Source organism: Saccostrea cucullata, unplaced genomic scaffold, assembly GCF_032062105.1.
Source record: "Saccostrea cucullata isolate Sc308-1 unplaced genomic scaffold, CSIRO_AGI_Scuc_v1 ctg319, whole genome shotgun sequence".
In the NCBI taxonomy this organism is placed as follows: domain Eukaryota; kingdom Metazoa; phylum Mollusca; class Bivalvia; order Ostreida; family Ostreidae; genus Saccostrea; species Saccostrea cuccullata.
This window is the reverse complement of record NW_026920610.1, coordinates 821,007-893,095: the sequence shown is the minus strand read 5'-3', so window position 1 is coordinate 893,095 and position 72,089 is coordinate 821,007. Positions and strand designations below refer to the sequence as shown.

Here is a 72,089-nt window from a genome sequence, read left to right as displayed (position 1 = left end):
TGTGTACCAAAGTTCATTTCAGTATGTGCAACGGTTGTGAAGAAAATGAACGGAAACTAAGTGGACCAACAGACCGAGATACAGCAGCAAAGCAAAATGCCCTCCATTCTTCGAAGGGGGCATAATAAAAATTCAGTATTTAGTGATTTTAGTCATATAAAAAAATCTGAGTACCAAAACTACCATTTCAATTTCGTTGAGAATTGCTAAAAATGAAATAAACAGAATTTATTCACCCAAGAATATTCCTGCTTTAACAGTACTAAAGATATTACTTGTAGAACTATTTAAACTAAGTGACATTTGACCTGATAAGCAATAAGGTCATCTTTCTAACATGACCAATCCATAAGGTAGGCATGACATGATAAATTTCCCCAGGCTCCTACAGCAATTGATACATGTACTATCAACTAGTCAAATTTTTAGCACTTCACTAAAGTTTAATAAAAGTTTATTTACATGAACAAAAAATTTTGCAACATATAAAACAAATTATGATGAATATAATAAAAGTTACCTCTTTTCATAACCATTTGCAAGAAGAACAAACTAGCAACAATTTTTTTTTTTAAAAAACTTGTCTGAAAAAAACGTAAATGAAGTAAGTTACCTTATCTTTCTTGGACACAGCAAACCTCATGAAATGTTCCTCTTCATACCTGAAAATTGAATGGAAAATTTTAATTAAGTGTGGACAAATATATCAAGCTTATACTTGTTGTTAAAACCGAAGACCATAACTTCACAGAAACAAACATCTATAATACTAACTCTGTTCTCTCCCTTAGTTTCTTCTCTGCTTTAGATCTCTGTTTACTTGTTGTTTCCTGCAAAGAGTAAAAGAATAATTTAAGATATCATTTATTAACCTTTCCAAATGAATTATGCATCAATTTTTATAAAAATGAAATTTATACATGTGTGTACCGGTATATAGTCATTTCATACCTTCAATAAATATAAAGGCCTTTTGTAATTCATTATATATTTTTTTGTATTATCTATTTTTTAAATATTTGCTGATGTACATGGACGTCATGTAGTTGTACAACTGGAAAATATATTACTCTTTGACAAATACTGTCTGTATTATTTTAATGTAAGGAAAGCCTACTTAGTTAAAAGACAAGATTTTTTATCAATTCATTTTAAAATAAATGTATATCCCCCCCAACTCTGCTCACTACAATTATGTTTCAATTATTGACATTTTTGATGCATAAGGTAACAACAGACCATAATACTAGTAATTTGTTATTTAGAAAGTCTAATAACATCATCATTATACACAACTTATTTTTACCTCTATCCCTCCTCCTAATCAATATATCATACATTAATTATTATACATTGTAATTTCTGACATAATGTTTAATTTCTAAACTACATATAAAGGCACAAAGAAAGAGTTCAGAGGCTACAAGAGGGGAAATGAATTGTCAAAGTGTACTTCAGATCGAAAAATTTTGTTCATAGAACAAAATCGTCAAGGCATTAAAATAAAGTATTTATTCACTAAGTGCAAACGTGGCTGATTAAGAATTACCCTGATTTCTGTTGGCCCCTCGCTGTATTCCTCCCTCAGGTCTCGGAGCATGCTGGTACTAAGTGCCCGCTTTTTAGCCCGCTCCAGAGCCCGATCTTCTTTATCCTGTATCGTCTCATCTCCCTCTGTCAAAAAAATTAACAGTCAATGAGATCTTCAAAGAATGCAGGACAATCAGGAAAGAAAAATCATTTTATACAGCCCAAGAAAATATTATTTATTGATATTTGGTTTTATTCTTGAAACTGTGCAGAATAAAATGTGTATGATTTATGATAGTACATCAATAACTGTTTAGGATTAAGATATATAATCTTACCGTAGTGCATGGCTGTGAGTTTGGGAGGTTGATATATTTTGGATTTCTTCTCTTCTCCCTCAGATTCTGATTCTGACTCTTCATCCAGCTGAGAAAAAAAAATGAATATTAATAAGTCACTTGAAAATGAAAAAATAATTTATATTGAATTTTCTGCTACTTTGGCACAGCATGCCAGTGAAAAATTCTTTCAGTGAACCGTACCTATTTGACTGCATCATAAGGTTAATAATTCAATTACACATTTTTGATAGAGTACATAAAAAAAATCTTATTGTATTCTATTTAGCGATTTTGGCAAAATGCACAATCCGCTAAATCAAGTACATGTCTTGAATATTATATGTTATACCTAGCATATTCAAATAGCGCTAAATCAAAATTACATCAATCTGTTGATAAACTAATCCCCGCTTAATATTGTACATGCCAAATAAAATACATTACAACATTTTTGTCAAAATAAAGTAAGAAATTGAACTTGAAAAAGCATCCTATACAAATATGACATATAATCTTACCTTCGAACAATGACAATAAGATAAAACAGTTCTTATTTAAAGAATTAAAGCTTTGGGTGTACGTGTATGTCAGCTGTTTTCAAGTGTGATATGGCATACATGTATTTAGAAATGAAAAAGCCAACAAAATATATAACTGACCTTGAATCTGTTTTTTTATTATATTGTATGTCATTGTTCTTAATGTCAAATATGACACACTTTCATAAACATACACAAAAATATTTTCACCAGAAAGATATTAAAGTTACAGGAGTGACTTCTGTGGTAGTCATGTACTGCACAAAAGAAAGACTTTCATGCCTGCATACTTAACACTTAGTGATCAATAAGCTTAAAGTATTGAGAATTATTTATTCACAGATATTTAAGTTCACTGGTACTTTAAGAAAAAAATGTACTTAGACCATCTTTTAAAAAAAAAGATTTCAACATACATATTGACAGGATGAATAAATTCAGAAATAAAAGGAAAAAATATTATTGTTTCCTGGAGTTAAGTTTTTGAATAAGGTCATTTTTTGCCAGTCATATGAGAAAGGGCAAACAACCTATTTTTTCAAAGGTATATGTGAGGACAATAAGCATATCGATACATATGAAGAAATATCGAAATATTGCACAAAAAAAATCTGAGTTCTGTTTTTCTTTTTTATTTAACATTTGGGGTTTAATATATAAAATAAATAAGCTAACTATTAATATAGATATGAATAAATAATAATTTACACCACTTCAGTAAAATATTTTTGTTTTACAACATATAACATGTATAAACAACTATTTTGAATAAATTATTCTTACATTATTTACAAAGAAATAATTTGTTTATTTCAGTGCTAAAAAAGATTTTATAAGCAATTTAACATATCGTGATACATATCGTATCATGGCTCAAATATCGTGATACGTATCGATATAGAAAAAGTTGTATCATCCCAGTCCTACTCAAAGGTGGCCTTATACCTTTAAAAATGTTTAGGTGTCAACATACCTTGCTTATTAAATTATCTGGGTTAGCTCTGTGTCGTAGAGGGTCAGAAGAATCTGTAATTTAGATTTTTAAAACTCAAATATATTTAAATACTGTTTGTTGTCTTTCTAGTAAAATTTTTCAAATTAAAAAAAAGAACAACAAGCAAAGGATGCAGTTCCTACCTGTTCCTCCACTTGCAGCAGTTCTTACAACTTTGTCAACTTCATATTTTAATTTCTTGTCTATTGGTCTCATTTTTTCCAGCACCTTGAATTGAAGAGTACACAAGTAAAAACTTAGAAAACATCAAAATGGATAGGTCCAGAAAACTATACAATTTCTAATTATAATAAAAATACAAGAGAGCAATGGACCACACCACCTGGCTGAGGAGAATTCCATTAATTTTTAGGGGGAGGGGGGGGGGCACCATTGATTTTATTTTTAAGACCCCAAAATTTTCATCAGAATTAAAATCAAAAACATCACCACTAAGAAAATTCACTTTCTTAATCAAAAATATGTTTAAAGGCCCCGGGTTTTATGATTCTAAACATCTCTGTATCCAAAAAATAAACTCAATGTATTTATAATGATTAGCTATAAACTTTGAAAAGTAGGTCAGGGTGACCTACTTTTTAATTCACTACACACTTCATGGCCCAATGATGCATCAACTGACAAGGTTTGAAGATCAAGGGCTTCAAAGATTCAAAAATAAACATTCAAATTAGTTTGAAAATGAATACCTGCAAAATTACCCAAGTAAAAAATGTACAGTTTTAAAAACAGACAGACAAGCAGCCAGACAAAAGTAATCAGAAAAGCTGCCACATCAGCCCAGGTGAGCTAAAAATTAAGGTAATCAAAAGACCTAAAAAAATGGTTAAACTAAAAAGTAATCTACTCTCAAAATGAATACTTACTGTTCTTATTTCTATGAGTCTATCAATGGCAGGGTCTCCTTCTATGCTTCCTCCCTTGGATTTTTGTAATGTTATATACGTCAGATTAATCAAATAACTTAACAAGAGCTGGTATTTCACTTCCAGAAAGCTGATTCCCTGTAAGAATAAAAATAAGTAAGTTTAAGCCCAATCAATTATATCTTGCATTTAAAATTTAAATTTCAATCCTTCAGCTTTGTAAATTATGTAAGCTTACTTTTGATGTTTGGTATTCTCTCTCGTGGGCCTTTTTCAGGAGATGGTCTATAAGTTTACTGACATCTTCTGTCTGGGATTCCATGTTCTCCAAAAGATTAATAGCTTCTGCTGCTTCTTCTGTCGACATGGTGCTAAAATTAAAGTTACAATTGTAATTAAGCAAAAGTTACGTCATGAAGGGTAGCCTGTAATCCTTGTATTATTCAGATTTTTTTGTGTTTGAAAGTATTAGTAAAATAACTTACGGTTTGAAGAAAATATATCAGTATCAAATTGATATTTTAAAGGTACTTTAGATTCAAAATGCTCGATTTGAATAAACTTTAGAAATATTGTACAATTCTTACAACATGGAAATAAATTTAATAATTTAGTTGGAAAAAACTAATGTGTTCAAAACTTTGTTTGCTTGCAAATTATCTCCAAAAGTTTGGGATGGATTTTATAGAAGTTTTGGACAAAAGTACAGATTCAGAGTAAAATCAATGTGTAGAAAAATAAGAATTCCCAGCACATTGTGTCAAATATTATAACTTAGAAGGTCTGCTGAAAAGACTACATGTGCATGTAGTCACTGATCTATGCAATCTACTGACTAAGATTAAGTAAAACTTTGTTGGCTATAACTTGATTAGACCATAAGCAGGTAAAAATTTCAAGATATTTGAATGATGATTAAGATATCTAGAGTTAACATACTTAGAGTACATGTATGTGGTCTGGACTTCCAAATCATTTCATATATCTATCATTATGGAATTCCAGATACTGAGATATCATTGTTGAGATTCCAAAGTTTAACTCTATTTGTACTCCCAACACACAGGCATTTGTTTGTATATGGGGCACCCCTAAATATTTTACCGAGTGGTTTACGATAGATAACTTTCACATTTACAAAAGTTATTCCCCTCTGCGGGGTCAAGACACTGTTTTCCCTCTATAACCTTACCAACTTTATGGGTCAGTATTTCAGAAATAAAATCTGTATGAATATGTTAATTACATTTTTCATGTTGCCCCATATTCTGGCAATACAGGTACAGATCGAAATTGTCCGATAATGTTTAAAGATTAAAAATATTAACAGGTAACTTACAAAGGACAAAGTGGGAAAAATGAGCATTACGCCAACAATGGGAGATAACTCTTAGGAATGTGAAATTCGTCTATAAAAAGGATTCACCACAGACTTATTATGAAATGATTTAATCTGAAACAAGTGCCTGGATCCCAATAGTTGACAAAAATTATTTACAATTTCTAGTGACCAATTTTTTTTATTTCCTCAGACAAGAAAAATCATTATAAAGCAGAGTGATTGAGTGAAAATTGCAAACGTTGTACATGTAGTTGAATAAAGAAAGATAACTCTTATTAGACTTTTTTTATTTAGGTATCACTATCAGGCATATTACTATATACATTAGTGATTACTGTATTCAGAAACAAAGAATACATCAAAATTTACTCAAATAAAAAAAAAATCCCAAATGAATCAAGTGCATGTAGCTTTAATCATGTTACATGTACAATCTGATGAAAACCACCCCCTTCCTCCCATCTTGCAACTCTCAGTGCTGACAGCACTAAGAGAAGAGGACTGGTTTTACATGTAACAAGACTGCTAAAATTAAACATTAACGTTAATTAAACACAACTGAGACCAACGAATGGGATAGTATCATGGAATCTGAAAGAAAATTTATTACCTTGTCAAGTCAACAGACAACACACGCCTTAACTTCTCCGGAAACGCTTAACGCCATCTAAACGCAAAATCTTAAGAAAAATTTTCATAATTCCGGTTATTGCGTTTGAACTGAAAATCGATATATACAGGGTTTTGCTCTAGTCTGGAGTTATAAAAAATATATTGTTTATTTGTATTCTAGTTGTGTTCTATTGTATTATCATGCTTATTATTATGTTCTGTATAGGCCTTTACCAACTATTACGTTTGTGCCCATAAAATATAAATTTGTATTTGTATATTTATTAAAATATCACATACCTACATTCAAATTAATTAATAAGTATACTATTATTTTTGATATTGGCTAGTGAAAATTAGAAAAAAAAAATACTATAGGTAAAGTTCACAGGTACTGGTGGACAGGACACACCCCCCCCCCAGATTTTCAATCCTGGGGCTTTATATTGGGCTTTTTGTTCACAAATATTTTTTATAAGAATAAATGCAATAAGTTGACAATTGTATGCAGAAACAGGTAATTTATATATCAGATACTGTTGTAATCAAATGTTAGAACTGTATGCTGCAGTAGTATTGAAACGTAATAGAAACGTAATAGAATACACTAAAAGCACTTGTTTCGTGTAAGTTGGGGTGCCCCTCATCGTCTCAAGCCACGGTCCGGAGTCCGCATAAAGCTCTCTCCTACGAGAGTATCGTACATTTTGGCCGTGGTTTGCAACGATGGGGTGCCCCTACACGAAACAAGTGCATGTGGAACACAGCCATGACATAGAATTACCTGACACCCCTTGGAAATAGATTGTCCCAGTGGTATAAAAGTTAGTGCAGCTTGTGGTAATGGAATTGCTACGAAGTTTAAGTCAGAGAAGACGGAAGACGAAAGGCAAGCGTAATACTAAGGCTAGGATGAGTATAGAATTAGTGCACCAGCGGTAGTGGTATTTGGGGGAATTAATTTGAGAGTCAGGAGGTTGTAGATCTTATTAGATCGAGGCGCTTGATTCTCCATATTAATAGGAACCCTATACCAAGAATACGCGGTGACGGGTTACCCAGTCACATTTAGTCCTTGAAAGATAGCACTTGGTAAAACCTCTGGTATTTTAATTGTCTTCTAATATACAGAATTATTAGACTCAGGAAGAGGTATATACAGTACAAGAAAAACAAGATATTCCTTACTAAGAACCTTTTTGTTCAGATAAACACGTTACATTTTGGTGACAGCGGGTTAAGGGATAGGAAATTAGTATTGTTTTTCTGTTGATTTTATTTTGCCGTGTATATATGTTTGTCTTACTCTATAGTATTGGTATTGTGTATGACTTGGTAAGGTTTACCAAGATCATATACCTGGTGCAGTTATAGAAATAAGAATAGAGAAAAAACAGGTAAATGTAATAAATTATATCAGAATGAGTGATAAGAAGGGACGAATTGGTAGCTGACCTCAGTGCTGTATAGATGTCAGGAGGGAGAAACTCAGAGAAGAAATAGAAAAATTACGTTCAACACCTCAGATGACCAAGTCTTCAGTGATACCAGATTCCGGAGTATATGTTACACCATGTAGGTACAAAAACCCAGATAACAGTTAAGATGAATAAGGTTACAGAACACACAGCAACACAGGACATGCACATGAACGCATGCGATATCCGGAGCCTGATTACACATGTACATTGTACAAAGGTAAGCAGACCATAGATCGAACATTATAGAGGGAGTCAGAAAATAAGCTGCGGCGCTTTGGTACAATAAGTCAACCAGTTTTTACCAAGACACATTTACACTAAGCCCTCTTTTAAATAATAGGTGTGCGGTATAGTAATCAGCTTCCTCCACAGTTACTTGGTCAAACAACCAGAACCCAGTGCAGGAACCAGTATATAGACATCTACGTACGCTTGATTTGAGCATGAACGTTTCAGATGCACGGCCCAAGGAATATTCATTCGCCAACACAGTAATGAAACCTGCAAAATCGATTATAAAGCCATTTTCGAAACATGTAGCGATATGGACTCATGTAACTCACAACAGAAAAGTTTATACCTTGCAACCTCTTTAAGAGGACAGGCTCAAACTGTCATTTAAAATATGCGACCAGGTGCAAATAGAATCTATATGGAGCTGTGTGACGCATTAGAATCAAGATTCGCTACTGCAAATCAAACAGAACTCTGTCGAGCCATGCTTAGGAAAAAACGTCAAATGGCCATGGAACAATCGTCAAATAGAACAACCATGTGAAAAGTCTTCTTCACATTTGGTTTATGATGAAGATTCGAAGAAAGAACCTGATGAATTTCTGTTTGAATAAATGGACTTAGAAGCTGGCAGAACGCACCGAATGAAGACGTCTCCAGTTTTATCAGGGATTAAGCGAAGAATTGCTGATGTCTCAGAAACCGTGACCAAAGATTTGCTAACAAGTGAAGAGGTAGTGGAACTAGCGACAGTGTTTTTGAAGTCCAAAAGGTACCTTTGGATTACGAACTGTTTTTGCTGTAAGAAGAAAGCAAAGAAAGGTGATGTTGAAGTGCAAACGGGTGTAGTCAATGCAGAAAAGAGTCACCAGAAAATCATCAAGGTCACGAGGAAATTTCAAAAAGATGGTGAGATGGTCGAGCGTTTGGAGGAGGACATCTCGATTGATTAATTGTTTGATGTAATATACTGTTCACAAGAATATGTAGAAGTATGTTTGGCGCAGTATGGACTTGCCTGTTTATTATACAGTAGTAAGATCATACGGAATACCAGCAAAGATCTGCAACATCATGAAAACATTTTATTCAAACTTCGAATGTAGTGTCATCTTGGAAAATGGATTATCGGACTCTTCAGTGGAAAATCTGGAGTAAGACAAGGATGAATACTATCACCAATTCTCTTCCTTATGGTCATTCATTAAATTGGATCCAAAGAAACGCCACACATGACAAAAAGAGGGGTATTCAATGGACAATGTTTCTAATCACCTAGAAGTCCACATACAAGAAAAGACTGATGAGTTAAACTCCTTTGACAAACAAACTGGGCTTAACATCAATGCCAAAGAGACCAAGGTGTAACAGTCAATGCACCACTTGGACCTGTCACATTTGCCCAACTTCAGCCCATCTGGAAGTCAAACAACTACAGTCTGATAACAAACTCCAACTTTATAACAGCATTGTTAAATCAAATCTCCTGTATGGGTCTAAATGCTGTCGTGTTGTTGACAGAGACATGAGAAAAATAGAAGCATTCCACAACAACTGTCTTCAAAAATTCATTGTATCGTCTGCATGGCCGGACAAGATTTCTAACAGAGACCAGCACAAGAAAAGCAAAACAACTGAAATCAAGCAAAGAAGATTGAGAGGGCTGGGACATGTGATGAAAATGCCTCAGAGTAGGATACCTAAAGCAGCCCTATATTAGACACCATCTGGAAAGAGAAAGCGAAGTAGACCGCGGACAACTTGGAGACGAATCATAGCATCAGAGCTAGAGGAAATGGACTACTCGTGGGGACAGACACAGTATGTGGCAAAGGATAGAGGAAGATGGAGACAGCTTGCTGAATTTTTATGTCCCATCGAATATGAAGATTATAAAATAGTAAGAAGTTCAATGCATTACTTTAACACTATATAAAATTGCACTCTCTGAGTGTGCATAAAAATTTTTTTTGAATCCCCCTCTCGACTGAAAATGTTTCGTGATTGAAACCCCATTCCCAATGAAATCGCTTTTTTAGTGGCCTGATTAGTATGCTCTTTTTTTTTTTTGAAAAGCCTGATAATTATATTCTACTAAGATTTTTTTTTTTTCAATTTACGCACTTTAATTAATTCATTACGCAGAACAAAAAGGGAAAAGTAGAAAAATATGTGTTGGTGAAAGTGGTACAGTGTCTATACATGTTGTCTTTTTTAAAAAAAACTTTCATTAAAAAAATCAATTTGAATGCATTTCAAGTTAATTGTTTCAACAATTTAGAATAATTATAATGGTTACGTATACATCAAATACGAGAGGCAACCGGGATGGCGCAACAATTTCCTTAAGAAAATATTGCTAGATAATTACAAAGTGCACATCTCTTATCCCTACCTATACACATGGGTACATGTATTACCATTCATTTTTTTTTATATATAACAATGATGTTCATATATCCCGTTAACCTTCGTATGTTTCCATTCATTATTATTTCCACTTAAAATGAATGCATGTACACATGCCTGAGTTTTCATTCTTTATGCATTTTATACTCAAAATTAAAAGCCATGTGATCACTGTGGTGAGTCCTATTCTTTCTCATGCAAAAGAACATGCAAATTAGAAAAAAAATATTGAAAATTATTTTTGAAAAATGAAATTTTGTAGACAGTTGAACTGTAATACATACAGATAATTTCCTCTGCTTGATCGATCGGTGGAGGTATGTACATATGTACATAGTGTAAACTCCTGAAATTCTTTTTCGACATTTGTCATTACAGGGATTTCAACAACCTCTATCGTAAATTCTAATGTCATTATAATAACCTTAACATAAAAATGTAATTATTATTGGGTCATATATATTTTGGCTAAGTTGTTTCATATTAATTGTTAGAATTTTTAAATCTGCATTTGACGGGAAATTTCCATCTATACCTTATCATCAAATAGGGCTAACGGCGGTTGTGACCGGTCAACGTGCAGGGAACACTCACTCCTCCTAAACACCTGATTCAATTTCTAGGAGTCGATCCGTGTTTTATGCCCTCTTCAAATATTTTCTTTAAATAGTCAGCTTTGTTTTTCAGATTAATCACTCAATTCGTTTATCTCCACCTTTGAAATTCGTAGTATAATATTTTTTTTTAACTTCCCAATGGGTGATCATTTTTTGGCTGATCCTGGTTCATGTAAAGCATGTTTTAATAAACCGAAATAAACAATATCTAGAAGATATTTTAAAAGAATCTGTCATGCTTTACATTACACAAAGACAGTCCCTTTTCTCGATTAATTTTCTTTGGCCTGAAAGCGATTATTACGAAACTAAAAATTTGGTTAAAAAAATTTATAGACAGCGTATACGTACATGTAAGATAACATTTGGTCGACGGAGTTTATCATCATGTTATGCAATAATTTGTTGTAATCATGCACACTCATTCTGTTATGACTGAATATAATGACTAAAGTGTCATTTAGGGGGACACACCCTTATAAGAGAGACATCTGCCCAACTAAATAAACCTAGAATTGCCCACAGATTGATATAACAGAGTTTAGTAGTTGGTACACCTTTGATTGGCCAGTTCAACGGAAAGCAGAATAGGGCCGACGGAAGCTCATGCCCAAATAATGTTTGAAAGTTTTCAATCAAAACTGATCTAAACATTCGCATAAAGATTTGTTTAACTCTCTTTAAATAATTTATAAATTACATAAGTGCATTTTGTACGATTTAAATGATTTTTATCAGTAGTAAAATTTTTCTCCTTGTAAAAGAACGATAACTCTTACAATTCAGATACTATTATAACAATTTACAATATATATCACGACTCAAAAAGCAGTGCTTTGTTATTTTGTCAAAAATGAATTGAATATTCTACTTAGTTTTTAATTTTATGGTTTGATAATGAATTCCTTTATCTCTAAACTGTGTCCAACTTTCTCCATTTATTTAAAAAAAATCATTTGTTGAGCAGATGGAGCAACAAGATTGCATTGGGTCAATAATATAATTTTGAAGTACCGTTACTTCTTAAAGGCCTTCACTGGAAAAAAAAAACCTGTTTTGATAAACACACACACATGTGTTAGTTTGATTATCTCAAAATGTGTTTTCTTAGTCCGATTGAAATGAAATATCGCCAATTCGAGTTCTTTATAGATAAAGAGTCTGTCTTGGTCAAAAAAATACGACAGTCTCTTTGTATACATTATTCTACGTTAAGGTCCAGTCATTAATGACTGGTATAATATTTATAAACCCCTGTCTGTAATTGCGAATCTCTATGTTACACAGACCCCAGCAATAATCTGGCTTTATGCCTGTATCTTGTTATTCATCTTTCCTGTTTGACATTTCCAGTAAATATGATGTAATTTAGGTTACATCCATATGTTTCAAAGTGAGCATCCTACACTTAATGTGAAATAAAACTTTGTAAACTTTTTACGATGTATTCATCATAAATATAAAAAGCATTTCTATGCCAAAGTAGTGCCTTGATTTTTTCTTTCTAACTGAGAGCGTAATACAAAAAGGAAATGGCAATTTAGACATGCAAGCTTAAAGATACAAGAACAACATTGTTTGGTGTTTCCCGTAACATCTTGAATTCCTGACATTAGACATGTTAGACGCCGTTTCACTATTTTAGCGCATGGGTATAAGACGGTTCACAGATGCTAAGAAGAAGCTCTTTATGTTAGAAAGTTTCGGTAAACATGGTTATTTAGACTTCCGTGTGTTACAGGAAACTTATCAGTAGGACCGAATACAAAATGATGCACTCAAAGGATAAATACGAAGTGAATCCAACAGCGAGGTCAGTTCACTGTATTATATATGTGCGACCATTCTTCACATCTTCCCATAAATGTCGAATAGTTTTCATCTTTTGTCCGTACTCTGCATGCAATAAAAACAATTATTAGTATCTGTGAATCTCTCTATATTTAAGTCTCTGGTCATTGGAAAGTATTTTGTATTTCTCACAAGAGTAAGCAATTTTTTCAGCAGTCGATCAAGATAGCGAACCAACAAATTCAATCGAACACCATTCAAATGTTCCGAAACAAATCACTCTACGCTGAAGCACGATTTGTAATTGAATTTACACAAGGATTTAACTTTTCTGACAGGGGGTTCGTTTAGTACATCAATTTCCCCTTATAAATCATGATGTATTTGAAAAAAGAAAAGAAAAAACAGCTGATCTGCTTAGCGCTTCTACTATGATAAAACACAGCGGGTTTTAAAACCGTTGACTACTTAACCCTCTTGATGCATGGTGCCAATAAGCTCTTGGGAGAATGTGCTAGAAACGTTTACGAAAACATGTAACTTCACATTCTATCTTCTACATGATCAATTGATAAATAACATAAATCAAACTTGATTGACATTATTAGAAAGTTTTTAATCTTAGCTAGGTCCGAATAATTACAAACATATTTAAATGATTTAGGGATCATTATTTTTGCGTATACTCTGTCGTACAGAGACAAAGTGTTGCACGGAAGAAACCACGGTGTTATCGATAAAACATTAGGAACCGCACATTTGTTTGTAGATGTACCAAACAAATTAGTGATATGCTGAATCATAGTTTGCTTGTGTTTTTGTATACAATACCTCTTTCCCATACAGCTGACTATGCATGTAATATGGCTTGTTATAATTACAGGGTGCTGAAGAAAATGGCGATGTTATCAATTGTTTGTTAATTGTGTGTTCTCTATTAAAAGATGAAAACTCACTGCGTCTGAGAAGTGCTATACAAGTATTGATGTTATGAATACTTTCATATCAGTTTGACTATATTGTTTCTGAGTTGGGTCACTTCTTTATCGTCTCAATTTTATCTAAATTTTATGTCTGTTTACTGTTAATCTATATTGCAGCAGTAGGTACTAAAAACGTTCTTGAAAATGGCTGACTGCAAACAGTTCAGGGTGTACTATATCTAGACTAGTAATTGTAGAAATGAAACATATGGAAATAACGAAAAGTATTCAAGATCAAAAGTTCATAAAACAATACAAAATAGGAGCAGAGAAAACACGGACCTCCTAAACGTCAGAGGTGGGATCAGGTGCCATGGAGGAGTGGGCAACCAAAGAAATGGAAGTTTTTTGAGATGGGTTCATGATGCATCTTCGCTAGCCAAGGGTTTCCGATCCAAAATCTACTCTACAACGTTGTAGAGTAGATTTCGGATCGGAAACCCTTGGCTAGAGAAGATGTTCATGATGTAGAAAACACGTTTGTTGCTTACAAATTTATGTTTTAATTGTGATCCTAAATTTAGTTGTAGTATGAATAACAGAAGGGAAAACTTAAGCAAGATTGCAAACTTTATTTGAGAATGTGGCACACCGAATGCATGGAAAAGAAAACCCACATTCGAATACGTAAAAACAATTTAAACACCGCAAAACTGTCATATTTTTGTAACCTTTTTGATTTGCAATATCATAATAAAAGTAAATAAATCATTGTCTTTTTAAAGGAGATTATTTCTAGTTAATTATTTTTATTTTATCATCCATTTTGCACCCAACTTAAAGTTTAAACAAAGATTTAATCAATTACATCAATCTATATATTTTAATTATCACTGACGCCTTGTGAGGTGTCACTGCATAAATTGTAACTGATGAATACCTGTTTCTAAATATCTTTTGATAAACATGAATGAAAATGATACAAAATTTCCAAGGATCGAATGTCTAAAGATTTTTTATTCGATGGATAAGCGCACCTCACCAACTGACATTATGTTAATGCTACTATCACAACCATCTTTAAAGTCTAAAAGACGTGTAAAAGAAAATCATTGGTTTACTTCAATAAAGACCCCAAGACCTTACACAGGACACAACACCCGTGTTTTTAAAACCCAGACTGAATGTGAAACGTGACCTAAAACCTGATTGTTTATATATAATTAACTGTTTGTGAATAAGTATTTGAAGACATGTCGTTCGATGATCTTGATGACATCCTGCAAAATAGAATTCTTCACAGGTTTGTTATTATAATTACCGGATTGATAATTTGTATCATCTACTTTTTTTTTTTTAGAAAAGTTCTTTGACCTTAAAGTCCTTTCCTGCCCAATAAAATAATGTTAATAGTCTTTCCTCTTTAAAATTCATGTACAAAACTTACATACATTTGACTCAAAGTGTACTTTTACCGTAATATATTCATGCGATTATATTGTTAGAAACATACCTTCTTCTTCCTCCGCATTTTGCCTTTCCAGATTTGTAAATTCTACTGCATTTTTTAAAATGCTACTATGTACTAGAACCTTCCAGAACCTTCTTTGTTCTATGCTTTAGCCCATAGTATTAAGTTACAAATATATTCTTTTAAGGTATACCTTTACTCAGATGACTAAAAATTCCACTGATAAGAACGAATAACCTCCCATTGCACATTGTAAACCTATGATTCTTGTGTTAAATTTCAATTTCAAATAACTAGGTCAATGACCTCGTTTTCATGTTAGGGGCGCCTGAGTATTTCTCGGGAAAAACCTCAATTTTTCACACTATGACCATTTTTTTCTTCACTCACAAAATATTCCAAGTAACAAAACTCTTTAAATAATGAAATATTATAGCAATGGAACAGAATTGCTCCATATAAAGAAATGAGTATAGTTTGAGCCATAAAGGTGATAATTATTACAGTCCGAATTTCCTCTGTCTTATTCATATTTTTTTCCCTATTTTTTAATCAAATATTGCAAAAATCTGACTGATAAGAACTCTAAATTATTTATAGCCTCAGGTTACCTTTGTTACCCTCATTCTCATAGTAATAATATTATATGTGGTCAATGATCAGATTATTGAGATATGTTGACTGCAGTGGTTTTTGTACATGTTTTTGAATTTCTTTATTTCATAGCATTTATTTATTTGAAATAATTTATGAGCTTAAACACATTTAAAATTTGCAAAATGATGTCTTAAAACACATGTAAACTTTACTTTTTGATTATTATTGCAAGAAATAAAAAAAATTCGACAAAAACAAAAACTAACAAATTTAGTCCGAATTTCCTCTGCATAGCCATTCGGCATACATTGAGTTTTATTCCTGTATATTGTCTTCAAGTACTTACATATTTAATTTTTAAATTGATATTGAGATAAAACTTAGCTATTCTATCCAATTAGAACAATTTTTGATTTAATATATTATACTTTATAAAATTTCCTCTCTGATTTCTGAAACCTGAGTAAACGCCATCCTTAACGCCAATGATGAACTATGATTTTTACTGACAAAATAAAATCAATGAAAAGAAAAAAATAGCTTAATTTAATCAATATTTTTTACTAAATCAACAAACATTGTTATATTTATAAATATAAGAAATTTTAGTTCAGATTATGAATATACACTGTACGTCTCTGAACGTTTTTCTTAAAGGCATTGAAAATATAAAAGGATGCCTTATTGGGAATTTTGTTCAATCTGTTAGGATTCATTCTTTTGATAAATGTATGAATATTGACTTAAGTATGTAGATAACAAACAGATACCAAGCTCAAAAGTCACAAATTCAGAGCATAGCATAATGGACCTCCAAAATCAGAGATGCGATCAAGTTCTACAAAGAAGTAAACATCCCCTTTCGAGCGATCAACCCAGTGTATGCTCATTATCATCACTGGACAAACGGGAAAAACATACAGACTTTAGTGTGTAAATAATAGTTTCAAAATTTATACAAAAACGCAAATTAGCATTCTACTTAATGATAGATATATTTGCCGATAAGGTCATTGACTCAGCCATAAAAATTGCGGCGAAATGTTGATTTTAAACAGAACTGACGATCTCCCTGTTTCATCTACTTGTTTTTCAATAGCTTGCTTCATTTTAGAAATTATTTTTACGTGGAGCACGAATCAAATGGGAGTCAGACATGTGCAGATGATAAAATGTATCTAAATGACGAATTAAAGGCCAGGGCAAGAGATTTCTTTTCTATGTTTTTGAATACATCTACTTCATGTGAATGCAAAAACGTTCTGCTATAATAACAGGACACAATTCGTGCGCATGGGAATTCCGATAGATTGTTGGAAGACTTGATTTTCAAAATTACATATATATATATATAGCCAATCAAAAAATTAGCACCCTTTTTAATACTGTAAGTCGTTTTAATTCCACGGTGTTAAAATTTTACGATTTCTCAAAAAGTACCAATCGCGATGGTTTTAATTTCACGCTGCTAGAAGTTAATTAAATTTTTGTATAAGCATTAAAACTTTTTTAAAAACAAATGATGACATTCGCTTTTGGTTCAATTTCGCTGAAAAATGGTGAATCGCGAACATAGTGAAATTAAAACCATCGTGATTATCTGCCAATATACAGTATCAGGGAAACAAATGTCTAATGCAGTTCTTGTAAAATGTGAAATAGTTCATTGATATGGGACATATATTTTTAAATGCTCTTTCCATAAATAATTGAGTTTGAAATTAATATTTCTATCCACAGAGCGTCTTTGGGCGATCGTCTCTCCTCGTACTATGGAAACATCCGCAGTATCCTCCTGGGAAGGAGATCCACATACGAGGTGGAGGAAACATTTCCAAACGTGGACGAAGGTCATAGTACTACAGCCAAAGAGAAAGAAGCTACAGCGGAAGGTAAAACGCTCTTATCATGTATTCAGTTTCTTTTGATAACACAAAATAGTCATCCGGTGTTTCTGATTTTGTGTTTCACAAATGCACCCACAATGACTATGACATAGACAAGTACACTTAATACCTTCTCCCCTCTTGAAACGTGGTGTCTGTTTGTCTTTGGTCTGTCTATCTTTCCGTCCGTTTGTTCTGTGCTTTTAGGAACCCATCTCAAATCCACAGCTCCTACAATACATTATCTTATAATCAATTCAACGAAACTTTCACAGAAAATTATATAATGCCTATTTTACAGTCACTGTTTAATCTGAGATATATATTTCAGGTTTCCCATAGCAAAAACTTGACACTGTTTTTCCTCTCATATCATGGATACCCATACATTCTCATTTCTATTCATATGTTGTGCGATCTGAATAAAATCATATCTTTGTTAGCTCCGAAATTCTGATGGTGTACAACTGATTTTAATCCAGTTGTATATTGTGCACCTCCTTCTTCATATATTTTGATAAGGCAGATCTATATTTAAGCTTTACCATGTAGCAAAAAAGGACTTTGTCATTATATTCTTATGGAAGTATCATAATATGGACTTGCATCTCACAGTACCTCTAATTCAAATTTATTCTGCTTAATGCACACTTTTTGCATAGTTTTTTTTTAGAATGTCTATGGTATGTCACGTAATCTTGTTTGTGTGATCTGAAGGGAAAGATCGACATTTAATTGTAAAATTATTCAAGTTGACTAACAGAAATCTTGGACGAGGGGTTTTCGTGCAGAAAGTCTCCTGATGATATCGGAGAAAAGCCAGATAAATGGTGAAGGAATGGAATGAAATTTTCGAGCGGCAAACCGCTGATTGCAAGACATTAAGTGTAAACCTGCCCACAAAATCCCAACTGGTTAAACCAATCTTATTCTTTAGGACATTTGTACAGATTATGTCGATATTAAACAAAACGCAATATTATTACACAACATTTCTTCAAATGCAGGATAAGTACACAAGAAGTAATAAAAAATATGGAAAAAATCCATTAGTTCATATGTATGAAATATGTGGAAATAACGAACAGTATTCGAGTTCAAAATTCCATTAAACATTACAAAATAGTAGCAGAGCAAACACGGACCTCAAAAACATCAGAGGCGGGATCAGGTGCCATGGATGACTGAGCAGCTCCTACCGACCGGTCACACCCGCCGTGTACTACGTATGATGATCGGGAAAAAACGGGTAAATAATACCAATCAGTTTGGAAAAGTCAGTCAGCATTTGACTATTTGATAGATTGTATTTGCTGACAAGGTCATTGTATCGACCATAGAATTTATGAAATGGTGACTTTAAACGAGACTGCTGATTTTCTTGCTTCATCAACTTGTTTGTCAATAACTTATCTTGTTGTAGAAATTGTTCATGCATAGAACATGCTCTTGCGTATCTAATCAACTGAGAGATATAAACTCCGTGTGCAGGTGACTATCTAGCTATAGTATATTCAAATTTTGTACCTACCTTGAAATATTTGTACCTACATGTATCCTCAAATCAGTTATATCCATCTCCAATTGAAATGTAAATAAATTTAATTCAATTAAAATCCATTTATATGTAGGTACAACTGTTTTGAATAGAGAATAAAGTTAATTGAAAAATAGGTACAAATAATAATAACGAAAGATATGATTAATTGATTTAAATATTGGAGCAATTCAATTCAAACTATATATTATTGATTTATACTTTTTTTTTGTACCTGTCGATGAAGCATATGCAGAAAATATCATTATTGTCCTATTTTAATTTGAATTGTACCTACAGTGTTTCATTTAATTGTATCTTCCGGGGTACCTTTAATTGGTTTAAGAAAGGATTAAATTCAACTGATCCTGTCATTAATTGGAATTGAAGATAGGAACCTAGATTCTTTTGTTTAAAGATACATGGGTAAAATTATTTTCACATATGATCATTGCTTTAGATCAATCTTTCATTTAATTATAAGTATCTTGTTTGCTCTGCTCCTATTTTTTTTTTATTGTTTTAGGACTTTAGAGCTAGAAATCTGTTCGTTATCTCCTTATATTAAATTTCTTCTTTTATTGAATTAAAGATAGGTTCAATCATTCACTATCGCGTTAAAGTATTGTACTGTACTTATTGTATTTCATTGTATACTGTTTACACATATATACCTAATATTTTCAATTAATTTGGAGAAAAGTTTATTTATTCGAAATAGGTAGAGATATTTGAAAATATTTTCAAATAATTGAATATATCTTAATTAAGCGTCAATATGTAATCTTGATGTAGATATTGTTGTTTATCTAATTCAGTTATTTCATTATGCATTGATATTTATAGCTAGTTTATGACAGTAAAGAAAACATAAGCTAAGCATTTTGATATCTTGCCAAAACATGATTATTTTCTAATTACTCTTCATGACAGGCTTTAATATTAAGATAAATGGCTCTGGTTGAAACAATTTAATTTCTCTACATCAGGATAGACCTTTTGTCAAACATATATGTATCTTTCTGTCAAGTAGGGTCTCTAACAGACGATTACTATTAGTGTAGAAAAATATAACATATTTGTCTTTTTTCGTTTATATACTGCAAATATGTTTACATAAGATTCGAATAAGTTTCTACAGTTTTTTTTTAGCCAATGAATTTTTGAATCATAGCTAAATTATTCATTGATCACCCAAACGGAATAATTATAATTAACATTGATAAAAATGGGATAATCTGTGGGTGAGATATTGTACAGTATTTGTAAAGAGCTCTGATCTCTGAGCGACCCTGAGGGTGGGACCTGGTAAGCATCTGGAAATTCTGTCTCGGTGCCCATATTTCCCAGATAAACTTGATGAATGTAAGAAAAAAATATAACATAAAAGCTTGCTTGAATTCTAATCAGTGCAATTATTATACTGACTGTCAGTTAAACTTTGATTGAAGAATGAAATGAACATCCAAAAAAATGAACAATTGGGTTTTGTTTTTTGAATCTTGTTTGATTAGGTAGTTCGACGGAGCAATCTATCTACTGTTGTTGATCTTATGGCGGAAGATTCATTCAACAACAAGATGATTTACAAAGACCGTGTAATGCAGCCAGAAACCAAATTACTTCACAGATTCTAATCTAAAAGATCCAGACGAGAGAAAAGAACTCTCACAAAAAATTAAAGAGAATGAAAACACTGTGATCTAGATGGGTTGATGTTGCTGTTATATTAGGGGAGAATTACAGAGTATCGAATTTGTAGACAGAAGAGTAGCTCTTGCTGCAGTGTTCTTAGAATATTAGAATTGAAGTTTTTTAAATATTTTTGATAAAATATTGTTCATAAATTTATAATGAAGTTTCATCAAGAATGCATGGCTATCTTTAATTTATCTGTTATTATATATTCATTTTCAAATCAGTTGGAAAATTAAAAATAAATAACAGTTAATTGAATAGAAGTATTTAAATAACTGGCGAAAATACTTATTTTATGGTCTGGTGATGCTTGAATGTGGCACAAGAGTATAGATTACCTTAACATGCTGTTTAAATTTAGCATCGCAGTATATACATAGAAGCTATAGGTTTCTGCATATTAGAATAGAAACATGCAGAGTTGCACATTAGCCATTTGTTTCTTATTTTCCCCATATCATCTGAGGATTGGAATCACACGTAGAACTTTAACATATCTCAGCTGATTTCCTTTGTCACCATTGGGCTGTTTTTATGATGCATTTATATTTTCTTTATTTACCTTAAAACTTTAACAAGTTTTTTTCAATTCAAATATACTGCACAATTTTCCCTGTATTTGTCTTATATATATTGTCTTACATTTTGTCGGTCTGCAGTTATGGAACAAAACTATAATATTAATTTATAAAGATTACATTCCTTGATTATATTTCTAGCTTAAGGATTTCCATCCCTAATGGGACCTAATTCTCTACCCTTAAATGTACGTCAAGTACATAATACACTGATATTATATTAAAGCATTTTATAGTGGGAAAAGATTGCTTATATATATTAAGCAGTAGTTAATTAACAAATATTGCATTGAAGTCTATGGGGAAAAGCGTTTTTTTTCAAAATTAAAATTCAAATAATTTGAAAATCAATAAACCCTGTGGTGGAAAGATGCATTGAAACATTAAAAATAGAATGACAATTGAAAACAATTTTTTTACCGTCTAAATTTTTTTAAATTAATTTTTTTTTAATTAATTAAAAAAAGGGTAACAAAAACTCAAGGTCATAAATATTAATTTATAAAGATTAAATAAACATTTCAATGCCTATTAGTAAGTTATGTATTCAATTTCACTGAATTTGTTCCCATTAGGGATTGAATACCTTAAATGTAAATTCCCTCTTCCGTTGTTCTGATTCCTTTATAACATAAATTGAATAATCAAAATTAATTTCCTGTTCGATTTCTCGTTGTTATGCGTATTAATTTTTCATTCCAAAGACTACAAATAACTAAAGGGGTATGATTGATTTATTTTATGGGAATGATATCATTTTTCAAATACTAGTAGATTAACAAACCCGTTCTAACAAATGCGATATTAACAATATTACGAAGAGCAGCTAATCTTTTGCCACATTTGGGGATCTTAATTTTGCTGCAGCATTACAGTTTCAGATTATGAAGCGCAAATTTTCCCTGTAACCCATTTGATGTGGTTATAAAACCATCCATCCTCCGCGGATATGTCAGCTTTACGTGTAAATAAGAAAATTATTGGCTTTTAATGGGGTCTCTTTGGGCTGTACGGACCTGGTCAGGTATTTAGAATAAATTTTATAACAACAAGGCTATTAGCATTTCCAGCTCGTATTTAATGAAAAAAAATAAAGTATGAAGTTTCTCAGAAAGAGTTTGGTCTATTTTCGTTTTACCCGCTAAAGTATCTTGTCGTCCAATTTTTTTCTAGATAGCACTATAACATTTATCTAAAAATATGAGATATTGCTTAGGCTTACATGGAACATTTATTTCTTTTCGATCATTATGTTTGTTCAAAAATCATGTAAAGATTTTTAAAAAAAAATTATTGAAATGCTGTCGATATCAACTTATTTGTCAGTAGCTTGTCTCGGTTTTAAAACAGATCGTTCTCAGGACATGCTCTTAAGTATCAAATACGTTCAGAGAAGTAAATATACTGTAAACAGGGAAGTGTTCGCCCCCGTTTTATTTTTCCCCATTTCGCCCTAACCTCAGTTAGGCGAATTTAAAATGGGACCAAATTGTTTGCAAGTGTAAAAGGACGAAAATAAATCGGAGCGAAAATAACTCTGTACACAGTAGATGGAAGTTTCCTTCGGTAATTCAGATTCAAGTTTGTTCAAAACATTATCCTTCCATTGAACCATCAGGATAGGGAGACCATTTGACTAAAATTTTTAAAAATGTGCCGATTTTTCTAGCCAAAGTAATACAGGTTATCGATATACATGTGTGCGAATAGGCCTCCAGTTTTCTGATTGAAGTTATATAAAAGTAAATAAAAAATGGAGTACCTCTTGTATAGGCACGTGCTTTACGTACTTAACATTCAATTCCATGTCTAATACAGATAAGGAGAAGCAGCTTGCATTAAATGACTAAAATTGATTCTTGTGATCTTTATGAATGATTTAAATATCTTTATACATACCAGCATCAAATATACCTGAAAAAAAGAAAAAAGCATGATATATTTGCATACTATTAGACTTTTTTGTATTTGTAGGATCAGCAGAAAAAAATATGTCAAACAAAACATGCAGTTAGTAAGGTGAAATTTGTATTCGATTTGTCTTCTTTCTGCTTACTAACGATCTCAGACATTAAGAAAAAAAGATGACGACAAATTTATTCTTTTATCATAATAACCTTATAAATCTGGAGAAACTTTTCTTCCTCACGATATCTTCTGATCTCCCATCAATCCAGCTGATTATGTAATTCCTCATTTATCAGGCTTTGTAATTAGAGGACTGGCTGGAAAACGAACTTCTTTCCTTTTAATGAATACAAATTTTACGACACTGTGATGCAATCATAACTTGAAGTCTTGTATGTCTTTGCCAAGTTATGTAGGGAAGGGTACAAATTTACATTTGTTTTCTAATGTTTCCTATTTAGATTTTCTTGACGAACCCTTAGATTTCTTTCATGCTATATCATGCTATAAGACATCCTTACTCTTAAATATAAAACAAAACACTCCTTATTCATAAAAATTGTAAAATCCTCTAATGATCATTATCAGGAAAAGTCAGACAATGATACTGTTTCTTGGAAGTTCATTGGCATTTCAAAATATCAGAAACAGTTTTTTTTGGCATAAAAATGTGTATTTGAACTTGACATTTTAAATCTGCTTCATGACAACATATACATGTATCTTTATAGCATTACCTGTTTTTAGTATCTGAAGAAATAATTGTTCCAATTATGAAGTCGAGTACAGAGTTTTCAGATTTTTAAAATTCTTCTATGCTAACTTTAAAGCTAATGAATATGTGTACGCTATTTGGGACATTATTTACTGCTTGCAGTTGTTCAATCTTGTCCATCATCTATCTGATGTGTTTTACACGTAGCTCTTTGAAGCTTTAGATAGCTACCTATTCAAACACTCTGTAGTTGGATTGTGGTATGCTACCCTCTTCTGTTCCAAGATTGGCATCTTTCTCATACTTCTGGTGAAGATGAATAACGTTTATATTCAGAAGAAGGTGATTCCTCTTTCATCTCATTCTGCTGGGAATGTCTATTGTTATTACGTATTCTAGGACGATTCACTACTATCTATTGTTAATATCAACGACAACGCAATTACTTCTTTATTCAATACTTAGTTTAATGACAGTCAAACTGATGACAAATTAAAATTGATGAGATGCACATTTGAAAGAATAAATTAATTTTTTTTTCTGTTTTCTATTTATTATTGTAATTGATTTGTTGTGACTTGTTAAAAAAACTTTTCAGAGGTTAGAAATAACATTAACAAAAAACTCAAAAATTCTTAAAGAAATAAAATGCCAATATTATAAATGTATATGTTTCTGTGATCTTTTAGAATTTTACTTTTGTTTAACAAATATATTTCTCCTGTTGAAGACAACATAACTATTTAACAGGTGAATGCACATCCGCTTCTAGTCTAATCTTCTCATTATTTAGAATTTTCGAGATATTCTAGGTCATTTATACCCTTAAGTTGTCGCGTTTTCAGTTAAGTAGTCGACAGAACTTGCAGGAACACAAACGTTTGCACACCAACGCAATATGATAACACTATCTGATCTCCTTCTTCACTGAATTCTAATATAATTATGATGAAGAGAAAAATACGAGACTTACTGTCAACGACTTCGTGTGTAATCAGTTGTCTTTAAGATTCAGGGCACATGATAAGATTATGAGCTCACAATGCTGCATACCATAGAATTTGTTCCATTTTCTCTCTGTCTTTCTTTTTCTCTCAATGTATTGGCTATGTTTCGTAGAACCTTATATTTCTTGATCTAAATGTTACACAATCACCCTTAATTACTTTCTATATGTGTGATCGATATTCATCCGTGTCGTACAAATCATTTCAGATTTGTGGCTGTGACAGCAATACTGAACATTCATATCTATGTCCCGTTCTGTTTTTCCTGTAACAAATGTAGGATAATTTGCTCCATGTTTATTTCAAAATTGGTCCGGAACCAAATCATTCGTAATCTACTTTACAGTACTTCGAGATAATTTCCCTTGTGTTGTAATTTTCTTTTATTTGGAAACGTAGAATTCTGTGTTTCAAATCTCATACTTATTGATGGAATTGGCGATTTTCATTTGTCTAAATTTTCTGTCCAATTGAATTAATTTCTCTAGTTCTGGGACAGACCTGTTTTACATGGAATAATCAATTGACAGTTGCACGTAACTTGTAGAGCGGCTTGTCTTGTACTATATTTCATAACTTTGTCAATAATCACTTAATATAGCTAAGCGGACATAGCTTTTGAAATGGAAGTTTTCCTCCGATTTTACTGAGTCAGACGGGACTATTACCAAAGGGATAAAACATGCTTAAATGTCTACAGAGGATTAGCAGTGTACATAGACCAGGTAAGCATGTCTATATAGCAAAAGCAGCCTTAGCTAAGACAAAACCACGTATATACAAACTTTACGTGGCAATTTTTTATTTATGCTCTGTTACGAAATGTAGAGTTTTCGAAGATTATGATTTGCATTTCTTCAACTTAAGCTTTAGAAATTTTCAAATTAGTAAATTGCTTTTCTTCTGCACAACAAATGCTTCATTTCTTGAAGATGATAAGAATGCGTTTGTTATCTATATTTCTCGCAGGCTATGTTCTTTTTAAGAAGAAAACTTTGCATTTCAGACCGCTTTTGAGAAACAATCCAATTTAGGATTAATATTACCCTTTGTAGCTTTCACATATTATATAGTCCTTTGCACTTGTAAAATACTGGTTCGAAAAGGAATAAATTAAATGCAGAATCTACGGCGTTATGATATTCCCGAAAATTAGTTTCTTCGAAATGGTTAGAGGACTTCCTTTACAATTTCCATGATGAACGATAACTTCAAAGAGGAGTAGATGCTCTAGCTCTAATATTGTTAATTCAACATTTGATTTATATTGCTAACTGTTCTCAGTGTAAAGGGAAACGTATAGGGAGAAGTTGGACAAAAAGGATAATTATAATTTAATTTAGGATAGAGACGTACATTTAAAGCAATTTTATTAAAAGCTCCTCCCCCCGGTCCGGTCAGAGGGGCTTGGCAGTTAGAAAATAAATTTATTCTCAACTCATAAGATTATCAAAAGTTAAAATATATAACTGGGACATACGAGGGGCGTTCAATAAATAATGTCATTGGGGCTCAGAAAAAGGCAAACGACGCTTTTCAATGATTTAGTCTTCATAATTTTACTTATTAATCTCTTTTAATTCAAACACATATCCGTAACATTTTTTATCCAATTTCTGATTGTTTTTAAATATTTTTGGGTATGACCCTTAGTATACTGGAAAATGGCGGATTGATTTCCTGGACTTGTTTTTTCCTTCTGAAAGGTATTTTTTTCAAGTTTGGAAATAGAAACAAGTCAAAAGGTCAAAGATCTGGCAAATATTGTTAATGTGAAAAAACATTAACTTTATGTTTATCCCGAAAACCCCTTTACTCTTTAGGGCATGCGGGTTCGAACGCTGTCATGAAGAAATTCAGTGTAGTGGATTCCTGATTCTAGGTCCTTTCTCTGATAAGCCTTTCGATGTCTTTGCAAAAAACTGCTTTCTAGACAACTCCAGATATTAAACCGTCTCCCCGAATACGAATTTGAACAACAATACCACTAATATTTAAGAAAATTGCATATAAATCTGTATTTGTGCTCTTGCATACCTTTGCTCTTGACAGACCTTCGCCGTTTTTATCAAGTACATCTTATGTTAAGTTTTGTTTTAATGGTTTTAAGCAATAGATTCATGTTTCAATATCTGTTTGAATATAAAACAAACGTGGATTACTACAATTACTGATATTTTAAAATAATTGTTAAGGCTTTTGTACATACAGGGTGACCTTAGAGTACCAAGCTTAATTACTGTCAAACGTTTCTTAAAAACAGTGTAAACTACCCCCGATATGATGTCTATTAAATTTTCTATGTGTTTTAAAGTCAATCATATAACATCAAATATTATTTGTTGAAATTTGGCAAACAGTTCATAAGTTGTTATATTTTTTGTTGGCAAAAATTTTTGATGCCCATTATATAATTTTTTATCATTGAAATCCACCTGCTCATTTGTCTATAAAACAGGCATCGGTTGCTGTAAATGTCACATATTTCAGTGAATATTTCTTGGGATTTTTAACAAGTTTTACAGCAGCTTTAATGCAGCTTTTATTTTCACTCTAGTTTACTGATTCTTTACCATTCATTTATAATGCAGTGTCTCGAATAGCCCTTGTTTCCCAGCTTCTCACGAAAAAACTATGTGATGAAAAGTGGTTACATAAACTGTTATAAATTCATTAAAGATTCAATAATGAGAGAAAGTTAAGCTTTATGTCATATGACTACTATGTTGTATGTAATCGAGCTAATGACATTATTTATTGAACGTCCCTCGTATTTAAATAGGGAAATATTGTTTATAGATGCGTTTCATAATCAATTAAAAAATATTTTGACCTTTTATTTGATTCAGATACGATCAATATATTTTTTCCAATGTGGCCTCAGATTAGAGGTAATAAAATTATATAAAATGCCAAATTAAGTACTTAGGAAAACAATGAAAAATTATTGATTGAGAGCTTCTCGTCATTATCGATATAAAAATGGGGAAAATATTAAAAAAATATAAAATAAAAATATTAAAAAACATGCACTATCCAGCGTGTAAGTAATGGTGCAGCAATAAATATGAAAAACATCAGTGAAGATGTACAATTCAGTGTGAAAAAAGTGTGCACAAAAGGAATACAAAGAGAACATTCAATGTTTTGAAACTGAGGCCTCTGTTGAAATACAGAGAAGATATTCAATGTTATGAAAATGAATCCTCCTTTGGAAATCATAGAGGATATTCAATGGTTCGAAAATGATGCAATAATTTTCAATTCATGACAGTTTCGTTACTCTTTTTAATTTTGCCCCAATTCTACCAATTGCAAAACAATTATCATTTTGTAGGGTAGATTTTTCTATTGAGACATTTATTAAAATTTTAATTAAGTTGCTAGCCCCAGTATTTGATTCTTGAATTTGAAGACTGCGGAGTTCTTGGGCCTTTCGTATAGACGCCTGTAAAGCTGTCTCAACAAGTGAATCTGTTAAAGTACTTTTCTAAAAATATAGTAATCAATACTGTAAGAATGTCTTTAAACACTCCTTGCGTCAGCACATCCTTGACATTTTGATGATTCCAAAGGTATTAATAACAATAGTAATGATTGTAAAATTAAGTATAAGTAGATTTTAAAAAAAAATGATCTTGCACAATACTTTTGGGATAAGTTACAGTAGTTTACATTGAACTTTGATGTAAGATAAAAGACTGTCTATGACAGCTGTCATCCACAATAGCAATGTGTCAGCTAGTTATATTAATACAAGGGATCATACTTAAAATACAATTAACATAAATATGACTTGGATTTGAATCAAGTCTGGTCTTTCGTCCGTCTACATCAGTCTTTGGAATCTTTTACGTATACTTGAGGAATATTTATTCCTATTTGTAGCACTTAACCGTATCTATATTGATTAAATTCCGATTTTTGTTAGGTAAACATAAGATTTTTTTTCTATTTTTCTCGGGTAAAATGAGAATGCATTCACAGTAAATGCATTTTAGATATTTCAAAATTTTAGATCCATGAAATAATAAACAGAACTGTGTAGGGAAAAAAAAATAAACTGTAAAATAGGGAGAAACTGAACAGAAATCAAGATCAGAAGGCCATTGAAACAGTAAAAATCGGGTGCAGAGCAAATACATACCTCGATAGACATCAGACCTGTGTCCAGGTGTCCGAGAGGAGTAAAATATCCCTGTGATCAGGTGCCCTGCTGGAGTAAAAACATCCTGTCGACGGTTTGCTCCTGTCATGGTTTTAAGGACAAGCCCATAGACATTTCAATGTGTAAAAATGGCACAACAATCAATATGATTTAAAAAAACGTTTATTGATTGTATTTGCTATCAAAGTCATTGTATTGACCAGGAGAACTTGAAAAAATAATGACTTTAAATGAAATTGTTTTATCAAAGTGTTTGTCAATAATGTGCACCGTTTCAGAAAATGTACCAATTTAGAGCAAGCTGTTGCATATTGAATGAACTGGCAGACATAAACATAACAGTATATGATACCTAAGTCAGGATGTTGACGATAGAAAAAAAGTTATCTCATTAATCATAAAGTTTTATTATAAGGTTACCATTAGCATCTTTTTTCAACTAAAACATCCCAGTATAACATTATAGATAGATGTTTTAAACTCTGTTGTATACTTAATTTAAAATTTACTGGGATATACCGAGTTGACAAAGGAATAGAAATTACTATTGTTCATTGATAATACGTATGTTGAAGATGTATCTAAATAACAAATTAAAGGCCACAGCTTCTTTGTCTCATATACAAGTTTTTGAATTAATCTGCTTAATATGAACACAAAAATACTAGTAGGTCTGCTCATAAGGGGCTCAAAAGGCACACATGATCTCCAAAAACTACTTATTGTATATTGTTAAGAGGAAACTCAAATATTTTATACATAAATGAAATATATGGAATTAATAAAAGATAGACTAATGCATATTCAGTATATTTTTGCAAATGACCAATGAAAAGTAACCACATTTACGAATTTTGTTTTATATATTTATTTTTTTTATTTTATTTTATTTATTTTTTTTTTTTGGAAAAAAAAATAATTTTGCAATGGTTTTATTACGTGTCGAAAATCGTTTATCGTTTCTCTACTGAAAAGAACAAAAAATCATATATACATGCACTACGTGTGCTTGTCATTATTTTGGTAAACATAATGCAAATGATTCTCAGAATAAAAAAACAATAACTAGCATTTCTTAAGTTTAAAAATGACAAGACAAAGATAGCATTCATTCAAACGATGCTAGCATATCCATTTCCATGTATATTACATATATTCATGTAATTTGTGATCCCCAATAAATTTTATTTCAACGACTCTCCATTTTGTTTTACGGTTATTTTATTTCCGTGATTTTATTCTCCTTACGCTAAATGTTCATTATGGAAGAAAAGTTGCTATCTAAATGACGGTCGATTGTCATTGAAATGTATCGGAGATAATAAAAATTATTTCATGACAAAGATAAGCCATCCAATTATACTTCAATTAAAAAATCAATTAGCAAATGTTCATTCTCCGATTTCATTGAGATTCCTCTTCATAACTTCCTTTCACTATCACTTCACAAGGATCTGTTTTACCCTCGGTAAATGACCGGCTTTTTACGACTGGGTATATGAGCCTCTAGTCAGTAGTTGACACACTTTTAAAACCGTGTCATTGATTTCACCAGGGAAACTAAAATATTGGTTAAGAGAGCAATTATTATATATTTCCCTGTGCAAATAGAGCATTTACGCCTTCTCTGAAAATGATATGATGTTTTTCTTGCGTGTTTTCTTATAATATTGTTTCTCATTGTGATGCTTTCCTAGAGTTGCCTGTAATTGGTTTCTCTGCTCGGTAAAAGGATATTATGTTCAGTGTTTACTGTGGCACGCAACGATGGACTCATAGTTGCTTTTTTCATTTTTGTCGCAATCATTTAAGCTTATTTGGAAAGCGGTTCAGAAAAAAAGAATTTCATAATTAATCAATGTTATATTTTCCCGCTTGTTATGTGTGAAACTCTGTGAAAAATTATTACTTAAAAAGGAAAGTAAAAGAGTACCAAGCGTTTTAATGATGATATTTATTGTTATTTCATGATGTTAAAATATTCTAAACAAGATAAAAATAACGCAAAGATATAAACACCTTTATTTCATTCATTAGACTATTTTAACTCTAAGCTTTAAGGATTCTATTTTTTTCTTTATTCCTCTTGAGAATCATTCATTTATATCAAACATTGAAATTACATTCAATGATTCTCAGGAGTATAGAGCATGTTGAGCGTAAGAAAAAATAATGACGTCATGTCGCGCCAAATCTGGCTAGAATGTTATCGAATCACAGGACGATAAAAAGGCCATTTTACAGTGTTCTGCAATTGATATCAGACGTCAGTTTAAGGATGGGAGATGAAATTCGATGCAATTATTCATGCAATGTTGGGAATCTACTTCTAGATATTTTGCTGCATTTTGTTTGAAGGGGAATATATGAATTTGATTTCGATATATAGAGTTAAGAGGTAATAAACATGAAGACATAATGTTTAAATACACTATACAACGCCTGTATATATACGATATGATACAGCATACTTCCTGTTCATCCAGAATTCTCTGTCTTTATTCCTCAACATGAAGACTAGAATCACGTAATGAAAGGTCAATTCCGACAGACAATTGACTTATAGCAATGTCTATTTCATGTAAATCAGGGATTTAACAACAATTGCTCTATTTTATGACATGATTTACTTCGTTTGATTTTACATAGATTTACTAGCTGGACATTATTAAGCAAAAACAGAAGAGAAAAAATTAGACTGTAGATTGATCAGAGATTTACATTTATTATATTTAATTGTGTATTTAAAAAATACTTGCATCTTGCACTCATATTGAAATGTGTTATTCTTTTTTTAAAAGTTACATTTAGTAACATTCATTTGAAATAATAAAAATACACAAGTCACAAAATTCAATCATTATCATATTTAATATGCTTTCTTCTATATACAATAAGCCTAAAATTAATAAGATAATTTTTCGTAATTGATAACAATGGTATTGATTAAAATGATAAACAATATTATCACAACTCTATATAATATATAATATAAAATCTAAATAAAACAGTTATGTAACTTAGGTCTAGACTCACAAAAAATTGCCAAACAATTAGACATTAAATTTGCAATTATGTCGTGTTCTAGATCTAGTATCTTTAGAAAAATTACAAAGATGATCTTAATTTTAATTTGACATTTTAAAAGAACTAATTTCTTGAAAATATTGCATCATAATTGATCAAAAATATTGGCAATAATTGCAATTTTAAATAACTGCATGGATTAAAATCAAGTTTAAAACAATTTCATTGATTTTAATTTAACAGTGTTCTCTTTATTATTAGCTAGTATTGATTTGGTTGGAGATGGATTGTCTACAAGGGAAATCATTTTTAGCAATATGGGAAGTAATGTTAAGTTAATTAGGGTAAATTAAACTTGTCTTTTTAATTTTTTTTAAAGCGGATATTTGTATTTCAGAGATCTCGTTGAAGCCAAAATGCCTGGACCTTCAACGTTCCCTGAACCGGGAGGCACACCGGACAAGTTCTTACGAGATTCCCAACTTGATTCTGAGGAGGGGCCAGACATTTGACATGAGCATCCTCTTTGATAGGGTGTTCTCAGAGCAGGACGACACTATGACTCTACAGTTTGTCACAGGTCAATATAACTTATAATTATACAATATAACTCACATGTTGTGATAGTGTTTGTGTTTTTGTTCCAACATTGAGATATGCAAAATGAGTGAGACATAGACGTTTAGAATTTGTTGGTTGAAGTTTAGCATTTTTTCACGAAAGGTTTCAAGGGTTTGCTTTTTAAAAGTACGTTACATGTATGAACTTCCTTATTTCAAGGAGCTAGATATGTGATTGGTACAACTACTAGTATATCATGAATATGCTTTTTCTGACATTCAATTTTATGTTATATTTTATTTCTGGAAATTTGAAACGATACTCATGAATGATATATGTTCTAAATGTATTTTCTTTACACATAGCGTAGGAGTTTAAGTTTTTTTCACTTGGAAAGTTAAAATAATTTTATTATATCAATAATAGCAGAATGATTGTTTCACTTTGTTAAGGAAGACTACATAACTGCATGTTAAATTTTCAATTTATTAGGACGAAAACCAATACAAAGCAAAGGAACCGTTATATCCGTCCACAAGGTTCGGGAACTACAGCCAGGGACCTGGGGTTATCAGGTTACAGGAGTAGATGAAAAGAAAGTCAACATCAAAGTATGTACATCTGCAAGTTCCATTGTCGGCAAGTACCAGCTGTTTGTTGACACCATCCACCGCCCAAAAGATGGCGCTCCACAAAAATGCCGTCACTGCCACCCTGATGACGTGTTCATCATATTCAACCCGTGGTGTGAAGGTAAGGATTCATTTAAGGAATAAGATATCATATTCAGAATGTTTTTGAAATACGATATGTGATCGAATTATGAGCGTTATTATAGTTTTGATCACAACCAAATTCATTTCATATGCCAGTGAAACTCTAAAAATTGTCTTCTTTTTCTTATACAATTTTTAAAGCGAGTAAATTACTGACAAACAAGTTGTTGAAACAAAAATATCAACAGTCTTGTTTAAAGTAATCTTTTCATAAGTTATCTGGTCGACTTTTGAACTTTTCAGGAAAAACAATTTATCATTAAGTCAAACTCTGACTGACCTTTTTCATACTAAATTGTATATACTGCAAATTATGGACGGATTTTACCGTTATTTCCCGATCAGGACAAGGAGCACACGGCGGATGTGACCGGTCCGGTAGGCAGGGTATACTTATTCATCCATGGCACCTGATCCCACCTCTGATTTTTTTTAGGTCCGCTTTTGCTCTGCTCCAATTTTGAATCGTTTGATGGACTTTTAAGCTTGGAAAGTTTTTATTTTCTCCATATATTCCATTCTAAAAACAAAAACTTCATTTTTATGGAAAAGTACACAATTCTTTGTTTTCAAATGCTGAAAATATTAGATAACTTTCGCTATACATCATCATCAAATCGCCAAATTTCACCAGGTTTTTGCTTGCAACTTTTAGACAATTTTTAATATTCCGGAAAGATTTCCCCGGGTCATACTCGAAATGTCATTATACTTGAAATGCCAACATGTGGATATTCTTTGATTTTTTTCATAGCGTACACGTACTTTGTTTTGCCTAAATGTTGAAGATATTAGTTCTGATGTCGGCTAGAATATTAACCAAAGCGATTGCAATGACAGACTTTTGTACTTGAAGTCTTTTTTCCCGTTTAACCACCGAGGAATAATTCAGACTTCAATTTACAAGAGGCTTAATTCATCGATATCCCTGTCATTTAAGAGTCTTTATGCTCTGTTTTTACTCTGTGTGTCTACGTGATTTTCCCATGTTAGATTATTTTTTTTTCAGAAGACAAAATTTATTGATACATTAATACCTGTATTAAAGGGGCATGAACACAGTTTCAGCTAAAATTTCAAAATTTATTTTTCCATTTTTTTTTACAAATATTTAACTAGGGTCTTTCTAATGATCATCAAAAATTTGAACGCCAGTAAATTGTCCAGATACAAGGCAGATTTAGAACTCTAAACCTCTGCTATGTAAACAAGGCTAGGTCATGTTTTTGTTTACACATATTAATATACTAATATATGTGCATTCAAAGTTAATTTTAAAAACGATTCGACAGTTACTATTGATTTGCTGAACTTCATATTGTTATAAATATGATTTTTTTTTTATATTTAAACAAAAACAAGGCACGAGCCTTGTTTATATTATGAAGATTTTTAAGTTCTGTATCTTGTTTGTGAATAAAAAATGATGTTCAAATTTTTGCTAATCAATAGATGATATCTTAGGTAGGAATTGTAAACATTAAAATTGATTTTAAAAAATTATTTGAAACTGTGTCCAGGCCCCTTTAAAGAAATGTGACATGGTTTCTAAAAAAAAAATGAAAAAGTAGTATAATTGATACTTTCCTGATGAAGGAAAATAACATGCTTAACTAATCGTTTTTAAGGTTGGGATGGAGTAGGGGTTGGGTTTAAAAAAATGAAAATGTTTGAATACTTCAGTGTAGGTAGATTTGTCTTTACTTCAAAGAATTAAATACTGCCTTCTTGTATTTAATGTTTTATGCTTGTGTTTAATGTTTTAATAAATCCTATATTTACATACAAAACATAAAAAGTCAAAACTTAAATTGTATTTCAGCGGACTCCGTCTATTTAGAAGAAGAGACACACAGAGAAGAATACGTCCTGAATGAGACGGGGCGAATCTGGATGGGAACCGTTGGCAAATTCTGTGTTCGGCCTTGGAATTTTGCTCAGGTCAGCAGATACACTTTGTGTTAAAATCGTCTTATCGTCTTTCATGACGTTTGTTTTCTTCTGAGTCTGTTTAATTTTTTCCCAACAAGTTCAAAACACTTTACACAATATAAGTTTGGAAGCAGTACAGATACAGACCTTTAAAAACATCAGAGAATCATTCAGGTGCAAGGGAGAGTAAAGCATCCCCTGTCGACCGGTCACGTCCGCCATGTGCTTCCGGTCATGATCGAGCTAGCTAAAAATTCCGTATTTAAAGGTTGTTTCACTTTTGATGAAACAGAAAAGAAGTTTATAAGCTGAATTAAGACATTGAATAAAAAATAGCTTTTTATTTTATTCTACTTTTTGACTCTCATCCATATTTTTGTTTATATAATGTAATGAACAGTTATAGTTGACTATTATAGAGATTCCTTATGTCTTTTAGTTTGATGAAAAACGACATGTTTGTTTGATGGATAAACAAAATGTTTGAAATTTTTAGTTTGATGATGTTTGCTTGATGGCTGCCCTATCGATGATGGAAAAATCTGAACTCGGTGATCCAGCCAGAGGGAATCCACTTTTGGTGGTTAAAGCTCTCAGCCGAGTGGTAAGTTCAATACGTTCTTAACAAAATCAAACATCTAACTACATGTACATGTATGTCGTCTCCTACAGCTGGTTAAACTTAGACATGAATGAAATATCTTTACAGCAAATTATTAAATCATATAATGCCAAAAATAAACACAAAGTAGTATACAAAGTTGATGCTCACAGATTGTTAAGGAAATATCAATTTTGATGAAAAGGGTTCAGAAAAATATTATCAATATTGATTCCGCAAACTAAGTCTATATAACATTTTTATTGCAATACATTGTAGTTCCAAATATGCTGTAGAAGGTTAGTACATGCATTCTTTTACCTTATCTTGAACAGATTAACAATAATGAGAGAGATGGCGGGGTATTGGTGGGAAACTGGTCTGGGAAATATGATGATGGAGTAGCCCCGTACGCATGGAATGGAAGTGCTTCTATCTTAGAGGAATTTCTGAAAAAGAGGAAAGGGGTCAAATTTGGACAATGTTGGACTTTTTCAGCAATAGCAACTACGGGTATTTCAATTACACAGCATTAACTATTAAGCTTAAAAAAGAGACAATACAGCCTTTATTCGGTTATGGGTGTGGTATTTCAGACGGCCTAGTTCAATTATTTTTATTTTAAAAGAAATCACTTGGGACATTCTGTTTATCCATTATAGTGTCACATTTCCTTGTTTTCGTTGATTAGCCTTGTATTTTGTTTCAGTATTTAGAGCTCTTGGGATACCGACAAGATGTATCACAAACTTCCGGTCTGCGCACGATAGTGATTACAGTATACAAATTGACAACTTCTGGACGCCGGAAGGAAGGCCTAGAAAAATGATGGATGACACGATCTGGTTATTACTTTTTAACTGACATATTTATTATATCCTTTGGTTTACATCACGTTAACTTGATTAACTGTCGTAACATGGAACAAGATATAGATGTTTACTGAAAATAGTTTAAGCACTACCGAATCGGAAAAAGAATCCAGAGATATTTTGAAATAATTGTTTATTTTGAAATAATTGTTTATATAGTTTAAATATTTGTTTTATAATTTTACTGTCGTAGAACGAAAAAAACTATGGCACGTACAGTGGATATCAAAATGTTTCATAGTTGGTAATGTTTTTATCTATTTTCCCCTTTTCAAAGTGAAATATCGAACAAATACTTTTCAAAAAGGGTATGGGTCTTTTAATACTAAAAGATATAAATTTTATCATAGAAAAGATTTTTATAAAGTATAGTAAAAAGCTTTTTTAAGTATATATATATATGGCTTCGTAATTATTTGTGCATTAATGAACAATGGAGCAGAACCCGTTTTACAAATATATGTCTATAAAACATTTATTTATTTCGTAATATTTTTACATCATCTTTTTATTATTCTTTAACAATAAGGCAAATGTTTGAAGATGTTAGTTATCCTGTAGAGCACTAAATATACAGTTATGCTTCATAATTTAAGTGAATACCATTTCGATTATCAATAGATAATCATTTTAAAGTTTACGGTTTTCACTAAACTCCATTGATAAAACAAATGATATACCTGTAGACACGGATTAATTCTGTGCTTTTAGATGCCTCCAACGTCAGTATTTTTAAATATCTTATTGTGGATTTCGATGTTTGGTATGTTAAAGTGTGATATTTGTTTGGGAATTTTCATGTTAACTTGGTTTAATATCTTCTAAGAGATTTCCATATTTGGCATACTTAATATTTAGAATGGATTTCAATATTTGGTGTACCTAGTATTCATGGGGATTTCAATTTTGATATGTTAAGCACATTCTGAAAGATTTTCTAATTTGATTTTTATGGTCCTCTCATATATTTCACTCTTTGATATGTAAAATATCGTCTTTGGGATTTCCATGAATATTTTGATGAATACTAGAATCGTTTAATAGATTTCCATTTTCATGTGTTAAACATACTTTATAAGATTTCAATATGTGATATGTTTAATATCTTCTTAAGGATTTCTGTGTTTGGCATGTTTACTTTCTTTCAAGGATTTCCATGTTAGATACATTTATTATCTTTTTAGGGATTTCCATGTTTGGAATGAGAGCTGGTTCCGGCGGCCAGACCTTCCAGACGGGTACGATGGTTGGCAAGCATTTGATTCAACGCCACAGGAGTGTTATGAAGGTAAGATTTGATTCTAACAGTTCTAATTTTTTATTGCAAGATTCTCATGGTACAAATTGCCCCCTGTTATTAGCAGACCTATTTTTTATTCAAGTGAACCAGAATTTGTCCAGAAGCTTGTGCAAGAAAAGAAGAAAACACTTGTTGTGGCTTTCAAGTGGACATTTAGATATATTGACGAAGTATTGTCAATTGGTTATTTCCATTCTTATGTCGATACGATATATCCCGGTGAGCTTGAAATAAAAGACACCAAAGCGTATGATCATGACTTACACACTCCTCCATTGCACCTGATCACACGTCTGATGTTTTGGAAGACCATGTTTTCTCTGCCCCTGTTATGTATATCTTGATGAACTTTTGAGGTTGAATACTGTTTGTTGTCTCCATATATTTTCATTTCAGAAATACATCTGATTGGAGTACGTAGTTATTTTATTAGAAGTTTAGCATACAGTACTGAATGTATCTTTATGAAAACTGTTTTTGTGTAGAAGGTAACAATTAAAAGGAAAAATTCTAGTTCTTATCGACTATAAAACATATAAATGTTAAATGAGATATCAGATGATAAAAAAAATTATTGTCCTTTTACTTTGACTTTTTTTTTCAATTTAATTCTTCGAATTCATTTTACTAGTATATAGAAAAAAGGGATGTGTGGTATAATACAAATGAAGGCAAAACCTTCTCAAAGGAAGAACATGCTTTTTGCATCTTTATAATTCTGGGCTCATTTAATCACAAAAGCAATCATTTAGACATTTAAGTTCCCACCAAAACAAATCGCGTGTGTTATTCCATCGGACGGCCGGATGAGTGAATTATCTCGGCAGGTTTTGTTCATTTACGTCGGTAATCAATCGTACTTTTTGTGTCTCTTCTTTTCCTGGGAAAATCTATCAAAATTAGATTGTGTAAACCCATTCAAATCCAAGCCTGACAGATAAGAGAGAGTTATCAAATTATTTCAGAAACTTACGCTAAACATGTCTTCTTTATCCGGGGATTAAGACAATTGGATCCGATTCTAGATTTATTTTTTTTTTTTTGGTTAATAAGAAAAAAAGCATTCCAGAAGGTATTTTAAATAAACTCCAATGAAAAAAAAACTTTGTTTAAATTGAAATGTACACAGTGTCTTATTGCTTTACATTACAACAATATAAATACAACTGACATTAATGCTTTAAACAAAGAACCGTAGGAAATATATGCCTTGCATGACTTTCTGAACCCATTACTTAAAATATAAAAAAAAAACTATAGAATACAGCAATATCTTATTTAAGATGAATCATTGTAACAATAATTAGCTCTTTTTTTGCAAGATTTTATTTTGAAGTCTACTTATCAGCCCAAAAGAACATATTGATGCAAAGTTTAATATATTTTTTGTATTTTTCATACTGATTTGCTACTTTCCCTATCAATTTTAAGGTGTTTTCACATGTGGGCCTTGTTCCGTTCGAGCAATACATAATGGAGAGTTGTATCTGGGTTTCGACACCAACTTCTTGTTCGCAGAGGTAAACGGGGACCGCGTGTATTGGACGGTAGACGCGGATGGCAATATGGAAGCCGTGTACAAAGACTGTGACGTAGTGGGCAAGTTCATGAGCACCAAAGCAGTCAATACCATATCTCGAGATGACGTCACATCCAAATATAAACATGACGCAGGTATTTCAACGACTTATTATATCGAAGTCATTAAATTTTACTTTTCAATTAATTTGCTGATAACATTTATTCTTGCACAGATTCTATAGAGAAGGCAGACGTCATCTTGAAAGCCAACAAATTCTGTGGCCGCACAGACGTTCAAATTCGGAAACCCTCAGCTACAGACGTGAAGTTCAGTCTTAATGGCGACGTCCAAAAATCCGGAGACATCGACGTTGAACTTAAAATGCTGAACACCAGCGAGGAACCGAGGATCGTAGAAGTTTATATGATTATTGTTGGTACTAAATACACCGCTGTGCCTCTTTCTGACCTAAAAGATTCTAGTTCCACAAATGTTCTGGAACCAAATAAAGGTGTGTTTACCTATTTGCATACAATCGATAATGTATGGTAGGGGGCCCAAAGTTGCTTGTTTGTTGAAGTAAAAGAGAGAGAGAGAGAGGTTTATGCTAATACAAAATTTATCATTTGTGTATATAAAACATCTTTTTTCATTTCAGACTCCGTATCGTCCATTAGTCTGAAAGCAACAGAATATTTTAATTCTATCGACGCAGATAGCCATATTTCTGTTTATGTCATGGCATCAGTAAAAGAAACGCAACAAGTATACATCAAACGGGAAATATTTCGAGTGGAACAGCCAAATCTAGAGCTTAAAGTAGGTAACAACATAACCATCAGTTCAAAAAGTTTACATATGTATATTAACAGACAATTACATTTTGTGTCAATACATACTCATACAAGTTAATTAACGCTTTTGATGTGTGTTGGCAGACAGAGGGAAGCGCAGTTGTTGGTAAACCATTTGATGTGATTGTTAAGCTTGTCAATCCATTGTCTATTCCTCTAACTGGTGGGTCGATTTGTATGGAAGGACCAGGAATGGTAAAACCATCATCCGTCAAAATTAAGTAAGTTTTCCTGCAATTTTTAGTAAGTATTGCCCACGCGATCTATCGTTATTTCTGTGTCGGTATTAGTGAAAGAATCCCCAGGGAACACTTCAAAAGGTTATTATAATACGTTCGTGCTTTTCATACCGGTTATACACCATAGAAGAACACGCTGAAATAAAAATTCCTCAACTATCATAATAAGGTTTCACACAGTAAATAAATATTGCATCTTTCTCCTTCCCATGGGGCATCTGATTGAATTATGTGGAATAATTTCGGTAAAAATAAAATGTGAATGATCATGCTGAAGATGTAAAAGAAATTAATGTGTGTTAATTACAGAAAATCAATTGGTCCTAATGAGGAAATTCGGGAGACAATACAAGTGAAACCCCGAAGGGCAGGAAGAAGGGAGATAATCGCTAGTTTTCAGTGTAAACAGCTGTGTAATGTGACTGGTGTTGTTGAGGTGGACATTGTTAATGAGAGTAAAAACTAACCGATAGCAATAAAACCAAATACGAAAGGAGCTAAACAAACCATTCACTCACTATGTTACTCAAGTGCTTTTTGTATTTATTTTTTATTAAATTAGGAAAATAACATAAAGTCAATTTTCCATTCTGCATGTGAGTCCTTTTTTGTACAGAAACCATTTCAAAGATTGGTATGGAGAAAATGTATAAAAATTAAATTTGAGAGTATGTTCAGTTAAGCATGCAACAAAATGCTACACAGTTCGCCCTCAGGATAACATGTTCTTAGGACTATTTGTTGTCTTCGAATTAGAACTCGTTTTAGACTTCTATTGGAAACACAGGCGTATGGTTCACGCATTGTAATTATTTTGAAAAACAGCAACTTTTAAGCTGTATTATTTGAGTTGAAATAGATACATGCAATCATGTGTAGTTAATTTTGAAATTTATTTTTTGGTTGTACATATGTTGTACATATGTAATAATCCAAAAATCGTGTTATTACATTTTGCGTTGATCTTGACGCAAAATGTAATTACGCAAAATCCCAGTTTATTATGTAATACGCAAAATCCCAGTTTGTTTCATTTAATTCGCGTTGAAACAACGAAAAGTTACATGTACATTGTATGCAATATATGCTTATCAATATATTTCATACATTGTAAGAATTTTGTTAAGGATCGTCGCCTTAGATGCGCACACAGAAAGTGTCCAATATTATACAAATATTGCATGTAGTTGAGTGTAACATTGAAAATTTTCACCCCAAGAAAACCATTGTCAACCAAGGCGCAGGGGTGAAAATTTTCAATGTTACACTCAACTACATGCAATATTTATTATATTTTACTGAATGTTTTATACAAATACATATAACAGTGAACAGTGCGCGCATAAATTCTGGAATATCACCCGTTGTCAAGCAAAGTTAACTGTTGCTACGCTGGAGGGCGTGGCTTCATTATTCAGCGGGTAATAGTATTTTTAACACATGTTTCTCGACCAATCAGATTCAACTAATTTACATGAAAGTATAATACTAACAAATGTTTCTTCGTATATCTGTACGTCAAATAAATACAGAACAATTTTTTTTATAAAAATACACATTTATTTTCGTAAGAATGACAGATAAAGATAAAAAAGGTATACAATAATAAGTTTTGTTATATTCATGGACGGCCTTGAAAAGTAACAAATGCATTGTACTTATAAATCGTAAAGTAAAACGAGATAAATTAAAAAAATATATATATGAAAGCACCGGTTCCAAACATTTGATTAAAGTACTCGTATACTAAATTTTATTTGGCTGTATGTTATAAGTAAACATTTAAATACACATAATATAATTTCATATTCACCAATATGCAAGTCACCTCTATAGATCTTTCAGATCTTTTAAATGGCGGCCTTCCATCAAAGAAATATACAATGCATATAAATACTAGTATACAATATTAAACGTATTCAATTTAATATGTTTTACTACAGATATAATTATAAACAAACACTGCAGCTATCGAATCATCTCATAACCCGCTCACGCATAACTCATAACTTCATACACGTATATTTTAAATTTGTGTTATCTTTTCTTTTACCTATCTTGTCCCAAAAGTTAAGCTAATTTTTTTTTGCATTCTACATTAAAAAAATTTCTTTTTGAAAAGCTAATATGAAAGAGGGATTTTTATTCTAGCAACAGATACCCCCATGCAATGTAGGATTTGTTGCTGAAAAAAATTGTTGCATACTGACTTTCACAACAGTTACTCTTGGAAACACTAAAAGCATACTACTGAGTTCACAATTTTGTTTCTAAGTACATCATTTATCACAAATAAAAAAATGTCAAGGTACGACTAGAAATATCTTCTGAATCTTTGCAGTGATCCAATCTAAAACAAAATGGAAAATACTTGTACATGTATTATGAATTTAACTTCTAGGTACTTTTTATTGGTACACGTATCTAAAGAAAATTTGTCCTTGAAAATGTATTTTTAATGAAATAGGAAAAAGAAATACCTAGGTATAAGAACAGATCGAAGGATCAAAGTGATAACTAAAGTTAGCATTGTGGCCCATGGGCCTCTTGACATTAACACTTTCTATACTTACCTACTATAGGCTGTACAATGGAGGATCTACTTTTGTTATATACAAAAGGGAAGTATAGAAAAATACCACTGGCTATAAATAGTGCTGCATACAAAAATTCAATCCGTGGAGAACGTATAATTGGAGCCATAACGAGGTAAAGTGACGTCAGTACCACAAAAATCGCAATAATAGTCGGGACCTTAAAGTTAAAAAAAAACTTTATTCTCAGACAAGAATGAACAGTTGAAATTGGTTTTAACCAATTCCTTATAATATTAAATAGTTTTCCTTTATAAACTTGCATTAGATTTTATATGTAGATTACATTACAATGAGGGAGAAATACTTTCTTCTCTTCACCCTACCCGATATGGTCTCTCTGTTTTTGGTTCCGTTCTCCGTAGAACTAACAAAGAAAAAACAGTAAAGCCATAGGAAATCCAGGCCGAAAAGCTAAAGAAGTCGATCAGAGTGCTCAAGTCCCCAGGAATGATTAAACAGGCTCCTATAAACGCCTACAATGAGAAATTCCATAGTACTGATAAAAGGTTCATTAATATCAACGTAATGTATTAAGAAAGTAAAAAATAGTTTGTTTTTCACAAAATAAAAGCAACACTGCTAGTGCTGACATTAACCGTTTCCTCTTTTTTCATCCTATCTTTGATTCATTTTCATGATGAACTACATGTATATATGTATATCAAAAATGGTTATGCTGATATATAGAGTATAATTGGTTTAAATGAAGCACAAAACTACTAGTACCCACAGTTAAGATTATGGACGGCAGCGGAGTCCTCAGGTTAATACTTATGTAAGAGAAAACCTGAGGAAAATGACCTTCACGGGCTGCTGCAAAACACAGTCTGCGAAAGAAAGTTTATCCATCAGAAATAATTTCATTTGGACATGTTATGGAAGAAAGGACGGTTGCTATTCCTCTTCTATGAATTTGTGATACAGGTAGTTTAGAATCCAAATAAGAATCTTTATTAATTCTTAAACGTAACATAAAAAAAGAACTTTTTTTCGGAAAATGACTAGTTTTAAAATTTGGACGCATTCGCCAATATGGCGCAGTGTTGATATAGATCGTTTACTCTATGGAGGAGGAGCAAGGAGTTGATTTTCAAGTTACGGGTTCGAATCTTTTTGCAGAACGTGGACACTGTTCATTTGGAGAAGGCCGTACAAATTGATTTCTTAGGTCACAATTGTCAGTAGGTAAAAGTATAAAAATATTCCTCAAAACTCAATTTCCCTGAGTGCAGGGTGAAGGTCTTACTTTTCAGCCCTCCACCTTCGGTCGGCAGAGTCTCGATACGAGTAAAATTCTCAAAAGGAAAGTTAAATAAAAGGGACTAGTGTGCTTGTCTCCTTAGATTTTGTGCAGGTTTGCTTTCTCAAAACCTCATAAGCAGACATATTTTATTTGTTGATTTATAACAATGTTAATCAATGCAATTCTTCTCTGTGATTATAAATAGCAAAACAAAAAAAAAAGTAATGGAAGGACTATCCTGTATTTAACCACGATATTCCTAGGCAATACCAGATGTTGAAAGAAGAAAATAATGCAGGACATTGTTTTGAACTTCAACAATCCCCCTTTCCTAGTTAACCTCCCCTGGAACGCAAACTGCTTTATTCATCTAACTTAGAAAAAATTATCCTGAAACAAGTCAGGGCTATCAAAACTTAATAAGTTGGTGCTCGAAAGTATAACTTCATGAGGAAAAGTGCTTCTCGAAATTATCGAATGTATTATTGGTTTATTTAGACTTTTACCATGATAATATTTTTTTTTATTTATTGAAGTACTTTAAATAGCAAATGAAACATGGTACCTTCCTGAAGCAAATAAACAGCCATTTGCGGCACCAAAGCAAGAAATAGAAACGAATATTGGCATGATAAAGGCTCCTTTTCCTAGTATATACCGACCCCAGGTCTGAAAATACAAGGTTTGTTTAAAAAGTTGTATTTTCCATTTAAAGAACACAGTAATTAACTTCTATTTACTTAAATTTAGCAAAAAAGATTTTAATGGAGAGAATATAATCATTTTTACTTACCACAGCCACAGCGTGAGATACAATGATTTCCTCTTTTGACATGACCCCCAGGTATCCTATGTTGGCCAGAATATAACATACTGTTGTTAATGGGATGCCAATCATGATTGAGATAGGGAGATTTCTAGATAATATATATTAAATTTTCTATAGCACTTAAAAATAATTCCTAATTTCAGTTCATTTTAATCTTTCCTTTTTTATGGAACTTTTATTTTCAATAAAATAGTTTTCATTGATCCATGTAAAAGCCACGTATTAAAAGATTGAGGAGGAATATGAAAACCATCTATCCTTCTGTGTTCAGTAAACCAGAAGTGAAAAAAGAATGAGATAGATTACATGATCAGTACGTTCTGGTCCCTACCGACAAAGTAGGTAACAACATTGTCTTCGTTTGTAAGGTTCATTATATAAATTGTATTCTAGAAGAACTTGGATTTAATTCTACAAGTGGTAATCCTACTTATACTCATACTTCCCTTTCTAAGGAAGAAATTCTTCAAAATCATATGTCAGTTTTGAACATTTTTAATATTTCACAGAGCCAAAATGAATTTGAACTACCCTATATATTTTGGATTCCGAACCTTTATAAGAATCTTTACAAAGATACATTGCGGGTTCCAGTAAATGTTCAACCAAGCCTCTTTCGTTACTCCTCACAAAGATATTGACAGTAGTGAAGGAAAAACTTCAAGGGTACTGTGCAACTATATATTCACGAAGTGGTGTGAATCAGATGTGGATACTAAAAAATTCTAAAGAACTTTTGGACAATTTGAAATCACAAGATTTTACCAAAATCAACAGTTTAAAAGCTTACGACTTTTCAACTTTATACACAACCATTCCCCACGATGAATTAAATCCAGGCTTTTTGATATCATTGACAACTGCTTTTTAATAAGAATGGAACTCGTAAATTTACTTAACCTGGTCATTGATCATTTGCAATATTATTTTGTAAAAAAAGATTCTGATTGCACACTTAAGTACTCTGAAGTTGACATCAAGAAGGTGTTTGAGTTTCTGATTGACAATATCTATGTGGTTTTTGGAGACCAGGTCTTCCAACAATCTATTGGAATTCCCATGGGAACCAATTGCACACCGTTATTAGCAGACCTATTTTTGTATTCATATGAAGCAGAATTTATGCAAAATCTTATGCGTGAAAAGAAGAAAACACTTGCTGTGGCCTTCAACTCGACCTTCAGATATATCGACGACGTATTGTCATTTAACAATGGTAATTTCCATTCCTACGTCGATACGATTTATCCAGGAGAGCTTGAGATAAAAGCCACCACTGAGTCTGACACATCTGTTTCATACTTGGATATTTTACTTGAAAAAGACGTTAATGGTAACCTAACAACCAAGTTATATGATAAATGTGACGACTTTAAATTTTCTATCGTCGACTTTCCTTACTTATGCAGCAATATACCTTCATCACCTGCATACGGAGTGTACATATCTCAGATGATTCGATACGCAAGAACATGCTCTACCTATGAACAATTTATAAAACGAGGTAAATTATTGGCAAGCAAGTTGATGAAGCAAGAATTTCAGCAGTCTCGTTTAAAGTAATCATTTCGTTAGTGCTATGGTCGACACAATGACCTTGTCAAGAAATACAATTTATCATTGAGTCATATGCTGACTAAAGTTTTTCATACCAATTGTTAGTCCATCATTTATACACTGAATTGACAACGGATTTTTCCGTTATTTCACGATCATGACAATGAGAAGTTGAGAACACGGCGGGTGTGACCGGTCAACAGGGGATGCTCACTCTTCCATGGCACCTGATCCCACCTCTGATGTTTCGGAGATCCGTGTTTGCTCTGCTCCTACTTTGTTTTGTTTTATGGACTTTGATATTGAATACTGTTCGTTATCTCCATATCCTTCTTGAGTGTATATTTTAAAGTACATTGTAAAAGTTTTCAATATTTTCAAACTTAAGAAATAATTCCACTTAACATATATTTATTATCAAATAGCATTACCTTCCTGGATTTTTCAACTCTTCTGTAACAAAATTTAAGTTGTTCCTAAAAATAAAAATTGTCAAATTTTACGAACTTTGTAATATTGTTTTACTTCCTACAATTTAACATCTTATAGAAGTTTATATCAATCACTGTATATCTTACCAGCCGTCGAAAGCCCAAAGTCCGTTATAGAAAGCAATAGCAATCAAAGATACATCACTCTCTGTGTCCTGAAAGCCGTCCTGGATGTATTCACGATTGCCTAAAGCAGTACAGAAAATCAAATCTCATTGGGATTGCAGTTTTATAAACATTCGAATTGGTCACTGTATTCTCTCTCTCTCTCTCTCTCAAATGATAAACGACTGCATTGTACTGGAAAACAATTTTTATTATAGAAGAAAAAACCCTAATAGAGCTTCTTTTTGGAAAGGATTTCACACATTTCAAGAAAGCTGAACTGAAATCATGTAGTGAATTCTATATACCTTGTATGATTTTGATCAGTCCGCCGACAGTCAGTACTGAAATAGCTATCAGCTTCACCACTGTACATATATTCTGAATATATGTGGCCATTCGTACGCTGTATCCATTGATAAAAGCTATAACAACTGAAAAATAATTGCCAAACGTAATATCTTGATTGTTTTTAAAGATGGGACCATATACATGTATCAACAAAAAAGGACTAGAAGATTATAGGAATAATGAAAGTGACAAATATAGAAATTTTCAATGGCTTTCGGTATTCACTAAAATACTTACAGATGGCTGCTAAGGAAACTGCTTTAACGGCAGAGTCGGGTGGTTTGCAATCCAGAAAGAAGGGCTTAATGGCGTAGGTACCTAGAGACAACGTCATGATGGCGAACATGGTCGGTCGTATAATGAACAAGCCAACCTGCCAAACATTATAATGTTCAAACATTCAATTTTCATATAATCCTCCAATATATATGAAAAACAAGATTTTTGTTTCTTTATTTCGATGATGAAATAAATAAATTATGATTAAAACCGTTTAAGAAGAGGTTCCCTTTACAGTCTGTTATTTGTTACATATAATGAATCACATTTTGAGAACGTCGAGGAAGCATTTCTAGTAACATATTTTAGACAGAGAGGAAACATGTTGTATTTACCCAGTCATAGAGAAAAGCTGGAATCGGGCCTATGCATTTATCCATTTTTCCATATGTGTACATTAAATAGGAATGTTCGCCTCCAGATTTTGGAATCATAGTTCCAAGTTCTGCATAGCATAATGCCGCTTCAAGACAGAAACGTTTATTGGTTCAACTTTCAAAAGGTATGTACGATTTCAAATCAAATTGACAATATAAATAAGGACAATATACAATGGTGGTATAATACAAGGTATGTAACTTACATACTTCCATGCTTTCAATATTACATTTTCAATTGAATTTCAATATTAAAAATATCATATGTATGATGTCGTAACTAAATGGTCTTTTTTTCTGATAAAAAAAATAATGTTCTTACCTAGAGTGACAACTAATCCACATGCCATCCACGTGATCAGGCCCATACCAACAGAGCCTGTCCCTTCCAGCACACCTTTAGGAGAAATAAAAATACCAGACCCTATAAAAGAACATTGCACAGATTTAATTGCAAAAAGAAAATTCGATACCATGGATATTGTAATACACTTGAATAAGCTTGGTAATACATTGAAAAATGATAAAATAACGAGCAGTTATTGGATTCAGAAGTCCTCAAAAAACAAATCTAATACAGAGCAAAGACAGACCTGTCAATATTGCGTATCATTTGGAGAGTTAAAGTGGATATGTATATAATAATTTTATATTGCTAATTTATTAGTGAAGTTGACAGTAGATAACTTGAAGTCATTATGTTTGTCATAAAAGTCAAATGTTGACTCTCGCCTTTGATACAAATTGTAAAATACTCAGTTGCTATTTTACAATGAAATATCTACAGATTTTTCCATTCACTCGATCATTTCAAAATGCATACAGTAGGTATGACCAACCAAAAAAAAGAAGAGGATGTTCACTTTCCATGGTGCCTGATCTCACCTCTCCATTTTAGAAAACTGTGTTGGCTCGCTCGCAACATGTTTTGTTTGGATGGACTTAAGAGAATAATCAGTTTTCAAAATCCTTACATTTTTATTTCTGCGAAATATGCTTCATAGAATTTCCCTTACATTTTCATTTAATGAATGTGAAATTTATGGAGATAACGCACAATATTCAAGCGCAAAAGTTCATTTACAAATGAAAAATTGGAGCAGAGAAAAACCGGACATAAAAAAATAAGAAGTTTTTTTTTATCATTTGAAAAATGATTATTGGCATCTTCTTAGTATGCATTAACGATACGGTTTAGGGATTTTCATTTTCATGGTGAAATTGAATTTTGTTCTTAAACGATATCCTCTAAAATATATTTCCAGAACTTCTGTTAGCTAAATCAGTTCTCCATAACTGATAAGATTTTAAGTAGCTGTGTCAAGTAGGTAGGCAATATTTTCACTATTTTCATTAATGCAACCAATTGCCTTTTTTCTTTCTTTTTTTTTTTTTCATTTTTTCAATAAACATATTCTTTGTTTAAGTGAATTCTTTGTCTACCGGTAAACTCTTCTTGGATTTTTTTTTTATTTAATGAAGATGAAATTTATGGAGACAATGCACAGTAGAAAAACCGGACCTCAAAATATCAGAGGTTGGATCAGGTGCCATGGAGAAGTAAGCAGTTCCCGCCAACCGGTCACACCCGCCGTGTGCTTCTTGTCATGATCGGGAAATAACAGAAAAATCCGTCCATTTATGGATATACCATGACCAAAGAATGAGTATGAAAACAACCTCGGTCAGCATTTGACTTAATAATAAACTGTACTTGTTGACAAGGTTACTAGTATTGTATAGACCATAGAACTTACGAAATGATGACTTTAAACGAGACTGCTGATATTTTTGTTTCAGGAACTTGTTTTTCAGTAAATTACCTAGTGTTAGAAATTGTTCATACGTAGGGCATCTCTTACGTATCGTATCAACTGAGAAATATAAACCTCTTATGCAGGTGATGAAGTTACATTGCTGCATAAGTAAGGGAAGTTTACGATAGAAAAGTTAAAGTCATCACGTTTTTCCGAAAGCTTGGTTGCTAGAAATAGCATCAATGTCTTTCTCTTGTAAAATATGAAATAGATGTGTCATACTTTGTGGAATCTTTAATTTAAAGCTTGCCGGGATATATCGTTTTGATATAAGAATGGAAATAACCACTGGAAATTGACAATACATCACGTCGTTGATATATCTAAATGTCGAATTGAAGGCCACAACAAGTGTTTTCCTTCTTTATATATATAAGAATTTTGACAAATTCTGCTTCATATGAATACAAAAATATGACTGCTAATAACGGGGTCAACTGATGGCCATGGGAATTCTAATATATTGTTTGATAACTTGGTCTCCAAAAACAACAATGCAATTGTCAATAGAAACTCAAACGCGCCTTTCTAATATCATCTTCAGAGGACTTATGTGTACAATAAGATGCATTTTAATATAAAACAAAATTGCGAATCGCCAATAACAAGACAAGAAAATTCAAAAGTTCCATTTTCATTGAAATAGTGGCTATTATTAATATTAAAAGCCTGGAATTTATCATAAGGAATGGTTATACATTTATATAGAGTTGATTGTTCATTTTATGCTGTTGATTTTGGTAAAATTGTGTGATTTCAAATTCCTTGGAATTTTTCTAGTATCCACATCTGATTTTTACCACTTCTCGAATATAGTGTGAATTTAGTGTTGCACAGTACTCCTGAAGTTTCTCCTTTACTACTGTCACACAAACCTTAAGGGAGCCACGTCCCACCTAGCGTATCAAGGAATCCGTGATTTTGCTCTCTTTCCATTTTTTTTTTTTGTTTCTTGTTTACTGGATTTGTGAGAATGTCTTCAACTTGACATAAGAAAACAATTACCTAAACTGCGTTTTAAAAAACTATCCTACGTTCTTATGTTCCTATATCCCAGGTTCAAAGTTTATCATGACAATTTATTCGATATTTTAAATCGGTATTTCCGTGATTTTAATGTGAGAAATAGAATTCAGTAATATAGAATCACACAAGTAGAAACTTACAAAATTATAAACATTTTAGTAAGAATTGACAATTTTTACACTTTATCGATCTAGTGCTTTTGTAAAACAGGCCAATGTATTGAGCTGAGCTGAGCTGGCCTGGAGTTTCTCCTCGGTTGATTTTCTTGGATCAAAGACCTGGAGGAAATTTGAATGCAAATCTTGCACAGGTGAACATCCGATAGCTATCCAGACGATAATACCTGTGTGAAGTCTGGGATCAAACGACATTCACCGACACTCTCTTTAATCACCCTTAGGGATTTAGTAATAAAAATACCGCGACACTATCAAAAATCTTGCCATATCACATTGGGTGTGACGGTAAAGGTTGGTATAGAAAATTCTACAAAAAGGTTTATTTAACACGGAGGTTGAATTTATCTTTTTTAAACACAAGTGTTGGGTATTGGCGGTAACCTTTGTTTGGTAGGCATTAGCGTTCTTTATACTAGCAAATTACAAAAGTTTAAGTTATTCATTGTACTAAGGTCGGTCTGTTTTCATACTTTGAATGACATAAATATTTGTAGCTTCCTCTATCATTCCAATAATTAAAATTTATGTTACTCTGATTGGTATTAAATGTGTACATATTGTTTCAAAAGTCATTAATAAAATGTCAACATTTAATACTCATGGATAAAATTTTTACAAAATTGGAAAATTTGGAAATAACCAAGGTCGCAAACCATAAGCTCCCTCAATAATGATAGAGAGATTCGATGTGAATCACCCGTGGGTTATTGACGATGTAAATAAACAAAAATGACATTTCATAAAACATAAGTTATGAGATATTGATATAGTTACATTTTTTTAACACTCTTTGAAATAGTAAGGGTATAGAAGATGCATGTCTTTTTTCTACTTTTAGTGACATGAATTTCTATACTTCTTTTCTTATCTAATCAATGTATGCTTTGATTGGTATAATATATGTACAAATTACTTCAGAAGGAACCAATAAAATCTGCATTATTACTTACAGATAAAATCAGACTTACCTATCATGGTACCCATAATGAGAAATACGCCTGACAGTAGTCCCACGTTTTGGTCCAGTTTCGATGACATTTCTGCATCCGTACCAATTTTTTTCCTCTCTGTGGCAAAAAAATGAAACCAAAATATTATTTCTAATTGTTTAAATACAGTTTAGATGGTACATTTTTGCGCATGATCTAGTCCCCCATGGAGTGAGTAAGTGTTCGATGAGATTAATACGTACATATCCATGTAAAATATCACTACATACGGACCTTGACCTGCGTGACATTTTTACGTAACAGAAGGTCACAGAAGCGGATCGAGTCGGTCTGATCTTGAATATGGCCTACATGTAATTTATATTGACAAATGCAGGATCAATATATTTTTATCGCTGTTTTTAAAGCCATTGAACTTTCTGGAGATATCAGCTTGAATTTTTAATTTATTCTCTTATATGTGAAGTAACTCCAACTGGGGTGGAAAAAAATAAACAAAAGATAATTACAGTGCGTAAAAGTGTTTGTAAAAAAAAATTGGATTCTTTTAAATTATTGATTTTAAAGGTTACTAACAGATAACAGTGTTTCCAACAATAAAAAAAAAGTTCTGGCATAGTATTTTGTTTCATTATCCATCGAAATAGATTGTATGTTCAGTGAATCAAATTTGTTTTTTTTTTCATATTATAGAGAAAATAATTAAAAAGATTGTATTAAAATTTTCATGTGAGAAAATCGTTTGGTTTTTGTTTTTTGTTTGTTGTTTTTTTTTTTTTTTTTTTTTTTTTTTTTTTTTTGGTTTTTTTTTTGGTTTTTTTTTTTTTTTGCCTCTATAGTCACACTTTAAAAATCTCTTACATATTAAAATTTAAAACACGAATTAAATAAGCTTTTACATACTTGTATAAACTTGATATGGATAAATTGCGTATTAATACTACCAGAATTATTTTTTTTCTCAAATAAGCTACCTTATGATATATATGCAAATAAGGTTTATCTGATATCCAAGATGCATGTTAGATTATAACCTCATAGCAGAATCCAAAACTGTAAAGGTGAAAATTATTTACATGTTATTGTATACAAATTGCAAATATGAGGACGATAAAGTGAATGCATGAGTTCTAAAGTTCAGATTCGATATCGTATTTGTTATTTATATTGAATCATGGTCTAATTATCATCGAAAGATTTCTTTTCAATGCCATTCTTCAGACTCCATTCAGTGTTTACATAACAGATAATCTACATTTCTGTAACATAAATTTAAAATCAGTAAAGTCAGCAAATCAAGTAGGACACAACAGTAATAAGAAACTTTAAAAACACGATTTAGCCACGTGAAACTTTTTTTTTATTTGATACATGTAGAAAATTCAATATAAAATTTTGGAAAATATAAAAAAAAAATTATTTGAATATGTAATTTTACACAATCTGAATTTAAGACAATTTTTGACAATTAGCTCATGAACTTGCAAATATCAAACTAAATCAATATTCAATAGTCATACGTTAACAAATACATACCTTCCATATTAGGTAAAAATGCCCAAATATGTTAAGAGGTGAAATGTCCACGCATGTCTCCGTGCTTATAAACTCATTAAGTCATGTGACCCCAGACATTGAGTAACCTTTGATCCAAAATATTTTGCATGCTCTGATATAAAAGTAAGGCAATGTATATTATATATATATAAGTTAGCGACCTATTTCACATGTATGCATCAGTAAATCGATTTTGGTGCAATCATTTCGATGAAATGGAATATTTTTTAAGTCATCGAGTACGAATCAATGTCATTCTACATTATGGAAAAAGCATTGTGCAGTTTCGGATCATTAATGCTCATAATGGATCATCTTTGAAACATTTACTTCACGATTTTTTGGCAAAACTTATCTCAAGAATACTGCATAACTACTATATTTAAATTGAGAAGGAATAGGATTTTGAAAGGCAGCATTTCTGAAAAATCGACATTAACGAATAAATTCAATTACCGGTATCACTTCAAACTTGTAAACTTTAATTTCAAATACGGTCTTTTGATCATGGTTGATATATTTTGCTCCAAGTAACTTGGTTAATATTCCATTTAAATTGTTTTATGATAAATTGTTTTATGATCCAAGCTTATAAAAGTTATTCTGATATGTTGTTAAAAGGGTTTTATTTCTTTTTAAGGATTGAACTGAAATCAGGCACATATTGACAACACATCAACGATACGAGAACCTAGGATGTTGCTGGGATATAAAGATAGTAAAAAATTTAAAGGGAGAAAAATATATGTTTTATGCAAGTTTCTGCTATCAAACTATACTTAAAAACAAAATTTGAGTAGTATACAAACAGATGAAAGGCAAATATTCTTTGTTTATACACTGCTCAAGTGTACCTCAATAGGCAATTTTTAACTATCACCATTTTATCACAATTTTTTAGGAGCAAAACAAAATAATCATCAGATAGGAAGTATTGAATGTGGATTAACGAAGTCGTAATTGAGAGATAAAAAGTTCAAAGTACGACCTCTAAATGGTTTTTAAAAGTTTAGATAACTTTTTTTTTGCGCAGTACGACTATTTTCATTAAAAATAACATGACAGAATTTTAATTTTCTAAAATCGTTATAAAGAAATTCTAAATTAATGCCCTTCAGAATTAAGACCATTTGAAATATTCTTAAGAACAAACGGATCAGTCATAATAATGTGCTTCAGTTTTGTTAAGATGCATTTTGTTCCAAAATACTAGTCAAAATCGTAAATAAATGAAAGACTATAAAGAACATGCTAGAATGATTTCATATAAACTTCATTTCTCGGAGATCCAAACTGACGATGTCATCTGAGTATTACCTGACATACACAATTGAGGTATTGTTGTTTATGCTTGCAAGGTGTTATCAAAAAGTTCATGGACTGGTGCGATAAAATTAATATTATTTAGTCTGTGCTTACAAAATTTACACACTTTACTTAACGAGATTACCTGTAGTTAAATAACGATTTTTAAATACAGTTTTGTTTGAATGATTTTACAATTTTACGAACAGCTGATTTTTAGAATGCATATAATATGGTATAATAGAATGGATTTATATATAAGGATTGCTCCTCATTTCACGATGCCAGTAAAATATTATCAATGTAACATTTTGATTTGATTGACTTTGGGCACCCTGGCTACAAATACTCAGTAGACATTGACTGTGCATTTTTCCTCTCTCTGAATCTTTTAGGCATTCAAGACTGATACCCTGCATGGATGCATTTATTTTTGCGCTGTAGCCCGTAAAAATCTTTCTTAAGTCCATGCTAGTGCTTTACCAAGGTTAATTAAGATGGCATAAATGTTTCCTGCTACTTATGAGAAGAACACTTGAAAAAAATTAGATAATACATTCAGAGTTCCTGCAGGCAAAAGGAGACTTTTTTTTCAGGGGCGAAACTTTACAGAATGCTAGAAAAAGAAATCCCCCTCTTTGATGTCATTTTCAATCCCTTATTTGTTTGAACATTCCATATAAGTTTTAGGATAAAGCTTCAAAGAACTTACAGAATGGGGTAAAAATTTCAAATTTAACGGAACAAGTGTGATCTTCGACATGAGTGAATTAACAGAATTTTTGGACGACAAATGCTCATGTCTAAAGATTTTTTTTTCCAATAGCACTCAGATGCGTCATATATCGTCAAGGTTGCGCCGACTGGACAAACCATTTCTTATTAAATATATAAAATTATGGTAATATTTTATTATATAAATAGAAAAGATTATGCTAATGAATTGTTTATAAAATAAGTGATGTATTTTAAGCGGGTTTAATTTTTTGGCGCTAGTTCATGAACATTTTGATAACCACTCGTTTAAGCGTGTTCTTTTATCTTATAATTTATCCTAAAACAAAACAAGATTTAAAAAAAAAAGTGCTTAGTGCGAAGATACATGACGCTCTTTAGGAAATGACGAAATATAGAGATCTTGGAGGAATGTAAATCTATTTGATACAGTAGTATTACAGATGATGGGTATTAGTATAATGTCTATATAGAGTTACGAGCACCGATAGATCATGATAACACATGTACAATTTATAGAGAATTTTCGGCGGAAGATTTAATAGAATTTTTCTCGTGAGGGAAATGGATCTAATTAACATGACCCTTTATTGCCTTGATTGATTATTTCTGTTATGTACCCATTGAATAAAAATACAATACTCGTTATAGAAACTTAATGATTATTCTCTACAAAAAACCACGCAAAGCCATGCCCGAAAAAAAATCTTTTTTTTTCAAGTTGCAAATACCATGAATATCCATCTACTGGTTCTACGAGGGGTTATCAAAAAGTTCGTGGACTGGCGCCATAAGATTAAAACCGCTTTAGGTACATCAATGAATTTTAAAATATCTGGTTAGCATCATCTTTTCTATCTATAGAATAAACCGCAGATCATAAATTTTATTTTTAAATAAATTAAAAATGTTTTTGTAAGCAATGGTATGTCCAGGCGGCGCAACCTCGAATATGGTGTTTTCTCGACCGAAGCATAGCTAAGAAAAACTCTTTTGATATGAACATTTGACATCCAAAAAATCTTATTAATTCAGGTATATGTTGGGACACTATTGCTTCATAAAATATGAAGTTTTCAATTCATTCTGAAAGTTCTAAGAAAATTTATCGTTAATTTGACATGGAGTGTCTAAACAAATAAGTCCTTGAAAATGACGTCAAAAGGGGGGAGGGGCTTCATTTTCCAACATTCTATAAAGTTTTAGCCCTAAAAAAGTGGTGTAGACCTAGGAAATCTTTTAACTGGCTATGGAGAAAATTAATGCATCCAAAGTACTTGTTTTTTAATGCAAAAGAGGTTCTGAGAGAAAAGGGATGTACAGTTAATATAGATTCCTAGTCAAGGCGTGAAAAAAATCATTCACGTCAAAAAATGACGTTGATCATATGTTGTAGATATTAAACTCCCAAAAGCAAAATATGCTGGCACAATCAAGCGAGGATCTCTCCCAATGTATCAATCCATTTGCAATATTATATGCATTTAAAGCCGCTGTTCCTGACATTGTAAAGTCATAAAAACAAGACGGGATTTTTACTCAACTCCAGGAAATCTCATCAAATTAAGTGTTTGAGGTAGAAGAAGCGGACATTGAAAAACAATGACGTTGTGGGACGTCATGAAACTAATCGGCGACGGCGCCGGGTAACTATATAATGTCTTTTTTATTTTATCATATTTTAGCCAAAAATGAACGAATCAAGCTCAAATTTTCAACATTTCTTTATTTTTTGTTGCTTTATGTCCCTTCTAAATTTTGAAAGCACAGGATACATAGTGCTAATTTTATAGCCTCAGTCCACGAACTTTTTGATAACCCCTCGTAAATAGCATTTATTTTAATAGTCATGAAAATATGTCTTTTGAAGCAACCTACTCATGCATTATCTCTTTAGTGAATCATATGTAACTGTTCACTTGTCATAATAATTATATTTGCTGGTTAATTAATCTACTTCAGCATATATATCTTTGGAGCAACCTCATATATGGTGTATTTAATGTATTTTCACCTATGAGTAGCTTATTCTGTAATTTTTTTTTTATTTTATAGTATTTTTTTATGGAATACCCGAACATCTTAGAGATTAATGATGACGTCAATATTAAGGTGGAGGGAGGCTATTTTCAAAATTTTAAAAAGTTTAAGCCAATTGGGTAGATCGACAGACATAGAAAATGTTTAAGCGTGCTACAGAGAAAAACAATCCAGAGCACAAAGTACTTGTATTTGTTTTTAAATTTCAAAAAAGATTCAACACGAGAAGAGACGTATAGAGGTAATGCCGATTTGTAGTCAGGGTGTCAAAAGTAGGTGGACATTGAGATGTAATGACGTTGTCGGGCGTTATGAAACTATAAACGGCGACGGCATCGGGTGGTCATACATATTTTTTTTATTTGATGGTTATGTGGTAAATTATAAATGTTCCAAGTTGTAATTTACAACACTTTAAACTTTTGTGGGTTTTTTATTCTTATAAATAAAAAAATTATTTTGCAAAATTTCGACTACAGAGTTTCCTAATTTCATCGCATCATTCCACGAGTTTTTTGATAACCCCTCGTATTTAGGAAATTATATTTATACAAACTTTTATTCAGAAAAAGTGAATGGGATCGGGCAGCAGACAAAGCCTATATATATTTTAGTACACCCTCTCCCCAATGTAGGAAATTATGTTAACATGCAAATATAATTTATATTAACAGAATTCATGTAATTTGTCATGCATGTAGCATGTAGGGCAAAACAGAAAGGTTTGATTGAGAGTAAATCTCTTAATCTGCTGACTCGTGAAGTTACATTATAAGTAGCTAATATACTATATATCAAACACTGGTGATCTTCCGACCTCATTCTATTCATTGCGCTGGTCACTCTGACCAAGATTTCTATAAATAACTTTTCGGCCTAAATGATCAGACATGGCTACAACGAAATCTCCTGTACTGGTCAGTGCTGTTGACCAGGGATCAAGTGGAACCAAGTTCTGTGTAAGTCTATGTCTATATATTTAGTCTTAATTAACTCTAGAGATGTTGTTTACGGTCTAATTTTCTGTATACTTTACATCCATGCAAATTGAAAAAAAGCCAGGGAAAATGCCCTGTAGGCATTATTTTTGCACACAACAGAAGAGCATTTGCATGTGTAAAATATATACTTCGTATGTCTGAAACAAAATTAAAATTATTCAATTCCAAATCAAAAGAAAATCGCTAGAATCAGATGAATGGAAATTCAAAATAACCAAACGCATTGTCTTTGTTTGCTTGACCAGAGAAAGCAAATCAAATAGCGCTTTAGACATTTAATGATTAATGCGCGGATCTAGAAGGGGTGGTAAACAAACCCATGTATGCTTGCCTACACGACTGTTTGATTGTTCTTATTTTCTTTCATTATCAACTGTTACCCATTCATCTTTTAAACCAAAATATAAATAAACCCGACGGGATAGGAAAATTTGAAAGAGAGTGTTAGGTTATAAAAAAAATAAGTTAAAAAAAGATAAAATGTTCTGTGGCCTTATCGTAAGTAACGAGATTCAAAATTCATTTGTTTTTATAAATTGTTCTATTTAATTCTTTTAAATATCATATAATATATAAATATAGCTATATTGATTAAATATCATATTTATTTACATCTCAGGTGTTTGATAGCGAGTCGGGAGAGACTGTAGCCTCGCACAGTATAGAGACAAAGCGGATAGAGCCACGAGAAGGGTAGGTCGTCTCTTTCTCTTGTTTTCACTTATAACTTATCATATCTTCAATGAAAACCTCGCAAAGTGTCACGTGCGGAATTTGCTACTACAATGCACAACCAAACACTCATTGTTTTTGCTTGTTACACTCATTATTTTAATTATATTTTAGGAATTATAGGGATTTAATTCCACAAGAATTAATCAGATTTATACCTATAGATCCCTTTAAATTTCTGGGGAGGATATCCTTTAAAATCGTTTTCCATTTTTGAATGTTTTTAATATTTCCAACAATCAAGGTTTTAAATTGAAATATCTCTACTGAAAATATAATTTATACTTTATCTACAATAGATTCTTAAACTTCATTTAAATCCTTACAAAGTGAAAGAAACATAGCGAGTTTCAAAAAATGTCCTACCAAGCTTCTTTCTTTCAAATACCTCTCACCAAAATATTTACAGCGGCGAAGGAGAAACTTCACGAGTAAGTATATTTGAGAAGTGACAAGAATCAGAAATGATTACTAGTATATAAAGCTTCAAACGTACACTGTAAGGATATTTTTTTTTAATATTCAAAGCCATCAATTTATACCAAAATTAATCAATAACAGCAAAACTCACGACTTTTCAACTCCTCACTAAGATATTAACAGTAGTGAAGGAGAAACTTCGAGTAGTGTGCAACGATATATGTAAGAAGTGGGTTAAATCAGATGTGGATACTTAGAATTCCAAGGAACTTTTAAACAATTTGAGATCACAAGGTTTTACCAAATCCAACAGCTTAAAAACTTATAACTTTGTACACAACCATTATCCACTATAAATTAAAGTCCAGGCTTTTTGATATCATTGGCAGCTTCTTTTTCAACAAAAATGAAACTCGTACATTTACTTACTTTGTCATTGGTCATTTGCAAAATTATTTTGTTTAAAACATTCTGATTGTACATATAATTACTCTGAAGTTGACATTAAAAAAGATACTTGAGTTTCTGATTGACAATATCTATGTGTTGTTTTTTGTTGTGTGTGTGTGTGTGTTTTTTTTTTTTTTTTTTTTTTTTGAGACCAGGCCTTCTAACAATTTATTGGAATTCTCATGGGTAGCAATTGCGCCACGTTATTAACAGACCTATTTTTTATTCATGTGAAGCAAAATTTGTCCAAAATCTTATAAGTGAAAAGAGGAAAACACTTAATTGTTGTGGCCTTCGACTCGACATTTATATATATCGACGACGTATTGTCAAATAACAATGGTAATTTCCATTCTGATGTCGATACGATATATCCTGGTGAGCTTGAGATAAAAGGTACCACAGGCAGGTTGATAAGACAAGAGTATCAGCGGTCTCGTTTATAATCATCATTTTGTAAGTTCTATGGTCGATACAATGACCTTGTCAGCAAATTTAATTGATCATTGAGTCAAATGCTGACTGACTTTTTCATACGAAATGTAATTGTTAGTCCATTATTTATACACTGGAGTGATGACGAATATTTCCGTAATTTCCCAATCATGACATGGAGCACACGGCGGGTATGACCGGTCGGCAGGAGATGCTCATTCCTCTATGGCACCTGATCCCACCTCCGATCTTTTGGAGGTCTGTGTTTGCTCTGCTCCTAATCCAGGCTTTTTTACATCATTAATAGCTGCTTTTTCACTAAAAAATGAACTTTAATAAATTTTATTACCTTGTAATTGGTCAATCGCAAAATTATTTTGTTAAAACCAATCTGGTTGTACACGTAAGGAGTCTAAAGTTGGTATATGTATTTAAAAATTGCATGAGTTTCCGATTGAAAATATCTGTAGTTTGTGGTCACTAGGTATTCCTTCGATCTTTTAGATATTCATGTGTAACAATTTTACCCAGTTATTAATTGACCCATTTTTGTATTCATATGAAGACAAATATGTTCAAAATCTTACATATGAGAAGAAAAAAAAACATTAGCTGTGGCCTTCAGCTCGGCATCTCGATATATCAACGATGTATTTTCAATCAATAATAGTAACTTCCATTCATATTGAAATAAAAGTCTCCTCGGAGTCTGCCACATTTTTAATATTTAGACATTAACTTGAAAAAGACATGAATGGTAAAGCAACAAAGCTTTATGCTTCATCTTTTCAATCACTCCCCTTGCTTCTGTAGCAGTGTACCCTTTTCGCCTGCATACAGGGTTTACGTCTCTCAAGTAAGTCGATTTGCAAGAGCATTCTCTACGTACACAAATTTCTAAAACGAGGAAAGCCATTGATAAAAACGATTATGAAACAAGATTATGAAAATGCAGTTTGTTTTAAGTCACAATTTTGCAAGTTTTATGGTCGATATAATGACTTTGTCATCGCGCATATATAATCAAATGGATGGACTTTTTCATACTAATAATAAGGCTTTTAGACTACTTACACTAAAATGTCTTCGATTTTTCCATTTTTCCGATCATGACAAGAAGCACACGGTGGATGTGACCCGTCGGCAGGAGGTGCTAACTCCTCCACGGTACCTGACCTCACCTCTGGTGTTTTAGAGATCCGTGTTTTCTCTGCTCTTGATTTCTTATTATTTGAATGAAGTTTTGAGTTTGAATAACATTCGATTTTTGTTTTTACATATTTTATCCACCAAAATAAAATGAACACATTTTTGTTTTGCTTGTGCAATTTTTCAACATCCCAGGTTGAATGTACGGATGTCTCCAAAGATAAAAGAAAAACATTATTAAAATTTCTAATTTTAGATGGACAGAAATGGATCCTGTTTATCTTATAGATTCTGTTTGGAAATGCTTTGATGTAGTAGTTCAAAAACTGAAGGAAAAGAATCTAGATGTAAAACAAATAAAATGTAAGTATAAAATCTTTTTATTCTGTATACACTGAATTCATTAAATTCAACCATTTAAATCCATTAAATTAGATTTCGACACAAAAATACATAAATATCAAATTGATCGAGAAATTAAATTCGGTGTTTCAATTCAAAATGAAAAAGATTCTATTGAACAGGTCTAGGTATTACCAACCAGATGCTGACTATTATTCCGTGGTGCAGAAAGACAGGAAAAGTGTTCAGTAACGCAATTGGTAAGTATATGGGCTTGTCATAAAGTAAGCTCATGAAATAAACGCATTCCACAAGGCAGTGGGCGTATTTTACTGTGTTACACTCATGTACTGAATGTAATACATGTAATTAGTAATGAAGAAAGAAGGAGAAACTGCTTATCAAAATTAGCAAAAAAGATAAAAGGAAAATGATGCTTAACATACAGATACATCCATGTAGGCGTTTTGGACTCCGTAACTCCGTTATGTTGACATTCATATTGTGATGATATTTCTTTCTTTTTTTTACTGATGCGTTTTCTTTCGATTAGATATTTATTTGGTATACAGTACTACACATACGTTGCAATATTCACAATATAATTTAAGATATATATATATAAAAGATGGCATTAAACAATATAATTAATATAAAATATCGGAATCAATCATTTTTGAAAGACATGAATTAATAAATTTGATTCACATAAGATTATATTTGTATACCAAGGATAACCCATGAAAGCCAATGGCTTATTTCCAATGGGGTCCTTATACTCAAACATGTATATTTTAATTGGATGTTAAATAATATAAGCAGATAAATATAAAATTAAAATACTATAGCTAAGATATGGGATCAAGTTGACAACACAGAGATCCTTAAAAATGAAGTGTATTATGAATGTATACCAAATATTCACATGATTGTAATTGGAACAACTTATACTAATAATAAAAACTAATAAAACACAACTTGACTTTTACACTGGGCAATTCCCCTTTCTAATAAAAATTTCTTGACACTTCTTTTAAAAGCAAAATTATTTCCAGTATTTAAAACAGGTTTAATTTCTGCTGGTAACATGTTCCAGTCTTTGATTCCATTAAAATAAAATGATTCAGATTGCTTTTGCTTAGTTATTGGAACGACAAAATCTGCATTTGAGACTGATCTAGTATGATAGCTACTAAAATTTGACCGTAGTATAAAATGTTCATTAAGATAAGAAGGGGCTTTTCCTTGAAAAATATTAAAAACATGGTTGAGTCTAAGCTGAGAAACTCTATCTTGAATATTTAATAAATTTAATTGACTAAGTATTTCGTAATTAACAGATGCCTGTGGACCTAAATTCAAAATAAAACGAACCATCTTGTTTTGACAAATTTGTAACCTTTTCTTTAAAGTTTTGGATAGCCCTGCATACCAAGCACTACAGGCGTAATCAATATGGCATTGTATTAATGCTGAACACAGAGTCATTTTACAAAAAGTATCTAAAAACCGGGCTTGTCGGTACAGAAATCGCAATCTATTATTTACTTTCTGGACAATCGATTCAACAATGTATTCACCACTTAAACATTTGTCGATCAAAACTCCAAGATATTTAACTTTTTCTTTACAATCAATGTTATGGTCATTACATACAACCTGGAATTTTTCAACATTTTGAAGCTTTCTTTTGGAACCAAATAAAATGCATTCAGTTTTACCTAAATGTAACGATAATTTATTATCAACAAGCCAGTGCGAAGTCTGATCTAAAACTTTACCAAGCTTTTCTGATATAAAATCAGGATCTTTATGTGCAAATAAAATGGCACTGTCATCAGCGTATAAAATAAGTTTACAATCTGCGTCAACACTAGTAACCATGTCATTAACGTAAATTAAAAATAGTAAAGGGCCTAGAATACTGCCCTGTGGTACACCACAAGTGATAATACCAGCATCTGATGAAATTCCATTACTGTGAACAAACTGGTTTCTTTCAGACAAATAAGATAAAAACCAATCAACAGATTGAACACCAATTGCTTTTAGTTTTTTACAAAGTATGTCATGGTCAACAGTGTCAAATGCCTTTTGCAGATCAAGCATAACCATTCCAGTATATAATCCCTTTGCAGTATTATCTCTTATAAAATAAAATAAATGCATCAAACAAGTTTCAGTGGAGTACTTACTTCTAAAACCAGATTGAAACTCATATAAGATATTATTACGATCTAGGAATTTTGAAAGTTGCATATGAACAGATCTCTCTAAGATTTTTGAAACAACACTAAGAATACTAACCGGTCTATAATTACCTACTTCTAGTGAACTGTTCTTTTTGTGAATAGGTTTCACCCTAGCTGTTTTCATATCTTCAGGAACAATGGAAGAAGAAATGGATAAATTTACAATATATGTTATAGGAATCTTTAGAAAATCAGCTCCATCACGAATGAACCTAGCTGGAATATCATCAATCCCCGTACTTTTAGAAGGGTTCAATTTTAAAAGCTCTTTGTATATAAAACTTTCACTGACTGTTTTCAGAGTAAAAAGATTATCATTTTTGGAATAAAAAGATTTAAATTTTTGGTATTTTGATTCTGGTATTTTGACAAAACATATTGATACTTTATAATATTATGATACTTTGGCATTATATACTGATGTTTTTACAAACAAGTTGCTGAAACAGAAGTATCAGCAGTCTCGTTTAAAGTTATCATCTGTAAGTTCTATAGTCGATACAATGGCATTGATTGTCAGCAAATTCAATTTATCATTAAGTCAAATGCTGACTAACGTTTTTCATTCTTACTTAGTATATTGTAAGGCCATTATTTACACACTGAATGTCGATGTATTTTCCGTTACTTCCCAATCACACACTGAATCATGATAAGGGGCACATGGCGAGTGTGACTGATCGGCAGGGTATTCTCATTTCTCCATGGCATCTGATCCAACCTCTGATGATATGGTTGAGTAAACAACTATTAACTTTGTTTCTCTCTTTATTCTCTCTTAGAATGGTGCGACATTCGTACTCGTGAAGACAATGAAAAAGAACTGGATAAACTTCCTGGGAGAAATAAAGATCATTTTAGAGTAAGGACTTTACTATATGATTCTATAAGATAGTTTAGCTCTACATGGTTAAGTAAATGAAATCTTTAAATCATTTGATCAGGAACCACTGGTGTCTGTTGTGATATTTTTATTCTAAAAAACCAAAGAGTGTTAAATACCATCTTTGCTAGCCAAGGGTTTCTGAAACGCTACTCTCCTCGTATTATATGGCTATTGGACTACACGTGTACACCATTTCATGCACGTGTACGTGCATCAGTTAATGATTGTTCGAAACCATTCCTTTTTACCATTTTATATAAAATTCATATGAAAATTACCGTACTATATATGTGGCATACGTGTAAGAAAGTTAAACAAATGGAAGACATCGATCTGAATCAAATAACTATCCCCTCCTCACTTTTGAAAAAAAAAACTTTAAGAATTTTTTTCCAACAGAAAACTACAGGACTGCCTCTGAGTTCCTTGTTTTTATACACCAAAATTCCTTGGATAATTAAGAATGTTCCTGGTGTCAAAGTAGCCATTGATGAAGGAACCTGTATGTTTGGAACGGTCAACACGTGGGTTTTATGGGTATGTCAGAGTTTAGCATTTTAAAAGCGATTTTTTTTTATTAGTAAACGGAATAAGTTATTATTATTACAATAATAATATCCTTTATGTGACAGAGTTATATTAACTATAATTGTTTTATTTGTTATACTTTATTTCTAAGGTATCATGTTTTACTTGGTAATTGTAAAGTTGTTTCATGTTTATAGCTTTTCAGATCGGGATCAATTACCTAATTTTAATCTATGACACCATTGTCTTAATTTACAGCCAATCAGCGTGGCTTCTCCTAATCACGTGACCATTGTTTTATTTTTTACCAAAGGAGAAAGCCACACAAATTTACAAGGAAATTTTTTATCGAAAAAAAAGTATTTCCAGTTTGTTTCACGCAACTTAGGTAGGGTAACACCTTTCTACCTTCGATGTGCTTAGTTTTCAGTGTGATTTACTGGATATTTCTCCACAGGATAAGGGTTTTGATAAGTTTCGATAAGTGACTTTGTTTGTTTACGTAAGGTGCGCGATCCGGTTTGAACCGGTTTGGGGAGAACTTGTGTCACAACATGGAAGAGCCGAATTTCCTCAGGATTTGTTTACTTGGACATTCGTTTGTAACTCGTTTACGGCGATATATGGACTCGCATCCAGATTTAATGAACTTAAAGTTGCATCAGGATTTTTACAGTGTTTCAGTGCGGGCCCGTGGTGGTCTACGGATCTCGAGCATCGCTCGTTCCAGAGACTTCTTGACTTTTGATATGTTGCCGCACGTGTGTTTTATGCAGATTGGGGAAAACGACATTCTTTTGCATACCAATGAAATGATTGTACGTGACATTCTATCTTTAGCATCGTATCTACATTCCGGAATAGGCATACAAACAGTTATTGTGGGTCAACTTCTGCGCCGCCAACCTTGGGCCTCGTCACCGGACTTCAACGAACGCATCATCGCCATCAATGTCATGCTACGGGAACAGTGCTCAAACATTTCGGGTGTGCATTTCTGGCCTCATAGAGGCTTCTGGACAGATTTGACATTTCTGTGCCAGGATGGGGTTCATCTCCGATGCCCCTCCCAGTCATCCCATGTTGTGACCACCTCTCCTATGCACCGGTTTTGGCGAAGTGTTCGCTCAGCTATCTTACAGCATAGGCACATTTCAGGCCAGTATCATTCTGCTTAAATTTGCTAGTCTGACCTTGGTTTCAATTGCTTTACATATACATAGCAAAATATTATAACTAAGTACAAACAGTGATTTACTTGATATGTCCTGTTGATTAAGAATTCACCCCAATATTCGGTGATTTACTAGTTACAAGTCATTGGGTGCATGCATTGCATTTGTTTATGTCATAAACTTTAAATTTTATTGCTGTACGTGCCTTATATAACTGATACATGATGATGATTAGTCAGTTAATTTGTTTTTGGAGTAAATTTAATTCAGCTTTATAGATAAACTTGATTGGAGTAGGTATTTATTTACTCCTGTATATACACTTTGGAAGCAACTTCTCTTTGTATTGTGGGACCATACACATTACGAAATGCTTACTTTGGATGTTGCGGGACCATACGCTTCATCTTGTACGAGTGTATTGTTGTATGTGCATTTTCCTTTGGTGCGGGACCATACCACCTAAGACATGCTTATTTGGTTGTTGTATTGTGGGGCCATACACGTTACACAACTGTTTTCATGTACACTATTCGCAGTCGATTCTGTGGTGATGTTGCGGGACCATACGCATTATCATTTTATGACTGCACATGTATTGATTGTTTGTTACTGTTTAATGTTGCGGGGCCATACGCAACAGCATAGAAATATGATATAAACTATTTTATTTTCATATGCACTTTTTCCTATATGAAGGATCAAGCACACTTTATTTCAATATTTGTTCATGTTGGTCTTAATCGTGTGTATCATCCACATAAGACATTACTGTTTACTGAATATATTTCTGTTAATGGATATATTCATATTCAACTGTTGCGGGACCACACGCAACATCTATCTAAAATATTTCTATGAAGTATAGCTTCTTGTCTTTGTATTAGTTTGTAATCTTCTACTATGTTAAACTAGCCGAAAAATAATATCTTAAAATTGGGTCAGACTAGCTTTAAATTCTCCTTTGGTGTTCTATTTTCAGCTTTTATATTATTGGTCATGATAATAACATTTATATAATGTTTATCCCTTACCCTCTCTGTAATCAAAATTAATATTTTGCAGCATTGAAGCATTTGTAATGTGTACATGGTCACATGTATCTAATGCTATATATAGATATATACATGTGTATATAAAAAAAAAATTATAAAGTTGTTCTGCTGGGGCAGTTTGGACATTTAAGAATTATTTCATGAAAATTTTTTTAATTGCTTTCATTATGCTTTTTTGTTCAGGTGTACAGCCATGCCTCCAAACAGAGGGAATTTAATTTTAAGACAACAAGTCCTCCGCTCCAACAACAACCAAGAGGCGGAAGACAATCCAACCCACTGGCACAGATGTAACTGAAGCCGTAACACTACAACTGCCACCTGTGGAACCACCTGCTCAAAATGAAATCTTAAATATCGACTATGACAAGTTAGCTGCAGCTATTCTAAAACAATCACATGCACACAATGGACTAAGTCTGCAACCTCAAGAGGCCCCTTCAGTGCCAGCAGCTACTTCTCATTCATCTGACACATTACCAAAATCTACAGCAGATCCACAATCATCTTCAGTACCAGGTCCTTCATCTCAACAACCTTCAGCTCAGCAACCTTCAGCTCAGCAACTTTCAGCTCAGCAGCCGACAAGCAGTGTGTCAAGTTCAACACCAGTTTTGGGGACTCTGTTAGATCAAGTTTTTGCAGGTGAGCCAGCAAGGGCTTCTGATCTTCCTTACTCATCTACTATCGTTAGTGATGGCATTCCCCTTGGGTCTTCAGTTTCTAGCAAACTTAAGTCAAAAATTTGGAATAATGAATTCATTGATTTCCGATCCCTGCAAAATACCAGAGAAGAACCTTTGAGTGTTTCAATTTCCACGGGGGTCATCAAATTACACCAAAGTCCAAAATTTAAAAGCCCCATATCTATCTCTCAATGGACAGATGCATTCTTTGTGTTTTCGGCAGTTTACATAGAAAAATACCCTGCTGAAGCCCCCAATCTTTTAAAATATGGGCACATGGTAAGAGAAATTCAACAACTTCATGGGGACAATGCATTTCGCTCATACGATGAGCAGTTTAGGAAACTAAAAGAGAGTGTTAATGTACCATGGCAACAACCTATTCAGGAGTTAAGGCTGAAGGCAGCCACACTATCAAAAGCTTTCCCTGTCAAACAATCCAACAATCAAACCCAGCCCTTTCGAGTTAGGTTTTGTTTCCAATACAATAGAGGAGAACGTTGTAGTAAAAACCCCTGCCCCTTTCGGCACATCTGCATGCAATGTAAAGGATACCACCCCAAGTCTAAATGCACGGATTCAACTAAATCCAGCATGCAGAATTCCCAACCAAAAGCTCCCAACTCCAATCAAAATAAAAAATCTACTTGAAATTCTGCAAGGCTATGACAAAGACAAACTCTCAGTTATCAAAAATGGATTCACCTATGGTTTTCACTTAGGCTGTAAAGGCATGCCAGTTTCAACAATATCTAGGAATCATAGAAGTGCACTCGAACATCCTTCTGTTATTCAGGAATTTATTAATTGTGGTATAAAATCGGGGCGAATAGCTGGGCCCTTCCCCTCTCCACCATTTCCCCAGTTTGTTTCTTCTCCTTTAGGTGTTGTACCTAAATCAGAACCTGGTAAATTCCGTGTAATCCATGATCTCTCTTTCCCAAAACATAACTCTGTAAATTCTATGATACCTGAAGAAAATTCAAAAGTGAAGTATGACTCTTTAGATGTTGTAACAGACCTACTTAGAGAATTTGGTCACGGCGCATTAATGGCTAAGACAGACATTCAGGATGCCTTCCGCATAATTCCAATTCATCCTGATGATTACAAACTCTTAGGATTTTCTTGGAACAATAGGTTCTACCATGATAAGTGTCTACCAATGGGTGCAAGTAGTTCGTGTCAGATCTTTGAATGTCTTAGTAGCAGTTTGCATTGGGTAATGTGCGAAAAATTTTCTGCCTCTGGAATGTCTCATATGTTGGATGATTTTTTCTTTATCGGTCCAAAGGGTTCCTCTAAATGTCAAGCTGATTTAGAGAAGTTCTTGTCTATTTGTGAACAATCGGGCATACCAATCAAAGAAGAAAAAACAGTTACTCCTACCACTGTTATAACCATATATGGGATTGAGATTGACTCTAATAAATTGTTATGTCGTTTGCCTGAAGCTAAGCTTAACAAAGTCAGACACAGTTTACAAGCCGCAAAATGTAGGAAGAAAATAACTTTACATGACTTACAATCTTTGATAGGTTTGCTAAATTTTGCGTGTTTAGTTGTTGTTCCAGGGAGAACCTTTTTGCGGCGCCTCATTGACTTAACGTGTGGGGTCTCTAACCCTAATCATTACATCCGCTTGACATGTGAGGCTAGGGCAGACTTGCATATGTGGTCACATTTTATAGAATCTTATAATGGCAGGTCAGTTATACTTCCCGATGTTTGGTCGTCTTCTGATAAAGAAATGTTATTTACTGATGCTTCAGGCTCATTAGGTTTTGCAGCAGTTTTGGGGACCAGTTGGTTTGCATTAAGTTGGGAGGAAGTTCTAGATTTAGCACAATATCAGATAGCGATAAAAGAACTGTTTCCCATCGTGTTAGCACTGGAAATTTGGGGTCCTGCTTTAGCTAACAAAAAGATCCTATTTATGACTGACAACATGGCCATAGTACACGCCATTAATAAACAAACTTGTAAAGACAAAATTCTTATGAAGTTGATCCGCAGATTAGTTCTAACAGCACTTTCCCACAACATCCTCTTTAGAGCGAAACATATTGCAGGCAAATCAAATACTCTGGCTGATCATCTTTCACGCTTTAAATTGCAGGAAGCCTTCCAGATAGCTCCTCATCTCAGTCCAGTACAGACAGAAGTTCCCAAGGACCTCTTAACAATTTGAATCCAGTTTGCCTGAAACTACTAGAATCGTCTCTGTCATCATCAACCTCTAAAGCTTATCGCAGAAGTTGGAATTTGCTCCTTACCTGGAACCCTCACATCTCACTTCCAGTGTCTGTGACAGATGTTTGTAACTTTATAGGTCATCTATTTCTTCAAAATTATTCACCCAGTACAATTTTTTCCCACATATCAGCTATCAGTTTTATGCATAAATTGTGTAGTATCCCAGACCCTACTCAAGCTTTTGTGACCAAGAAAATTCTTAAAGGGTGTCAGGCAGTAAGCTCAAGGAGGGACACACGCTTGCCTATCACAGCACCGATCTTACAAAAACTCATTGTAGCTCTAGAACACACTGTGTCTCAATACTCGCTCAGACTTCTGTTACGAGCACTTTT

The 72,089-nt window shown here is 32.4% G+C and overlaps 4 protein-coding genes across 5 annotated transcripts in view; 2 read left to right on the top strand and 2 right to left on the bottom strand.

The window, feature by feature from the left end:
* LOC134253194 (neuroguidin-like) overlaps window positions 1-4,667 on the bottom strand; it is a 7,075-nt gene extending 2,408 nt beyond the window's left edge. The window contains exons 1-8 of the mRNA XM_062735709.1: window positions 4,530-4,667; window positions 4,292-4,429; window positions 3,548-3,632; window positions 3,384-3,436; window positions 1,869-1,956; window positions 1,550-1,674; window positions 775-830; window positions 614-662 (exon numbers count right to left, since the gene is read on the bottom strand). Of these exons, the coding sequence (XP_062591693.1) occupies window positions 614-662; window positions 775-830; window positions 1,550-1,674; window positions 1,869-1,956; window positions 3,384-3,436; window positions 3,548-3,632; window positions 4,292-4,429; window positions 4,530-4,658 (723 nt within the window). The 5' untranslated portion in view covers window positions 4,659-4,667. The remainder of the gene's footprint in view (window positions 1-613; window positions 663-774; window positions 831-1,549; window positions 1,675-1,868; window positions 1,957-3,383; window positions 3,437-3,547; window positions 3,633-4,291; window positions 4,430-4,529) is intronic.
* A 7,820-nt stretch (window positions 4,668-12,487) lies between these two features.
* On the top strand, window positions 12,488-41,542 carry LOC134253697 (protein-glutamine gamma-glutamyltransferase K-like). 2 transcript variants are annotated; one of them, XM_062736282.1, is made up of 14 exons: window positions 12,488-12,799; window positions 17,509-17,660; window positions 32,690-32,872; window positions 33,346-33,606; window positions 35,452-35,570; window positions 36,058-36,165; window positions 36,498-36,675; window positions 36,872-37,007; window positions 38,219-38,322; window positions 39,766-40,008; window positions 40,089-40,367; window positions 40,515-40,675; window positions 40,795-40,931; window positions 41,259-41,542. In XM_062736282.1, exons 1-14 carry the CDS (start codon window positions 12,756-12,758, stop codon window positions 41,413-41,415), a joined length of 2,262 nt encoding a protein of 753 aa, XP_062592266.1. In that variant the 5' UTR covers window positions 12,488-12,755; the 3' UTR covers window positions 41,416-41,542. The 2 variants fall into 2 exon arrangements, with proteins under 2 accessions (XP_062592266.1, XP_062592271.1); XM_062736287.1 differs by lacking the exons at window positions 12,488-12,799; window positions 17,509-17,660 and adding an exon at window positions 25,683-25,822.
* Window positions 41,543-42,933: 1,391 nt separating this feature from the next.
* On the bottom strand, window positions 42,934-54,411 carry LOC134253687 (b(0,+)-type amino acid transporter 1-like). Its single transcript, XM_062736273.1, has 14 exons — window positions 54,287-54,411; window positions 52,769-52,867; window positions 49,101-49,202; window positions 48,737-48,864; window positions 48,360-48,495; window positions 48,080-48,205; window positions 47,754-47,853; window positions 47,607-47,651; window positions 45,583-45,706; window positions 45,355-45,458; window positions 44,277-44,373; window positions 43,870-44,019; window positions 43,523-43,703; window positions 42,934-43,299 (listed from the first exon to the last, which is right to left on the bottom strand). The coding sequence occupies exons 1-14, from the start codon at window positions 54,291-54,293 to the stop codon at window positions 43,253-43,255; spliced, it is 1,446 nt and encodes a 481-aa protein (XP_062592257.1). The 5' UTR covers window positions 54,294-54,411; the 3' UTR covers window positions 42,934-43,252.
* Window positions 54,412-66,659: 12,248 nt separating this feature from the next.
* On the top strand, window positions 66,660-68,714 carry LOC134253184 (uncharacterized). The gene is made up of 2 exons (XM_062735699.1): window positions 66,660-66,970; window positions 67,090-68,714. Exon 2 carries the CDS (start codon window positions 67,137-67,139, stop codon window positions 67,758-67,760), a length of 624 nt encoding a protein of 207 aa, XP_062591683.1. The 5' UTR covers window positions 66,660-66,970; window positions 67,090-67,136; the 3' UTR covers window positions 67,761-68,714.
* The last annotated feature ends 3,375 nt before the right edge of the window (window positions 68,715-72,089 follow it).

Excerpts from the sequence above, each read along its gene's own strand:
- LOC134253184 (XM_062735699.1), top strand. The coding sequence starts at position 67,137 with ATGGAAGAGCCGAATTTCCTCAGGATTTGTTTACTTGGACATTCGTTT.
- LOC134253687 (XM_062736273.1), bottom strand. Across the intron at positions 49,203-52,768 it reads CATTATGGGTACCATGATAG|GGTCTGGTATTTTTATTTCT; the intron begins GTAAGTCTGATT and ends GTTCTTTTATAG. Across the intron at positions 48,496-48,736 it reads CAGCTTTTCTCTATGACTGG|GTTGGCTTGTTCATTATACG; the intron begins GTAAATACAACA and ends AATGTTTGGCAG.
- LOC134253697 (XM_062736282.1), top strand. The coding sequence starts at position 12,756 with ATGATGCACTCAAAGGATAAATACGAAGTGAATCCAACAGCGAG. Across the intron at positions 17,661-32,689 it reads GAAAGAAGCTACAGCGGAAG|AGATCTCGTTGAAGCCAAAA; the intron begins GTAAAACGCTCT and ends TTTGTATTTCAG. Across the intron at positions 40,932-41,258 it reads CCATCATCCGTCAAAATTAA|AAAATCAATTGGTCCTAATG; the intron begins GTAAGTTTTCCT and ends TGTTAATTACAG.